The sequence below is a fragment of the Salvia hispanica genome, chromosome 4 (genome assembly GCF_029641045.1).
Source record: "Salvia hispanica isolate PSC_SH4W2 chromosome 4, Shi_PSC_v1, whole genome shotgun sequence".
Classification (NCBI taxonomy): Eukaryota; Viridiplantae; Streptophyta; class Magnoliopsida; order Lamiales; family Lamiaceae; genus Salvia; species Salvia hispanica.
In genome coordinates, this window is record NC_142695.1 from 25,272,484 (window position 1) to 25,344,572 (window position 72,089).

A 72,089-nucleotide genomic window follows, 5' to 3' on the forward strand; every position below is an offset into this window, starting at 1 on the left:
ACTAAAGATCTTCACGTGGAGAAGGCGCTAGATATCTTCGATTCTTTGGAGAATCATCAAGGTATAATGGCTAAACCGTAGAAAAGCATGTTTTAGGTTTCAATTAATTTAAAGCATGTTTTATTTGAGTTATGAGCATGATACATGTGATAATTACGCGAATAGAATTTGTCTAAATAATCTGCTAAATAGATCAGAATTATTATGTAATTGATTTATGTGAGCGCTTCCGCTGCCAACCCCTTCAATTGGTGTCAGAGCCAGTCTTTGGCTCTGATTATTTGGATTTAAATTTCGCGAAATTCATGTATGCATCCGTTTTTGTTTTCGAAGCATGTTCTTGTTTTTAGTTGTTATATTTTTATGCATGATGAACTCAAGAACAATCGAAACAAAGAACTCAAATATTTGGAACGCACGAGACGTGCGATTCGTCGGCGTTTGCGCCGAGACGAATCGCGCGACATGCGATCCAATTAGGGTTGTCGAGTGAGTGGGAGCAAGGGAGGTGATCGGCCGGCGACACGCAGATGAGGGTGGACTCGTGCGTGACGCCGGCGAGACCGCCGGTCCCGGAATGCCTCGAGAATCGCGGCTGAAGAGTAGGAGCATTGCAGCGATCAAGCGGCGACGTGAAAACGAGCATGGGCTCGTCCACGCCGCCGGCCAGACTGCAGCGGCAATTCTCCAGTCCTCACGGCGTTCGATGGTGGTAACCATTGACGGAATTCGCTGCTCGTCCGAGAGCAGTGGTGGTTCTACTGGCAACAAACCCTAACCCTAACCGAACCCTAACCCTAGTCGAACCTCGGCCGATCGTCGCTGAACCGAGAGCTGCGACACCGTATGCGGCGGCTGCTGGTTCCGGCGAGGACGAACGGCAGCGGATGAAGTTCTCCGGAGAAACGTGGCAACCGTCGCGCGTCGGCTGACATCGACGGAGGGAGCGCGACGACGCAGCTTGCACCGTCGCGACGCATGGCATTTTCACGCCAGAGAAGTAGGGCGGAAGCTTTTTCCGGCGAGGGCTGGACGGCCAACCGCCGTTCCGGCAAGACCTTCGTCGGAAATCTCGTCGTCGTTGATCACGAGATAACGATGAAATATTATTTTAATGATTATTTGTTCCTTAATTATAAGATATCATTAAGATATTATTATTTAATGGAAATAAAATATTTTGGGAAGATTTCCCTAGATTTTAGGAATATTTAGATTATTGACTATATCTATGGAAATAAATATATTTATTTTATTCCTACATGATATGGACAAGAATAATTTAATAGTTTCCAAATTATATTATATATCTAGAATCCTAATAAGGATAGATATGTAGGATTTTATTAAATAATAAAATATAATATTATTCTCTTCCCAATCTTAAATAAGGAATTAATTTAAGTTTATTTATTCATGTCAGTCAAAGATATAAATAATTAATTATTTTAGATAAATCTTATAGAAGACATGAATATGGATTAAACTTTAGTAATTAATATATTATCCTTTAATAAGATGTTTAAAAGATTATAAAAGATTTAATTATTCAGTCAATTGAATACCAACAGAATTTAATTAAGCCTTTAATCTGCACTAAGGCTAAGGATAATTAATGAAAAACCATAACTTAAATATCTAAGCGATAATTACGAACTAAGTTTGTATATGGTCTCCATCGATTGGTCCACAACTTATGAAGCTAATTTCTAAATCTTATCGCCACCCATGCTGTGGGGACAATAATCCTAAGAAATAGCAAGTTCATATAGGTGGACTTCTCATATGTAAATTGTGTGGACTAGAAAGTAGTTTCCAATATTATTGCCACCCATGCTATGGGGACAATAATCCTAAGAAATTACAAGTTTCAGAAGTTCAAATAGAATTTACGAGATAGTTTGGTCTTGTTATCAACGCATGAGCATTGTTATGGGAGTGTGTTGTAGAAACGAGATTCTGTAATGCTAAATCTGATGTTTGTGCTTAGGCAACATTTGGCTGCCATGTCGTGCTGAAACGAGATTCTGTAATGCTAAGTTTATGACAAATAGTAAATATTATGTTTTGCAGTGCAAACTAAATCGTCAACATGTCACTCAATCCTCTTTCTGCAATTCTTAAAGAAAACAAACTCGAGGGCCAAAATTACATAGAATGGAAACAAAATTTGGACATCGTTCTCACGGCTGATGAGTACAAGTTTGTGCTCACTACTCCACGGCCCCCCAGTGCCGGCGGCTAACGCCGCGCAGGTAGTGAGAGATCCGCATAGACGGTGGCATAAGGCGAATGAGATGGCTAAGTGTTATATGTTGGCCTCCATGTCAACAGTGCTTAGACATCAGCATGCCACCATGGCTACTGCCACCAATATTATGCAAAATCTCACAAATCTCTTTGGTACTCAGAATCGAACGGCTAAGTCTCAAGCCTTTCGGAGTATCATGTGCAAGACTATGAAGGAAGGCTCGTCTGTGCAGGACCATGTCCTCGAGATGATGAGCCACCTCAATCAAATTGAGGTTTTGGGAGGTGTCATTGATGCCGAGTCCTAAGTTACTATCATCCTTCAGAGTCTGCCCCCTAGCTTTCAGTAGTTCAAGCTCAATTTTGAGATGAACAAGAGAAATTACACCTTGGCTGAGTTGTTGACTGAACTTCAGTCGACAGAGGATCTCATGAACCAAGCTAAGGCTGCGATGGTTAGTTCGTCACATCGTTCCTCTGGCCCTAGGCCTGGCGCAGGAAAGAAGAAAGGTGACGAACCAGGTCACACCTAAGGAAGCGAAGGGAAAGAGAAAGAGGAGGTCGGGAAAGAAGCAAACAGGAAAGTGTTTCAGTTGTGGAGAGAAGGGGCATTGGAAGACAGACTGCCCTAAAAAGGGCAAGGCTACAGGTATGCACCAAGCTCTAGTTGTCAAGTCATGTTTGGCTTCGACTTCATCTCATACTTGGGTTATAGACACTGGTGCGACTGATCATATTTGTTTTGATCCTGATCTAATGCAGGTGACAAGACGGCTATATGATGGAGAGATCGAAGTCCAGCTAGGCGACGCTACTAAAGTGGCGGCCGTTGCAGTGAGAGACGTTTATTTGCATTTTAGTAGTGATAGATTTTTGTTTATGAAGAATGTTTTGTTGATACCTTCTTTAAGAAGAAATTTAATTTTAGTTTCTAAATTGGTTTTTGATGGATATTCGATTTCTTTTAATGACAGTTGTGTTATTAAGAAAGATGGTTCTTATATCTGTCGTGGTATCATGGAAAACAATCTGTACACAATCATATCTACACAATTTAATAATCGCAAATTAGAACTCAATAATGCATCGAAAATTTCAAAGAAAAGAAAGGAACCTTCAAGTTCAATGAACGAAACGTACTTATGGCACCTTAGACTTGGTCATGCCAACCAAAGGAGGATTCAAACTCTCGTGGATCAAGACCTTCTTAAAGGACTAGATACTGAATCATTTTCCACGTGTGAATCCTGCTTGGAAGGCAAGATGACTAAGAGACCTTTTAGGGTGAAAGGTAATAGGGCCAAGGAAGTACTAGAACTCATTCATACTGATGTGTGTGGACCAATGTCAACCGAGGCAAGAGGCGGCTTTCGTTATTTCATCACTTTTATTGATGATTACTCGAAAGTTGGATATGTTTATTTGGTGCGCTTTAAGTCTGAAGCTTTTGACAAGATCAAGGAGTTTAAGGCTTATGCTGAGACGCATCATGGAAAACATATCAAAAGTCTGCGATCTGATCGCGGAGGCGAATACCTCAGTGCCGAGTTTTTGGACTACTTATCGGTAGAGGGAATTGAATCCCAACTGACTGTGCCGGGCACACCCCAGCATAATGGCGTAGCTGAAAGAAGGAACATGACCTTGTTAAACATGGTCCGATCGATGATGAGTTATGCACGACTGCCTATTTCGTTTGGGGGACATGCCTTGCTTTCCGCGAGCCATATTTTAGACAATTTACCGTCAAAATCTGTTCCTGCCACTCCATATGAGTTGTGGAATGGGCGCAAGCCCAATCTAGAGCATCTCAAGATATGGGGGTGTCCAGCTCATGTTTTGGAAAAGAATCCAACTATGCTGGATTCAAGGACAGAGGTATGCTTGTTTATAGGATACCCCAAAGGATCGAAAGCTTATAAATTCTATAGTCTTCGAGACAAGAAAGTCATTGTGAGTACTCACGCGACATTCTTAGAGGTAGACTTTGTTATGAATCATAAACCCAACAGTGAGGTGGCTCTTGAAGAGCTCACTTCAGTCACAAGTTCCATTAACCAAGAACAAGTACCTATAGTACAACCAATTCCCGAACCTTCGACTTCTATAGATAGTGTTGTAGTGACGCGCCGCAGTGGGAGGGTCTCTCATGAGCCCGAAAGGTACATTAGTTTGGGAGAATCTATGGATCACTCCTCGGACAGCAATGTACTAGATCCCTGGAATTTTGCAGAGGCGCGGGCGGATGTCGATAATTGCCAATGGGTAAGTGCAATGGATTCGGAACTACAATCTATGATAGACAAAGACGTCTACGATTTATCTGTACTACCCGAAGGCTGTACTACCATTGGGAGTAAGTGGATATACAAACGTAAATGTGGACCCGATGGAGGAGTGACATCCATTTATCTCAAGAGATGTGTCCTAAGACAGCATCTGAGAGAGCAGAGATGAGAAGGATACTGTACGCTTCGACAGTTGGTAGTCTCATGTATTCTATGCTTTGTACAAGGCCTGATATTTGCTTTGCTGTTGGCATGGTAGCAAGATATCAGTCAAATCCGGGCCAAGGACATTGGACTGCAGTAAAGAACATACTCAAGTACCTTAAACGGACTAAGGACTATGTTCTAGTTTACAAAGCAGGCGAGCTATGTCCTTTGGGATATACTGATTCAGACTTTCAAGCTGATCAAGACTCGAGGAAATCTACTTCTGGTTATGTGTTTACCTTAGGAAGTGGAGCCGTAATTTGGAAGAGTGTAAAGCAGAAATGCATTGCAGACTCTACCATGGAAGCCGAATATGTGGCCGCTTCAGAGGCTGCAAAGGAGGCTGTATGGCTCAAGAACTTTCTTATGGACTTAGGTGTGGTTACGAATCTGCCCAAGAGCATCACCATTTATTGTGACAATTCTGGTGCTGTGGCAAATTCGAAGGAACCAAGAGCTCACAAAGCGAGCAAACACATAGAGAGGAAGTATCATATCATTTGAGATATAGTACAGAGAGGAGACATACAAGTGGTCAAGATTGCGTCAGAGAACAACCTGGCAGATCCCTTTACAAAGGCATTGGCGATCAAACCGTTCGAGCGCCATGTAGAAGGAATGGGAGTTCGACTCGCTCGAGACCTCAACTCGCTTTCAGTATAAGTGGGAGAATTAGACGTAGTGCACAATTTTTTTTGTATACTCGAAAGCTGTTTTAAGTAAGTGGGAGATTGTTAGAGTTTGTATACTAGAAATCACCTTTCGAGTGATTGAATACTGTTAAAACTCTTATTTTATTTTCCAAAGAAATAAACAGATTATTTTTGTCATAATGTTGTTATGTTTTACATTTAATGGATGTTTATTACATGTTTAAATGTATAAGTAACTTAACAAAGTCTAAGTCTTTGTTTTAGTAGATCGGATGGGGGCGTCGTTCACTTTAAGGTAACACGGTCAGTTCTGAACAGAGAAAAAGAAGAATTTCACAACCTAGATAGGCTTAGACTACCTATCATGAAAGGTTGCAATGTTAGTCTGATTATTTCTAAGCCTTACTGAAATAAGATGACGTTGGTGTGGTATAGCACTGAATGGATCTAACAGCGAGACAGTCTTTATGCTATCTACTGAAAGACGAGGTCTTGTAAATTATTATTTCTTAATCAATGTACATTAGCATTCAGCATACGGTATTGATTACGCACTACTTTGACTTACCAAATGGTGTGGGTTTCTTGCAACCCAATAAGCCTGGTATATTGGGTAATGGTGATTAATATCTAGCGGTGCTAGGATTGCTATTATGTTGAATCGTGCGCAAGGTGAGTCTCGTTTGATAACATCCTCAAGAGAAGCTTGAAATAAGGTTTTATTATTCGGAACCTAGCTAGTTAGAGTTTAATTACTCTATGAATAATTAAAAAGATTTTCTTGCTGAATCCTCTCTTGGAATAAATAAGATATTAATTAATTAAGTCCATAGCAGACAATAATTAATTAATGTATGTTTCTATCTTAAGCCCGGGAAATAAATATCAAGTAATGGAAACCCGAAGTACTTATAATTTCGGATTTGGATGGGGAGTGCAATATTACTTCTGTAGTGGTTGCTCGTAATATTCCAATTATAAGCTAATATTAAATTGGGTTTAATTTAATTAGTAAGGAGCCCATATCCAAAGTCTTCCATAGATCCCTATCTGGGCCCAATATGTGACTTATTATAAATATGAGAATAAAGGAGACAGAAAACACAACTTTTGTTATTACTCAAAATTTTCGTCCCTCTCTCTTTCTAGCAAGAAGACGATTTTTCCTCTTCTTCGAGGGATTGGTTTTCTGTCTTCTTTATTTAAGTCCTAGTATAATGGTGAGATCTGCCCACCCTGATATCAGTTTACAGTCCGGGAACCAGACAGAAGATCCGTGGTTTTGTACAAAAGATCTTCACGTGGAGAAGGCGCTAGCTATCTTCGATTCTTTGGAGAATCATCAAGGTATAATGGCTAAACCGTAGAAAAGCATGTTTTAGGTTTCAATTAATTTAAAGCATGTTTTATTTGAGTTATGAGCATGATACATTTTGATAATTACGCGAATAGAATTTGTCTAAATAATCTGCTAAATAGATCAGAATTATTATGTAATTGATTTATGTTAGCGCTTCCGCTGCCAACCCCTTCAGTTGGAATATTCCATAAATGGTAATAGGCCTCACACTCCACTAACCTTTTTCCACTGACATTTTATTATAAAACTGATACTCCCTCCGTTCCTGAAAATTGTCACCTATTTTCATTATCGTCCGTCCCTAAAAATTTGTCAGCTTTCACTTTTACCATTTTTGTTAGTGGATCCTACATTCCACTAACTCATTCAAACTCACATTTTAATATAAAACTAATATATAAAAGTAGGACCCACATGTCACCAACTTTTTCAACCCACTTTCTATTACATTTCTTAAAACCCGTGTCGGGTCAAATGGTGACGAATTATTAGGGACGGAGGGGTATATAAAAGTAGGACCCACATTCAACTAAAATTTTTCACCAATTTTCGTACTCGAATGAGACACCTAAAATGGGACGGAGAGAGTACAACTTATCAGGAATCTTAAGTTTTAAGTATTTAATGTAGTGGAGTACAATTTATTATTACTATTATTATTATTATTATTATTATTATTATTATTATTATTATTATGCTTATTTAAAATAATAAATTGATTAAATTTTTTAAATAATTTAAAATTATAAATCATACTTAAGTTTAATATAATAAATAACAAATTCCAATATTATTATTATGGTATTTATAATTTTTATTATCATAGTAATAACTACTCCTTTCGTCCACGAATAGGAGTCCCGTTTTTTCATTTTAGTTCGTCCACGAATAGGAGTCTCGGTTCATAATTACCATAAATGGCAAAGAGACTACACATTCCACTAACCTATTCCACTCACATATCATTTAAAACTAATGTATACAAGTGGGACGCTTATTCCACTAACTTTCTTCCACTCACTTTTCTTAACATTTCCTAAAATCCGTGTCGGATAGAAATGAGACTCCTATTCGTGGACGGAGGGAGTAATAGTTACATCCACCTTTTTCTCTTTTTAATTAAATATTGAATCCTCTTTCTCTCTCATGTTAATACTTACACTCACCTTTTTCTAGCTCTAATTAAACACACTCAATAATTCCTAAAATTATGTGTCGACTAACAAACGTATCATCTTAGCCGGAACGAAGAGAGTAATAGTTACATATCTGGCAAAGACCAACCTAAGGGCTTGTTCGCTTAGGCATATTTAATTTCGAATGAACTAAAACTAGATCAGTTATGTGGGGAGTATGGCCCACCAACATGGAGATGAATACAGTGTTCAGTGAGTCCGATTGGCATCATATTTGGGCCTTAGAGCATTCACAATGGAAGGGCCCTCCCAGAGGGCCTATCTCCCTGCAATAGAAAGGCCCTTTCAAAGGGCCCGTCCCACTTCCATTTCATTTCCACATCATCACTATTTTGTGTTATTTTTTTTTCGCATTTCTATATTTAATACTACACCCGTCCCAAGTTACTTGAGTTGTATTCCATTTTAGGTTGTCCCAAGTTAATTGAGTCATTTCTTTTTTTGGTTTAAAACAAAACATATAATTTCACTTACTTTATTCTTTCTTTTACTTTACTCTCTCTTCTTTCTCTTATATTCTCTCTTCTACTTTATTTTATTCACTAAACACAACTTTCTTAAATCTCGTGCCGAAAAGAAACGCCTCAAATAACGCGACACGGAGGGAATATATTTTCAAATTAAATAAATTTTTTTAAATACAAAAATATTAATACGCAAATCTCTGTTTTATTACAATACTTGTGGAGTATTGATCGGCCCTTCTTCCAGCTGTGGGGCCTATCATCGGCCAAGGCCGATCAATTGGCCAAAAGGGATAGAGAAGCAATGGTTGTGTTTTGGCCGTTCTTTGGCCCTTCTTCCGCAATGGTTGGCTGATAAGGGTCGGTCTCAAGGCCTAGAGATCGGCCCAACCAAGTGAGTGCTCTTATTCCCAGTGCTACCCTTTAAACAAGGTCTACATCAGTGGCATGATCATTCTTCAAGGTCAAGAGAAGGTCTTTCTTTCACAATCAAACAACGATGTCAACAAGCAATACACAAAGCTCACCTCACCCCCAAACAAGCCGACCGTTTCATCCTCGCCTTCCGGAACTGGCTCTCCCGACACAGCAATAGCTAGCCCTAGTGGTTTGGCGGCACTGGCGCCAACCTGCCACTTCTATCAACCGTACTCTCCAAACGTCGGGTACTAATCCATCAATCAATTCAATATCCAAAATTGGATTAGTAATAAACTAAATCTCAATTCCTCTCTGATGCTAGACAGATACAAGCAGCACACTCAAATGGTCATCGTGTAAGAACGCACACAACATGTTCGAGAAATTTCAAAAGCTTTTTATCGAAGCAGCCATCGTATCGGTAACCACAACCGGAATTCCTTCCAACTTCCAGCGGCGAATCATCATTGGAGGATGGATTTATTTTCTAATTCAGATGGAACTTGATCGTAGGACAACTTGAGTCGATCCATGGTTCCATCTGAATTATAAAAAAAAATTCATTCTGATTCCATCGGAGGACAACTTGAATCGACCCATGGTTTACCATCCTCGATGGAATGTTGTGTTGTACGTCACCACTGAATGTCGAAAGAGAGCTCTCCGCGGAATTAGGGGGGGCCTTTTTTGTGAAAAAAATATACACCAATTTGGGAAAATTCAATTTAAGTTGGGGGTAAATAAGCCATTTGATGTATAATTCATCCGTAACATGATCTCGGATATGTATATCACAAATTTGAAAAAAAAATATTCTGGACGAAAATGAAAGCTAAAATGCGAGCCTTGCAATTTTACTTGGCTTTACAAGATTGCTAACACATTATCTGAATACATGAAATTCATCAGATATAAGCCCATAACTAAGGGTGCTTAAACAGTTCTCCGGTTCTCGGTTAAGGGTTTAGGGTTTAGGGTTTAGCCGATTAATAAAGAATCCAAAACCGGATTTTCTGGTTCCGGTACCGGTTCCAGTTCAGAACCGGAACCGACCGGTTCCTAACCGGGAACTGGATTATAATTCAATTATTTTTTTTATAATTTAATATACCAATAAATCTAATTTAATTGAATTAATTTTGAATTAAAATAAAATAATTTGAAACATTGAGTGATTTTTAGATTTAAACAGTGTTAGATTTGCGAGCTCTATTTTCTAGAGTATTTAAAATGTTTAAACCGCGATACATTGAATCTACAATTATTTCCCTAATCCATTTTTTATGAACTAACTACAACGAGCATGACATAATAAGTTTGTTTTTTTGGTTTTCAAAAGAACTTATACAAATACAATATCGTTTCATATGTTAAAAATTTAACTTTATAACAAATTTATGCAACAATTCATTTAACATACGATTTTAACCTATTTGTGAATAATTTATTAACTGTTCCGTTATAAACCAAACAGTTACAACAAGATCAATTAGTATTGAAAATTCCAATGAATATTTGTTTAACCAAAAAGGGAAAATGGAATTCAATTTTAAAACTCAATTTTTTAAAAATGTGCTAAAGTTTAGAACTCCTATTTTTGTATTAAAAAATTGTTAATATAAACTAGTCCGACCTACTACACTTGTCATCACTCTTATCCATATATGAATATTATTAAATTTTGGTTTGTATTTTTGTGTATTTATTTGAATTTTTAGGTATTATTTGTTATATTTCTAGATGTTGGATTATTATTTTTTTAGTATTGAACTATTTAAAATTATAAATAAATTCGGATTAAAATTACACATCGGTTCTGGTTCGGAACCGAAATCGACCAGTTCTTAATTTATGAGAATTTTAAAACTGGTAAACCGATCAATTGGTCCGATTAGAACCGGAACCGGCCGAATAAGCATACCTGCCCATAATCGCCTATTTCATGGAAGGTGAACACCTCCTAAGTATTGGACATTAATTCATCTCCATCTATGCCGTTAATTTTTAGGAAGTCCCAAATGTAAACACTTATTTTCATAAAAATAATGTTTACAATTTTAATACAGCCCTATTTATTAGCTCTTTATTAAGTGATCATCAAAATAAAAATGGAGATATCAGATTTTTTTCGTACGTAGGAGTATAATTATATTTCCCAATATCCTTGTAAAAATTGCCATAAGCGCGGCCAGAGTATTTCCATTTAACCAACACGTTAAAATCCAGTCTCATACAAGTTAATTCTCGACTCAGATTCCTAAATTTTGAAGATTGAAAGAATTCCAAAATTTGACTAATCCGTGGAATTTAAGGGTGACTTAATTACATGTTGCAAGACAAAGTGCCAAGGTTTCATCATTATAAGTTGGCTAAAGCTTATAACTTCGAATGCAATTTTGCCATATAAATTTTGAACGTTTACTCCCTTCTGCCATCTTGTATTACTACCTCCATCTCACAATATTGGGTTGGGAAAAAACAGTGAAATATGAAACCCATATTTTTCATATTGATTTTATAATAAATGTTAGCGAACTGATTTAGTGAAATGAGATCCATTTACCATTTATGATAAAAGTGAAACAAGACTCTTACCGCGGGATGAACCAAAATGATAAAATGTGACTCTTATTGTGGGACGGAGGTTATACAAGAATTGTGAACCATTAAATCATACTTTCAACTGTGTTCCAAGTCTAAATTTTCTTCTAGTACTCCATCGTCCGCCATTAACAGTCTCAACTTACCATTTTAGTGCATCTGTCATTAGGAATCCCAATTCATTTTACTATAAATGGGTATGTAGACCCTACATTCAATTAACGCATTTCCCTCACATTTTATTATAAAACTATTATAAAAAAAATGGATCCATATTCCCCTTTCTTTGTTTCTAAATGGAACTCCTAATGACGGACAGAGAGAAAACATCTGCCCCCTTCTAGAAGTGGGCTTAGACTTGGGCCGGGTCAAAACCCGATAAAAATAAGATAGTAAATGGGAGCACTTTATTTACGAAGCAATGAATGACAGCGGCTTCTTAAAATCATTGAAGGAAACAACCCAAAACGATTGTTTTAGACTATGTGTAGCCAAAAAAAAAAGTTGCAAAAATATAGCAATTCTTGAATCTAAGGAAAATAAGAAGTTATGCAAAAATAAGTCGAAATATGGTTTGCCTAGAGTTGAAGTTCATCTTCTAAACAACGAAGACAAAGGGGAGCATAATTTTAGACGCCTATAGTGTGTTATGTATAAGATGATCTACCAAGTAATCAAGATACTCATACTTACCTGAGGGATACAAAAAATCCTACTTTCCGCTCGATTCAGCGCCATGCAAAAAAGTTCTTGTAGGCGATGGTAGGCTATAACGAGCCCGCCCACCTGCTCTGATCCCATTTCATGTAGTATATATGTACAGATGTGACGAGGATATTACTGGAAGATTCAGCGTCGGAGTCCAACCCTAATGCTGCTCGTGCTTCACACGTGCCTTCAATATTCCGGGAAGCGGGGATGAGTTTGGAGGCCTACTCGAGATGCTTGACCCGGAAGGATGAGGTCCTTGAGTTCGGTAGCTAGTCACCATGCTGCAGCTCTCGCCTCCATCTGAAGGGATATTTTGGGCAGTGCCATCGTTTCTCGACTTTTCAGCGAATTTCATTGCCTTGAGGACATAGTTATCGTCGTGTAGCTCAAAGGGAGTGCTGCAGTTGAGACATAATTATAGAATGGAAAAATGGAATATCGAGATTCTTGAAAGTATACTAGTCAATTAATAATTAAAATGTGACTTCACACCACCCAATAATAATAATGTAATTGAGTTTCCTTACCTATTGAAATCAAAATGCACCAGTTGCATGTCTTCAGATATTTCCACCTCCACAGTAGCGTGAGGACGAGTCTACAGTTTTACCAAATCAACGAGAAGCATTAGATTCACTTAGAAAAACACACCTTTTGGAGGTACAAACATCAGCATCATCTAGCAGTTTTAGGGAAAAAAACTACAAGCATAGTCATGGGTTTGAAAGCAAAAGATAATGCAGCTCAGTCGAGTATAGTTCAAGAGCAATAGTTTCTTTCAGAAAACACCATTACGGTTTAATTTGAGTTCAAGTGATTCCTCCCTAAAAGTCATAAATATGAGTTACACTTGGACCGAATAAAGAATGTAACTTTTCTATGACTTTTAAATGGTTGGAAGGGCTTTTGGCTGAAACTGACATAGGTACACTTCCAAAATATACTCAGTAGTAATGTTTGAATGCATGTACAAAACCTATAAAGACAACTATTACTCTAACACCAGTTTCGGTTGTCTTTATTGTAAATCGCAAGCAAGAAAATCTCTGCAAAACATCACTCAACTCTACCTGGACCAATATAAAAGGCAATGCAACTCCACCAGTCGGAGTGTTTCCTGAACCATATAGTTGCTTATTGCGCTGTATGAGGTTTTGAAGGCCAACGTACTGTAACAGAACATAGGGCATTAAAGAATTAGTTATGGGACTACTCAAGAATATATTATACACACACCCATGAATCATAACCACTTACTTGTTCCTCCAATTCTTCCAGATATGCTGCTTTCTTTTCAATTCGGCTTCGAACTCCAAGGCGTTCAGTCTGCAATTAATCATTCACCAACTGAGATTGGATTCACAGGAGTAGAAAATTAATCTGGCTTTGACATGATAAACGGGACGTGGAATGAGAGAAGGATGGTAAAAGGAACAGAGAACACTAACCTTCAGTTCTTCAATGTCGTCCAAACTAGTCCGGGGAAGACCCTTCCACTGTATATCCTTTTTATCTTTAGAGATTATATCCATTGCCATCAGCACATTCAAAGCATCATAAACCCTCCGACGAATGTTTTTCTCATCGTATTGTTGCTGTGACTGTATTTCGCAATCAGAATCAAGTATAGGTTTCACAACCAATAAACACATATAAATCATGATTAAGTACCTGATCTGGAGATGCAAGACTATTGTTGGGATCAGAAAATTCAGCAACGAGCTCATCAGCCACCTAGAATTGCATATTTTAAGTCAGATTAGATATTAAACATCAGCATACTTAAATTAACATTGGACTAAATACAATAAACCGATATCAAAAAGTGGATCCAGAATTGTTAAGAAAGAAAACAAATAGTACTCCCTCCGTCCCAACTAAGTTCAGTCAAGACTTTTGAGCACAGAGATTAAGAAATTGTGGTAAAAAGTAGGAGAGAGGAATAAAGTAGGAAAGATAAAGAGACAGTAAAGTAGGTGATGGAATAAAGTTATGATGATTGGATGTTTTGTTTTTTGTCAAAAAAAAGGAAATGACTCAACTAAGTTGGGACATCCCAAAAAGGAATACGACTCAACTTAGTAGGGACAGAGGGGAGTGGCTATAAATTAAGAAAAATCGTGCTTCTGTAGCATAAGGAATAGGGAACGAAACAAGTGGTATTTACTAACCAAAGATTGAAAAGAAAAGATCAAACCTCGTTATAAGTAGTTCTTCCTTTGCTTTCCACTTTCTCGCAAACTATCCACAAGAAGAAAAGTTAATACCATGTAATTTTTACTGATAGCATATTCCAAGACCCTTAAAATTCACTCTTCAAAAGCACAAAGTGATGAAGAAGTCGCAGAACTTTCTACAAAGATAATGAACAAGAAAAACCAAAATTCTCATTGTGTTGCGTTAATCCTACAAATTTGGCCCATGCCCCTCTCGACTTATCTTACAGCTAAACTTTCGGAATAGAAAAAGGATGATGCTGCATCTGATCCAATTGTGGGAACAGTAATAAGTCAAACAAGGTTTCCTCAGCAATTTGGAGAAAACTTTAAATACAGCTATACTACTATGTATGTGTGTGTATATATATATAGGGGAGCAGTGGAGCACTAGTGTCCTTCCACCCTTAGAGTAATAACATACCACTAATATGGTCCCTTGGATCTTGAATTACATGGCCTAGATTTCCCCTATACGAATTGCATTACACCTCTTGAGTATTGCATTCCAGGGCTAAATTTTTCCACCTTGAAAAAATCGGTGGAATCATATATGGAAATCCCTATAATTAAGGCGGCTTTAATTATATCAAATCTATACCAAAAATTGATAACAGTTCATATGTCATGCATACTTTATAATGCTGTAATGTAATGTGTTGGTGTATATATTGCATGCTTTGTATCACTCATATGTGTATGTTAGATCTTCTCTTCACAGAAAATATCATGTACTAATGCAATATCAATTCCCGTGTAATGCATACTTTATATATATCACATGTTTGTTTCATTTATATGACATAGATGAAATTCGATGTGTTTTTCTATTCAAATATCAGATTCTACATAACGCCGCCTCTATTATGTTATAATGTTAGTAAGTTCATGATTAAAGGAATAACAAATTATATATAATGCAGACTGTACAATGTTGCAATGCAATATGTTATTGTATACAAAGCCTAACGAGTTTTTGTAACGCAAATTATAGATTGTTTTGATGCAAATACTCTTGCAAACAAAATAAGAAAATGCTATAATAATACTCCCCCCCCCCCGGTCCCATAAAAATATGGGCATATGCTGTGGCACGGGAACTAAGACAAAATTGGTAAAGTAGGAGAGAGGAGTAGAAGGATAGTTAAAGTAATGTTAGTGGACAGTGGGACCTGCATTATTATTAGTATTTTGATAGTGGTATGAGTTGTAAATAACCTGATGCATAGAGGTAATAAATTGTGATAACTTTCCATAAATGTTAATGCCCATATTTCTATGGGATGGACATAAATGGAAAGTGCACGTATTTTTATGGGATGGAAGGAGTATTAATTAAGAACTTAATGTCATATCTATCGAAAATTAGGCAAAATCGACATTTACCTTGTTGAGAAATAATTACTCGTAAGTCGTAACAGTACTCCCTCCGTCCCACCATAATCGTGTCACTTTTCTTTTTTTGGGTGGTCCCACCATAAGTGAGTCATTTCCCTTTATAGCAAAAATAATACATTTTCTCTATCTTACTTTATTCTCTTACCTACTTTGTTCTCATTTTACTCCTCTACTTTTTTCTCTCACACTTTACACTATCCATTTAACTCTTTAAATACCAATTTCTTAAATCTCGTGTCCGAAAGATGCGCCTCGCTTATGGCGGGACGGAGGGAGTCTGATTCAGAAATAACCAAAACATGCGTACAAGGCTAAAACTTTCGAAAACGAGGAAAAATAAAACATAATGCAAAACGAGCTTATGTTGAATGGAGATTACATATTGTTATGATCCAAATATTTTCTGTGAACGAAATAAGGTATTGTTATAATAATATTAATAAAGGAAATAATATCAAAAGGGAATAAAATCATCGCATACCGGATATTATAGAAAACGTAACTTACCATATGTAAAAAGATTACTTCCATAATTTCCATACTTTCCATAAACAAATAGAAATTTAGATTACATAAATACCCTTCCTTATTAAATTTATATAATAACAATTGAAATTTTTTATTGCCACATGGCAATTTCTAGTGCACTGGCTAAAAAAATCAAATGGCTTAACATTGTTGTATGTTATTAATTTAAAATTAGTTATTTTTTAAGCAACCCGTGTATACATATATGTGTTTGCGTGTGTGCGCGCGCTCGGGAGAATACGCCAACTTAATATTCTAAGCATACTAGTTAACTTTCAGTAATTATACTTATTAAGTATGCAAAAGAAGGAGATGTAAATAAATAGCAACCTTTCATGCTGAACTGACGAAGCCCACGGCCACTCTTATCACCTCCAACTGCACGCTGTCCTCTCTTTTTCTTCCTGTTCCTGTTAAATTTACAGTAAATTACAATTGCAGAGAGATAAGCAGAAACTATAGCAGGCTTTCAAACTCATTTTATGGATTTTAATAAGATATCTCCAATTAAAAGGGCATGGATCGCAAACCATGCTTGTCATAGTCTTATAACTAACAATGTCTATCATCCCACCAAAATGACCAACAGCTAACACGATTGAAACCTTATGTTACATAATTGACGCATTAGAATCATCCTTGAGTAACAGCATCGAATTCACAAAATGGCCCTTAGATCCAGTAGTCCCTCAAACTCGTGTTATGGATGTTTAATATGACATCTCAAATAAAGAATGCCATGGATTACACACTGTGCTCGGTGTTATCTTATAAATAACAATGTCTATCAGTTCATTGTCTTACAAAATCACATACTAACGAAGTACTCCTATATCGCATCAAAATCACATAATGAGCCTTAGCTCCATCTTGAATAACACTCCCAAACAAGACAAGATCATACTATTCACTTGAACTCTAGCCGAAAAAAACAGCAACCAAATCAAACTCCCCATAACTAACAAAATTCAATGTGAAAATCTACAAACCACAAACAAAACGCAAAGAGGGGTCAAAGTCTCACCCAGCAGTCCCCTGAGACCCTGCATCATCTCCTTGGATATCAAGATTGTTCATCCGCATTATCGCACTATCACTGACCGTAGTAGCCATAGCAGCCTCACTCCGGCTCGAAGGCGACCCCACGCTACCGCTAGTTGACTTGGATTGACCGCCAGAGACGGTGGTGCCCCATGACCTGGTGGCTCCACCTAAACCACCACTTCCTTTAGATACCGTTGATGAGTTCTTATTCCCATCTTCTTGAGTACTACTGTTGCTGTTGCTATGATTCCCCATTTTCACACAGCAATTCACATCAAACTCAAGCCAGACCCAAAATAGTCCTAAGGAATTCACCCAATTCCGAGCCTGTGAAAAAAAGGTATCGAATTTAAGACATCAGATGAAAATTGGGCGAAAATAAACTATAGGTTTTAGGAGAAATTCTGCACAGATTATGGTTTCAAAACAATTGAGATAAAATTGGGCAAAATTAGTAAAGTCAGCCGATAAATTCTATAAATTAGGGATTTTTCCGAGTAACCCACGAGAGGACTCCACCAGAAAATGAACTTCGAAAAACAATCACCAAGTGAGGAAAAATCTTTACCACGAAGCGGATTTCAGTGTGTTGAAAATAAAAAAGGGTTTGGAAGGCTAAATCTGCTGTTTTAAGTGGTGCGATGCTGTTGTGATTTTCAGTTCCTGAAAACCTAGATACCCAGATTATTATAAAATAAAAGCTTGTGGAAATTTGTTCATTCTGTTAGTGGTAAAAGAGAGAGAGATCTGTCGAAAAGGGCAAAAGATGAGTGCGACTCTCTAAGCAAAGAATCGCACAGGGAAAAGTGGTTCCTTTTCTTTACTGCTATTACTCCATTTATTTAACTGGTTATCGACAATTTGGGAAAACATATTTTAAATAGTAAAATTATAAATACATAATTTTTTACTTTTGGACAAAAATAGTTTTTTGGTACCTCGTGACAAAATTAATCTACGTACCAAATATGTTATTTTTAGCCGAAAAAAGGTATTTTATCTTCCGTTCTTTTTTTCTTTTTTCTTAATTTTTTTTTTAATAAAAATAATAACCTCGCGACAAAATTAATCTAGGTACCAGACATGTTATTTTTGGCCGAAAAAAAGGTATTTTATTTTCCATTCTTCTTTATTTTTCTTTTTTATGTTGGGAGGTAGACCCATGACGTCGATTTTTACGTTGGAGGCCACAAATCTTGGATATGTTTCTATGTTAGTTTCGACTGAAGATGCTATTGTTAGAGTTTGTATACTATAAATCACATTTCGAGTGATTGAATACGGTTAAAACTCTTATTTTACTTTCCAAGGAATAAAACAGATTATTTTTGTCATAATGTTGTTATATTTTACATTTAATGAATGTTTATTACATGTTTAAATGTATAAGTAACTTAACAAAGTCTAAGTCTTTGTTTAGTAGACCGGTTGTGGGCGACGTTCACTTTAGGGTAACACGGTCAGTTCTGAACAAAGAAAAAGAAGAATTTCACAACCTAGATATGCTTAGACTACCTATCGTGAAAGGTTGCAATGTCAGTCCGATTATTTCTAAGCCTTACTGAAATAAGATGATGTTGGTGTGGTATAGCATTGAATTGAATCTAACAGCGAAACATGTCTTTATGCTATTTACTGAAAGACGAGGTCTTGTAAATTATTGTTTCTTAATCAAAGTACGTTAGCATTGAGCATACGGTATTGATTATGCACTACTTTGACTTAGCAAATGGTGCGGATTTTTCGCAACCCAATAAGCCTGGTACATAGGGTATTGGTGATTAATATCTAGCGGTGCTAGGATTGCTATTATATTGAATTGTGCGCGAGGTGAGTCTCGTTTGATAACTTCCTCAAGAGGAGCTTGAAATAAGGATTCATTATTCAGAACCTAACTAGTTGGAGTTTGATTACTCTATGAATAATGAATAAGAATTTCTTGCTGAGTCCACTCTTGGAATTAATAAAATATTAATTAATTGAGTCAATAGCAGACATTAATTAATTAATGGATGTTTCTATCTTAAGCGCGAGAAATAAATATTAAGAAATGGAAACCCGGATTACTTATAATTTCGGATTTGGATGGGGAGTGCAATATTACTTCTGTAGTGGTTGCTCGTAATATTCTAATTAGAAGTTTATATTAAATTGGGGTGCAATTTAATTAGATAAAAGCTAATTGGAAGAGCTCATATCAAAAACCTTCCATAGATCCCTGTCTGGGCCCAATATGTGACTTAATATAAAAAGGAGAATAACAGTGACAGAAAACACACTTGTTTTCCATCAAAATTTTCGTCCCCTCTCTCTACCTTGTAGAGGACGATTTTTCCTCTTTCCTCTCCTCCGTGAGAAAGGTTTTCTGTCTTCTTTATTTTAAGTCCTAGTATACTGGTGAGATCAGCCCACCCTGATATCGGTTTTACAGTCCGGGAACCAGACAGAAGATTCGTGGTTTAGTACTAAAGATCTTCATGTGGAGAAGGCGCTAGCTATCTTCGATTCTTTGGAGAATCATCAAGGTAAAATAGCTAAATCGTAGAAAAGCATGTTTTAGGTTTTAATTAATTTAAAGCATGATTTATTTGAGTTATGAGCGTGATACATGTGATAATTGCGCGAATAGATTTTGTCTAAATAATCGACTAAATAGATCTTGATTATCTGATTTATTTGAATTAAATTCAAAGCACGCTTCCGCTGCCAGTCCCTTCAGCTATAACATAGATGATAGAAATTTGCAATAAATATAGATGATTATGAGAATTATTAGAGGAAGTGTAATAAATACTCCTTCATATTTTTTTAATATAATAAGAATGACTTTTCATTAAGTTTATTCATTCTATTCATCCCTCACTAAGTGAGACATTACTTTTGGACACATATTTTTAGAAAACGAAAGAAAAAGTAAGAGAATGTGTCAAAAAAGAAAAACATCCCAAAAATAAATGTGAATTACTTAACAAGGGAAAGGGAAAGAGTCACAGTATATTATAGTGAAATTGGTCTCTAAAACCATGAACTTTGCCTAAAATTTGGTATTTCCCATGAACTTTGAAATTGGTATATAATATCACAAACTTTGCATTTTGTTTGGTATTTCCCACGGCATGTTTATTACTATATTTGACTAACTTACGAGGCTTTTATCATACTTGACACAATTAAATTAACGTGGTTTTCAACGTGACTTTTTATGCTACATGTTATGAACTTTGGTTTCAAATATTATAAAACATATCACGGTTGCCTATGTTAAATAAGATTTTGATGAAAATATCTTATTTGAGTGAGTTCGGGAAATACCAAACAAAATGCAAAGTTCGTGATATTATATACCAATTTCAAAGTTCATGGGAAATACCAAATTTTAGGCAAAGTTCATGATTTTAGAGACCAATTTCCCTATATTATATGATATATTTACATATTTAATCTTACTTTATATTATATGATATATTTTAACATTAAATCTTTGTCAAAGTATAACTATTTACTTAACAAAAAAAAAACAAAATTTTCATTTTTTACTAAATTAGTCAATACGTAGAATATTCTATTTCATCGTAATACAGATCTATAATATACTATAGAAGTACATAATAATATTACTAAAAAAGATTATTCTGCAAAACAAAAAGAAATCTAAACTGAAAAACAAAGACAAAACTATTAGATAAGTCAATACGAAGAATATTTTATATTATAAATCTATAAAACAGAATTTTGTAAATAAAAATTTTACTCCATGTGAAAAGAATATTTTGCAATTTTTTGGTAATTTTCATGGGTATTCACTGGCTAACCTAGTGATTATTTCCTGCGCTAATTTGTGGGCATCTCAATGGGTGGGACTGACGACCCATGGATTTAAGACTGCTTCATATCCAAGAGCAGGGATCAATCCCCTGACCATTTGATTAAGGATGGACGAGTCTCACGTCATTTAACCACACCCATGGGTTTAATATTGTGCAATTTTTTGATGGCATATAAAAAAGTTAAAAAGAAAATTTTAAAGGTGGAAGAATACGCAATTTTATATGCATCAAATTAATTAGAGAAGAAGAAGAGGAGGAGAAAAAGAAACAAGATTTTTTCTAATATAATTTTAGGTATTCTATTAGTATACCCAAAAATGGCCTTCATGGCAAAAATATGAAAATATGTTTTTTTTTTTTTTTTGGTATTTTGGAGCAAAAATTAGAATTCCAAGTAAAAAAAATGTGATTTTTAGGTATCAAATATGCTACAAAAAATATCAGAGACTACTTATTTTTTTTAAACTGAAATATCAGGTACCATTTTTTAAGTTTACTCTTTAAAATAATGGTTCAAACTAAAATAGTTACATTCTAATTTTTACTCTTATAGAATGTTTTAAGTGTAAGGTCCTATTAGAATGATAATTTCGTATTCCTTTCGTCCACGAAAAATAGACCGCATTTGTCATTTTTTGTTGTTCACAAAAAATAGACCAAGTTTGTAAAAAGACCCCATATTTGCTATCTAACACAATTAAACACTATTAATAATATGGATCAACATTCCACTAACGCTACTTCTCTCTTACTTTACCAATTCCACATTAAAACTCGTGTCATTCATGGAAGGATGGAGTATTTAGTACTCCATCCGTCCTATGAATGATGTCCCATTTTTTTTAGTTTGTCCCATTGAAGATGTCACATTTCCATTTTTAGAAAAAGCTCTCTCTCACAATAATATAAATATTATATTTTCTCTTTCCACCTAACATACAAAATAAAACCTCCTAAAATCCCGTGCCGTCCAACAAGTGTGACATTGATGTGAATCAAATTGTAGTCCTTTATTGCATTATGTTAACGAACTTTTTAAGATGAAAAATGGACTCATTTTGATATATTGTAGGACAAAAGACCAAACTATAAGAGAGAGAGGAGAAAGAAAACATGGTCCGAATCTGAACAGTAATCAGCCATTGAAGATCAATTTCAAATGCTTCTACAAGTCCACCATTGCATTCACCTTCGAAAGAGCTTCGCGTGGATACCTAGCACGCCTAATCGGAGTCCGGATGAAGAAGATATGACTGGTTTACGAAGACTGCGCAATACAGTGAAAAACGCGCGGGCGGGCGTAAATTGCCCGACCGGGCGTTTTGCGCGTATGTCGCGAGACAGAAAAAACGCCCGGGCGGGCGATTTTTGAGCAACAAAATGCCCGACCGGGAAAATTGACTGGGCCTGTTTTTTCAGCCCAAACTATATAAATAGCTAGGGCACGACTTCCTATGGGACTTTTGGCGGCTGGAAAGATTTTAGAGAGAGATTTGGAGCTTGGAAGCCACACTTGAAGAAGGAGAGCAAGATTGAAGCTTCATCCACCCAAGCCTTGTCCCCCATGATATTTTTAGCTTATTTCCTTGTTATTGTGACCACCATAGGTGGCTAGAGCTTGGGATTACTTCTAATTTGTAGTAGGGTTGTTGAACATGAACTTCTTTAATTGAATTTTTATGATTTCCTTTGCTTTTTAGTTCTTGTTATTGGTGATTATTCTTATCCTTGTTGAGTTGAGCATGTAAATTTAATTTAGAAATTGCCTTAATTCTAATGTCTCTTTAACTTAGAATAAGGAGCAAACAAAGATAAGGAACCTTCGAATTAGAACCGATTAGGTGATAAACCGGGGGTGGATCCTTTGTGTTGAATCGTGTTAGAAGCTAATCTCGAGCTTACTATGCGACTGTAGGAGTGAGGGGTGTTAGAGTTTGTATACTAGAAATCACGTTTCGAGTGATTGAATACTGTAAAACTCTTATTTTATTTTTCAAGTAATAAAACAGATTATTTTTGTCATAATGTTGTTATGTTTTTACATTTAATGGATGTTAATTGCATGTTTAAATGTATAAGTTAACTTAACAAAGTCTAAGTCTTTGTTTTAGTAGATCGGTTGTGGGCGGCGTCCACTTTAAGGTAACACGTTCAGTCCTAAACAAAGAAAAAGAAGAATTTCAAAACCTAGAAGGAATTAGACTACCCATCATGAAAGGTTGTAATGTCAGTCCGCATATGTTAGGTTTGGTATACTGAAAAGCATGTTTCGAGCAAGTTTCGCGCGAATAGAATCTTGCTTGTATACGTAAAACTCTACAATCCACTTTTAACCCGATTCAGTATTATTCGAGCAGTCTCGCACGAATAGAATCACTATTATTATTACATTGTGTTTGCTTGTGCATTTATAAGATGTTTTACAAACATTTAAATGCATAAGAAGTAAACAAAGTCTAAGTCTTTTGCTTAGTAGACCGATTGTGGGCGTCGTCCACTTTAAGGTAACACGGTCAGATCTATGCAATGCTTTGCAAAAGAAAAAGAAGAATTTCACAACCTAGATAGGCTTTGGCTACCTATCGTGAAAGGTTGCAATGTCAGTCCGCATATTTCTAAGCCTTACTGAAATAAGATGGCATTAGTGTGGTATAGCACTGAACGGATCTAACAGCAAGACGTGTCTTTATGCTATCCACTGAAAGACTAGGTCTTGATAAAATATTATTTCTTAATCTACATATGTTAGTATTGAGCATACGGTATTGATTATGCACTACTTTGACTTATCAAATGGTGCGGGTTTTTCGCAACCCAATAATCCTGATATATTGAGTAGTGGTAATAATATCTAGCGGTGCTAGGATTGCTATTATGTTGAATCGTGCGCGAGGTGAGTCTCGTTTGATAATGTCCTCAAGAGGAGCTCGAACAAGGTTTTATTATTCGGAAAACTGGCCAGTTGGAGTTTTATTACTCTATGAATAATAAATAAATGTTTCTTGCTAAGTCCACTCTTGGAATTAATAAGATGTTAATTAATTAAGTCCATAGCAGACATTAATTAATTAATGGACATTTATATCTTAAGCGCGAGAAATAAATAATAAATAACGAAAACCCGGATTACTTGTAATTTCGGATTTGGATGAGGAGAGTTCAATATTACTTCTGTAGTGGCTGCTCGTAATATTCCAATATAAGCTTGTATTAAATTGTGGGTTCAATTTAATTAGTAAAAAGCTAATTGGGCGAGCCCATATCCAAAACCTTCCATAGATCCCTGTCTGGGCCCAAAAGGAACTTAATATAAATAGGAGAATAAAGGAGACAGAATAAACACAATTTTTATTCTCAAAATTTTCGAAAATTTTGAACTCTCCAGCTGTGGAGGATTTCGAATTCTTCACATTTTCCCAAAAGGATTTCTTCTGTCTTCTTTATTTAAGTCCTAGTATTTTGATAAGATCAGCCCACCCTGATATCGAGATACAGTTCGGGAACCAGAGAGAAGATCCTTGGTCTAGTATTGAAGATCATCATGTGGAGAAGGCGCGAGCAATCGTCGATTCTTTGGAGAATCAAATCGGTAACTCTAAACCGTGGAAATCATGTTTAGGATTTATTTTCTATGAGCATGAATTATTTGCGTTCTAGCATGCAATTATCTGTTTAACATGTGAATTGATTAATCGCATAATCGGTCAAATAGATCCGTATCTGATTTATTTGTTTTGTACAAGTCTTCTGCTGTGCAAGGGGCACCAAACCCCATCAGCATATTTATAAGCCTTACTAAAATAAGATGACATTGGTGTGGTATAGCACTAAACGGATCTAACAGCAAGGCTTGTCCTTGGGCTATCTGCTGAAAGGCGAGGTCTTGATAAATATTTTGTTTCTTAATCAATGTAGGTTAGCATTGAGCATACGGTATTGATTATGCATTACTTTGACTTATCAAATAATGCGGGTTTTTCGTAACCCAATAATCCTGATATATTGGGTAGTGGTGATTAATATCCAGCGGTGCTAGGATTGCTATTATATTGAATCGTGCGCGAGGTGAGTTACGTTTGATAATGTCCTCAAGAGGAGCGCGAAATAAGGTTTTATTATTCAGAACCTAGCTAGTTGGAGTTTGATCACTCTATGAATAATAAATAAGCGTTTCATACTGTTAGAGTTTGTATACTAGAAATCACGTTTCGAGTGATTGAATACTGTAAAACTCTTATTTTATTTTCCAATAAATAAAACAGATTATTTTTTGTCATAATATTGTTATGTTTTACATTTGATGGATGTTAATGCATGTTTAAATGTATAAGTTAACTTAACAAAGTCTAAGTCTTTGTTTTAGTAGACCGGTTGTGGGCGTCGTCCACTTTAAGGTAACACGGTCAGTTCTAAACAAAGAAAGAGATGAATTTCACAACCTAGTTGGAATTTGACTATCCATCGAGAAAGGTTGCAATGTCAGTCCGAATATTTCTAAGCCTTACTGAAATAAGATGACATTGGTGTGGTATAGCACTGAACGGATCTAACAGCAAGACTTGCCCTTAGGCTATCTACTGAAAGGCGAGGTCTTGATAAATATTTATTTCTTAATCAATGTAGGTTAGCATTGAGCATACGGTATTGATTATGCACTGCTTTGACTTATCAAATGGTGTGGGCTTTTCGTAACCCAATTATCCTGATATATTGGTTAGTGGTGATCAATATCTAGCGGTGCTAGGATTGCTATTATATTGAATCGTGCGCGAGCTGAGTCTCGTTTGATAATGTCCTCAAGAGGAGCGCGAAACAAGGTTTTATTATTCGGAACCTAGCTAGTTGGAGTGTGATTACTCTATGAATAATAAATAAGCGTTTCATGCTAAGTCCACTCTTGGAATTAATAAGAAGTTAATTAATTAAGTCAATAGCAGACATTAATTAATTAATGGACATTTTAATCTTAAGCACGAGAAATAAAAGTTAAACGGAAACCCGGATTACTTGTAATTTCGGATTTGGATGGGGAGAGTTCAATATTACTTCTGTAGTGGCTGCTCGTAATATTCCAATTATAACTTATATTAAATTGTGGGTTCAATTTAATTAGTAAAAAGTAAATTGGATGAGCCCATATCCAAAACCTTCCATAGATCCCTGTCTGGGCCCAAAAGAAACTTAATATAAATAGGAGAATAAAGGAGACAGAAACAACACAATTTTTATTATTGTAATTTTCGAAAATTCCCCTCCCCAGCTGAGGAGATTTTCGAATCCCTCTCCTATTCCCAAAAGGATTTCTTCTGTCTTCTTTATTTAAGTCCTAGTATTCTAGTAAGATCAGCCCACACTGATATTGAGATACAGTTCGGGAACCAGAGAGAAGATTTGTGGTCTAGTACTCAAAGCATCACGTGGAGAAGAAGCTAGCCATCTTCAATTCTCTGGAGAATTAATTAGGTATTTTTCTGCTCCGTAGAAAAGCATGTTTTAGGTTTTAATATTCTTAAAGCATGATTAATTCAAGTTATGAGCATGATACATGTGATATTTACGCGAATAGGTTTTGTCTAAATAATCTGCTAACTAGATCTGATTATTATGTGATTGATTTATGTGAGCGCTTCCGCTGCCAGTTCCAACACATACTAAGTCCACTCTTGGAATTAATAAGAAATTAATTAATTAAGTCCATAGCAGACATTAATTAATTAATGGACATTTTTATCTTAAGCGCGTGAAATAAAAGTTAAAACGGAAACCCAGATTATTTATAATTACGAATTTGGATGGGGAGAGTTCAATATTACTTCTGTAGTGGCTGCTCGTAATATTTCAATTAAAGCTTATATTAAATCGTGGATTCAATTTAATTAGTAAAAAGTAAATTGGATGAGCCTATATCCAAAACCTTCCATAGATCTCTGTCTGGGCCCAAAAGGAACTTAATATAAATAGGAGAATAAATGAGACAAATCATAATTTTATACACTAAAATTTTCATCCCCCTCTATTCTAGAGGAGCTCGAAATTCTTTCCAAATAGGAAAAAGATTTCTTCTGTCTTCTTTATTTAAGTCCTAGTATTCCGGTGAGATCAGTCCACACTGATATCGGAGTACAGTTCGGGAACCAGAGAGAAGATCTGTGGTCTAGTATTCAAAGCGTCACGTGGAGAAGCTGCTAGCCATCATCAATTCTTTGGAGAATTAATTAGGTATTATTTCTGCTCCGTAGAAAAACATGTTTTAGGTTTCAATATTCTTAAAACATGATTAATTCAAGTTATGAGCATGATACATGTGAGAATTATGAGAATAGATTTTGTCTAAATAATATGCTAAATAGATCTGATTATTTTGTGATTTTTATATGCGATTAAAAATTATTAAATTATATCTATCCGACGCACACTTTCGCTGCCAGTTCCTTCAATTGGTATCAGAGCCAGTCTTTGGCTTTGATTATTTGGATTTAAATTTCACGAAATTCATGTATGCATGTGTTATTTGATTTCGAAGCATGTTCTTGTTTTATTGTTTACCTTTTTTAAACATGGTCCGTTCGATGATGAGTTATGCACGGTTACCAATTTCGTTTTGGGGACATGCCTTGCTATCTGCAAGTCATATATTAGACAATTTACCTTCTAAATCAGTTCCTACTACCCCATATGAGTTGTGGATTGGGCGTAAGCCGAATCTAGAACATCTCAAAGTGTGGGGGTGTCTGGTTCATGTATTGGAAAAGGATCCAACTAAGCTGGAATCTAGGACGGAGGTATGTGTGTTTATAGGCTACCCTAGAGGATCGAAAGCCTATGAATTCTATAGTCTTCGAGATAAGAAAGTCATTGTGAGCACCCATGCCACATTATTAGAGGAAGACTTTGTAATGAATCATAAGTCCAGCAGTGAGATAGCTCTTGAAGAGCTAACTTCAGTCACAAGTTCCATTAACCAAGAACAGACACCTAGTGTAACAACAATTCCAGAAATTTCAACTATACACCAAATGTTGTAGTTCCCCGTCGCAGTGGGAGGGTCTCTCGTGAGCCCGAAAGATACATTGGTTTGAGAGAGTGCATGGATCACTCCTCGGACAGCAATGTACTTGATCCCTGGAATCTTGCAGAGGCGCAGACAGATGTTGATCATTGCGAATGGTTGAAAGCAATGGATTCGGAACTACAATCAATGTTAGACAAAGACTTCTATGATTTGTCTATCCTACCCGAAGGCTATACTGCCATTGGGAGCGAGTGGATATACAAACGTAAACGCGGACCCGGTGGACGAGTTAAAGTCTTTAAGGCAAGACTAGTGGCTAAGGGGTATACCCAAAGGGAAGTCATTGATTACGATGAGACCTTCTCCCCAGTGGCCATGCTCAAATCGATCCGTATTCTTTTGTCTATAGCAGCTTACATGGATTGGGAAGTATGGCAGATGGACGTTAAGACTGCATTTTTAAACGGGAGTCTTGAGGAGACCATCTACATGGAACAACCCGAAGGCTATGTGGTAGAGGGCAAGGAACACATGGTTTGGAAGCTTAAGAAGGCCATTTATGGCCTCAAGCAAGCATCTAGATCATGGAACCAGTGTTTTGATCAAACTGTTCAAAAGTTTGGATTCGAAAAGTGCCCTAATGAAAGCTGCGTGTATAAGAAGGTTGAAAAATGAAATGTTGTGTTCTTAGTTTTGTATGTAGATGACATTCTTCTAATTGGAAACAATAAAAAGATGTTGTCATCAGTACGAACATGGTTGTCTAGCCAGTTCGAGATGAAAGATATGGGTGATGCGGGACACATTCTCGGTATCAAGGTTCTTCGGAACCGTGCAAAGAGAACGTTGTGCTTATCCCAAGAATCTTACATCGATACGGTACTTAGACGCTTTAGCATGCAAGATGCCAAGAAGGGTTTCTTACCTTTCAGACACGGGATCCATTTATCTCAAGAGATGTGTCCTAAGACAACATCTGAGATAACAGAGATGAGAAGAATACTATATGCCTCGACTGTTGGTAGTCTCATGTATGCTATGCTTTGCTGTTGGCATGGTAGCAAGATATCAATCAAATCCCGGCCAAGGACATTGGACTGGCGTAAAGAACATACTCAAGTATCTTAATCAGACTAAGGACTATGTTCTAGTTTATAATGCAGCTGAGCTCTGTGCTTTAGGATATACAGATTCAGACTTTCAAGCTGATGTAGATTCGAAAAAATCAACTTTCGGATATGTGTTTACCTTAGGAGGTGGAGCTGTAATCTGGAAGAGTGTAAAGCAGAAATGCATTGCAGACTCTACCATGGAAGCTGGATATGTGGCCGCTTCGGAAGCCGTGATAAGGCTAATTTCATGCATCGGTTATGTGGTGAAAAAAACACTTTATTTTACTGGGTCTAACGCAGTTTTTAAGCCAGGTGTGTGAAGGAGACGCTAGATCCAGGAAGAGCTGAAGGCAATGGACTAGCGAAGGAAACGAAGGAAAGTGAGCAGAGTTGAAGAGAAAAAAATGGCTGGACGAAGGGAGTTAATAGCTGAGGGAAACAAAGATTATTCATACCTCGCTGGACCCACTTCTACGCCTATAAATAAAGGAGCATGCAGCACACGCCAGATATATGATTTTTCTCTCAGCTCACACACTCACACACACACTTGGGAAAAATGGGAATTCTGGGGTAGTTATGGGTTTCTAGGGGTTCTTCTTCAGCGAAAGCTAGTGGTAACACCGTCCTCACGGAGGGCGAAGAAACCATCAGTTCACGTGCCCTTTTGGTACGTATGCATACCGAAGAATGCCGTTTGGATTGTGTAACGCACCAGGAACGTTCCAGCGGTGTATGATGAGTATATTTTTCGGATTTGCCGGAAGTATGCATTGAGATATTCATGGATGATTTTACCGTATACAAGAATTCGTTCGACACCTGTTTGGCCAGCCTTGACCTAGTGTTAAAAAGATGCCAGGAGAAACACCTAGTTTTAAACTTCGAAAAATGTCACTTCATGGTGACTGAAGGTATTGTCCTGGGTCATGTGGTTTCTGAAAGAGGAATACAGGTGGACAAGGCAAAGGTGGATGTGATATCAAAGTTACCTTACCCCACGAACCAAAAAGAAGTTAGAAGCTTCCTGGGTCACGCGGGATTTTATAGGAGGTTTATCAAGGATTTCGCGAAAATCGCGCAACCGCTCACTCATTTGTTGCACAACGATGTGGAATTCGTCTTTGACGAAGGATGCAAGAAGGCATTTCAGTTGCTCAAGGACAGACTCGTGTCAGCACCAATAATCAGGGCGCCAGACTGGAATCACCCCTTTGAGATAATGTGCGACGCGAGTGATTTCGCTGTGGGAGCTGTCCTAGGGCAGAAGATAGACGGAAGAAGTTATGTGATCTTCTATGCATCCAAGACACTAAATCATGCTCAGAAGAACTATGATACCATGGAGAAGGAAATGTTGGCTGTCGTTTACTCATTCGAAAAATTCCGACCTTATCTTCTTGGGTCGAGGGTTATAGTCTTCACAGATCACGCAGCAATAAATTACTTACTGGCTAAGAAAGAGCCTAAGCCGAGGTTAATCCGTTGGGTGTTGCTTTTGCAGGAGTTTGATTGGGAAATGAGAGACAAAAGAGGAACGGAGAATAGAGTAGCGGATCACTTGAGCAGAATTCATCAAGGGAAAACGGAAGAGGCCATACCCGATGCTTTTCCTGAAGAGCATTTGTATTATCTAGGGGATATTCCTAGACGGATCAGATGGGAGGCAGTTTTGGCATTAACCGGTCTAGGAGAATCCGACAAGGGGAAGCGAACACTTAACGCAGAACTATGGTTTGCTGACTTAGCAAACTACTTGGTCACGGGAGAGGTGCCAAGTTCAGACGAAGTTTCCCGGGCCTAGAAGATGAAAATTAAAAGTGAATCAAAATATTACTTTTGGGATGATCCTTACTTATGGAAGATGTGTTCGGATCAAGTAATTAGACGCTGCATTCCCGAATGGGAACAAAGAGATGTGCTGAATCATTGCCACACTTTGGCATGTGGAGGTCACTTTGGACCAAGGAAGACAGCAAGGAAAGTATTGGATAGTGGGTTCTACTGGCCGACACTTAATAAAGATGCTTTTGAGTTTTGTCAGTGTTGCGAGAGATGCCAACAGACAGGAGGAATTTCAAGGAGAGACGAGATGGCCCAGGTCCCGGTGATTGTCTGCGAAATCTTCGATGTGTGGGGGATGGACTTCATGGGATCGTTTCCATCATCCCGTGGGAACACATATATATTGGTTGCAGTAGACTATGTGTCTAAATGGATAGAAGCGAAGGCCACCACAACATGTGAATCGAAGGAGGTGGCAAAATTTCTGAAGGCCAATATCAAGTTGTGCATGGATTTCGAACTTTCTGCTCTATTAAGTTTTAATTGTTCTTCGTTTAATTGCTTTAAATTCAGTCTGCTTCATTTCGATCCACGTTCCATCTCTGTTTCTACTGAAATTTTTATGCAAATTGTTGGAGAAGATGATGTCGCTGTTAGTTAGTACTTTAGTTAGTTGTTTTCCAGCTTTTCATCCGTACTTTACCTTTTCAGCAAATGGTCTCCACCGTCAGTTTATTTCCCAGGTCTAGGTAATTTAGAGAATAGTTTTCTTAGATCTAGTAATTGTCCCGCTTGTTCCAGTTAAATGCATGATTTCTGTTTCTGCCTAGATCTAGCTGTTAGCGTAGCAGATTTCACTCCAAGTTTAGTTTAATTTCCTCAACCCAAATTGCGTGGCAGCAGCCAACCCAAAAATAGTCCCAAATCCTTGAACATGTTTAATTGCGCATTCATCTCTGTGGGATCGATCCCTACTTCCCTATGCTAATTTTAGTATACGTGGTTGAGGGTTTTTGAAGAGGTTTTCTGTGTGTCCGACGACCGAGATCTTCCAACGATCCGTGAGTTCCTAGACCCTGTAATCTAGTGGATTCGTTGGACCTAGGAAGCTTGTTATTCCTTTCTGTGCACACAGTCTAAACAAACATTATCGAGCTTCACTTATCAACAAATGTCCCTCATCAGCTATATCAAATGAAGTCCCAAATCAAAGATGGTATGAGAGACTTGGTGATTATTCTGGGTTGAAGAGTTTGGGTTGTGCTGCTTATGCTGCAGTGAAGCATAACAAGTTAGAATCTAGAGCCAAAACGTGTGTGATGCTAGGATATCGGGAAGATGTGAAGGAATACAGGCTTTGGTGTTTGGAACAAGAGGGTCAGGGGATTGTTGTGAGCAGGGATGTGACTTTTAATGAAATCGAAATTCCATTCAAGAAGAATCAGATCACTGAAGCTGACAGACATGAAGATTTACAGAATTTTGAGATTGGTGAGAGCTCAAATGGAGCTGAATCTGAGGATGAACTGGAAGCCACATAAATCAGAGAAGAAGGTGGAGTACAGTTAGGTCAATCAAGCCATCTCAGATTGAAAATGATCAGCAGCAAGAGAATCTGAATCAGAGACCTAGAAGAAATACTAGACCACCAAGTTGGTTTTCTGACTATGATATGAGTTTCTTTACATTATGTGTGGCTAAGGTAATTTCATATGCAGAACCAACTAAATATGAATAAGCTATAAGGTACAAAGAGAGGCAGAAGTGGATTCAGGCAATGAGGGAGGAAATAGAGTCTCTACTCAAGAATGGTACCTGATTTTAGTGAGATATCCAGAAACACGGAAAGTGATCAACTGTAAATGGATTTGCAAGATGAAAGTTGAAGTAGGGGAGGTTGAGTCAATCAGATTTAAAGGTAGATTGGTCGCAAGATGCTTCACACAAGTTGAGGGGATAGACAACACTGAGGTTTTTTGAGGGCTTTTCTCCAGTAGTGAATAACACCTCTATAAGAATTTTTCTTGCACTCAATGCTCATTTTGACTGAGAATTACATCAGCTTGATGTAAAAACCGCATTTCTACATTGAAGTCAATCTTGAAGTATCTAAAGGGGTCTATAAATATTGGTTTGCATTTTGGAGGTGGAGCTTGGTCTGAAAACGATGGTGTGTTGGAAGGTTTCTGTGACTGTGATTATGCAGCTAATATGGACAACATGAAGTCTCAAAGTGGATATGTTTTCACATTGTTTGGCATAACTATAAGTTGGAAGTCGAACTTGCAATTTGTGGTTGCATTTGTTGGAATGGTATACTGAAATGCATGTTTCGAGCATGTTGCACGAATAAGATTTCTTGTATACAATAAATTCTACAATCCACTTATAGCCCAAGGCGAGAAGAAGTAATTCTATTGTATTGGTGTTTGCTTATGCATTTATAAGATGTTTCTCAAACATTTAGATGTATAAGAAGCAAGCAAGTCTAATTCTTATACATAGTAGACTGGTCGTGAACGACGTTCACAGAAGGTGACGCAGTCGGTCCTTTGTAGAAGATAGATAGAATTTCACAACATAGATAGACTTTGGCTTCCTATTGTAAAAGATTGCAGTGTCAGTCCGCATGTTTCCTTACCTTAGGAAATATACAACACTGGTGTGGTATAGCACTGAAGGATCTAACAGTTGAGATAAGTCTTTATTGCTATTTACAGAAAGACGAGGTCTCGATGATTGTTATTTCTTAATCATTGTTGACATAACATTGAGAATACAATATTGATAATGCACTACTTTGATTTATCAAATGGTGCAAATTTTTCATAATCCAAGAATCCTGATATCTTGGGAAGTGGCGATCAATGTTTAGAGGTGCTAGTATTGTTATTGCAATGAATTGTGTGCTGGGTGAGTCCAGTTTGATAATATCCTCAAGAGGTGTTCGAAAAAGGTTTTATTATTCAGAAACCCAGCCGGTTGGAATTTATATAAATAATGATTCTGAACTAGAAAACTCTTGGAAAAAGATATTAATTAATTAAAGTCAAATAACAGACTTAAATTAATTCATGGATATTTAAATCTTAAACACGGGAAATAATAAATTAAAGAGGTAAATCCCAGAGTACTCGTAATTTGGGATTGGACGGGCAGTCAATAATTTTATACTATAGTGGATGATAATAATATTCTGTTTGGACTTGTATTAAATTGAGGCTCAATTTAATTAGTAAAAGTCAAACAGGTTTGGCCCAAGACCAACCTCCATGGATCCTTAATCTGGCTCATAATAACTCTATATAAAAGGAGATTAGAGAGGAGATTAATAGTGATTTGATTGATTAATTTCGTTCCCCTCCTCTGTGAGTGGACGGTTTTCTTCAGTTCTTCACAGATCTGAAATTCTATCTCCTTTCTAATCAAGCCCTTTTCGAGTTTGACAAGCTTTGCCTACTCAAAGGTCAGATTCTGAGTTTGGGATATAGATTAGAAGATTCGTGGTTGAGTACGAAGATCAACTCGTGGAAAAGGCGCAAACAATCGACGATTCTTTGGAGAATCAGATCGGTAATTCTAAACCGTAGAATTCATGATTTAGGGTTTAATTTCCATAAGCATGTATTTATGTGCGTTCTTGAATGCAATTGATTGTTTAACATGTGGTTAATTTTCCCATGATCAGTCAAATAGATCTGTATGTATGATTTATTTGTTTATGCATGACTTCCGCTGTGCAAGGGGCACCATACCCCACCAGCATTATCTACAATGGAGGCTGAGTATATTTCCTTGACTGAAGCAGCAAAAGAGGGAAAATGGCTGCAGTGTATTCTTTCTGATTTTGGTGTTGAGCAGACTGGAGTGCAGATAAAATGTGACAGTAACTCGGCCATATGCTTAGCAAAGCATCAGATGTTCCATGAGCGATCTAAGCACATTGATGTGAGAAGGCATTTCATCTGTGATGAAATCCAGAATGAAAGAATTGATGTTGAGAAGGTTCCAACCGAGGAGAATGTGTCAGATATGTTGACAAAGCCTTTGTCGGTCTCCAAGTTCAAGCATTGTTTGAATTTGGTAAAGGTTGTGGTTTGCTGAAGTGGGTAACAAAATTTTGAGAAGGGAGTATAGATATTGGTGGATGTACTACAAGGACAAGGTGGAGATTTGTGAGTTTGTGTCCTTGCAACACAATGGATTTGGCCGAGAGATAGAGCCGTTGGAGCTCAAGGGAGAGATCAAGAAAAGGAGCTCAGTTTGTTGAGCTGGAACTAGCCGCTGGAATCAGCAGTTATAACTGAATCTTTTTTGAAGTGTTTTAGTTTTCTTCTTCTCCATCACATATATAGCTCGGTAATTTCAGTTGTAAAAGCAGAGTGAACACTTCACAAAATTACACACACGATTAGGAGATTTCTACTTGAGCTTGTGATTAGTCTTGAGTGGTCGTATTGTGAGTGTATGATTCTTGTTCTTGAGAGTTCATCATCAATAAAATTCCGGTCATCTTCTCCGTGGACGTAGGCATATTGCCGAACCACGTAATTGCTTCTTTGTGCTTTATGATTTTAGTTGTGTGCATGTTTCAATTGAAAGCTAGATCCTAACAGTGTGTGTGTGGTTGCCGTGAGTGGCAGCAGCGGCGGCACCATCGGTAGCTCGGTGTTCACCAAGCCGTCTTAAAATCTAAGGCCTCAATTAACTCATGCTCGATATTAAACATAGCTATTACAAGTTCATGTTTTCTTCTTGTTTTCTTCAACAATTTGGCAAAGAAAAGGCTGGGTCCCTAAGTGCTTTGTTAAGAAGTTTGTTAATAAAGAACGATCAAGACATTAGTGCTCCTAAGTTTATGGCATAAGTATAATGTGGTATTGATGGGCATGATATTCTACAAATGCTCATGCTTGAACGTGACATGATAGTGGAAGAAGTTTTTGGGAGGTTTACCTTGAGTAGAAGTAGGAAGTATGATCTAGAGCTTGCTTTCCTCTCTCTTTCCCTTTCCGCTAGATTTGTTTTGTTGAGAACTTAATGGTGGTGGAAACAAAAGGGTGGTGAATGGAGGTGCAACACTATTTATAGGCAAAAGGATCACGTGGTTTTACATTGATACTTCTATGTTTCAAGGAGCAAACAAGAGTTAGCGACTTTTTACTAAAAGGGGCAAGTTGACAAATCAATCATTCTCATTACCATAAAAGGCAAGAATCTTATATCTTGTCACTCAAAATGACAGCTAGCAAGTACGACCGGGTTTGGGAAACATGTGCAATCGTTTGGTAAACATGCTTGATGTGATGTGTTTCGTTAAAAGTCTTATCTTGATTTGAAAGATGTGATGGTGATGCGACTAATATTTATCTATTTTTTTTAGGTTCCAGAAGTGTGTGATGTAGCAATCGATAGGAGCACGAAATGAAGGTGGGGTTCCAGGATGTGCACAACCACCGAGACTCGGGGCGCGTCTTGCAAAATTCTATTGAACTTGTGTTAAACGCACTCATAGATTTTTCTTTTATTTAACAAAACTATTAAACGTCTTCTTTATGATTATCGAGATCGCACACATTTAAAAACCCCAACAAACAAGAAATAACAACTAATGCAAGGTGATATTGGCTCGGCTATGGTTCAAAAATGGATGGTGTTATAATGTCACTATTAAAACACGAACGAATTAAATCTTAGATCAAACGCAAATAAGAACTACCCAAATAGTTCTTGAACAACAAACAAATAAGTTCAAATATTTATAATCATGATATATCGTGGATTCTCTTTAGGATAAACCCTCTGAATGAAGAAGGAATGATGGCATTAACTCATTTTAGTCATAGTTATTATAAAATCTATATATATACTCCCTCTGTCCCAGAAAAAAAAGACTATTTGGGACGGTATGAGAATTAATGCATAATTAATAAAGTAACATAGATGAGGAGAAATGTAGTTAAAATAGGGTTAGTGGATAGTGAGACTCGTATTATTGTTAGTGTTTAATGGTGGGTCCTAGTGGTATAAGTTGTAAATAAATTGATGTATGTGGATAATAAGTTTGGGGGAACTTTCCATAAATGGAAATGAGATAATTTTGTGGGACAGACGAAAAAGGAAAGTGTCGTTATTTTTATGGGACGAATGGAGTATACAGATAAGTTTTGGAGATAATAACATAAATGTCGTTGGTTGGGAATATAAAAAGTTTTTTAATACTCATTTGTTTCCTAAAAATAGAAACTTTGAAACGACACAAGTTTTAATGCAGAATTGGTAAAGTAAGAGAGAGATAGAAAGAAAAGTGAATTAGTGGAAAATGAGTCCCGGCTTTTTAAAGAGAAAGAAATAGAAAATTTCTATTTTTAGGGGACGGGCCAAAAAGGAAAGAGATTCCATTTCTAAGAGAACGGCGGTCGATAGAACCGCCTATTGCAGGCCCAACCGTTGATAAAACTGCCGATCAAAAACAATTATTTAGTTTAGTTTTGTTTTTTTACCCTCTATAAATACACTCTTTTTCCTTCATTTCACCCCTCCATTCTCTTTCTCTCATCTGCATATTTCTCTCTCTAAAAATGAATCCCGTCAGTTGGCCTAACCCGACAAATTCCGATGGAACACCCATGTTCTACGTCTTTTTTGTTTTGCGGTGTAATTTTTTTTTTTTAAAGTATATTTTGGTTTTGCCTTTAATTTATTTTATTTTGATATTTAAATTTATTTGATAACATAAAAATTTTAAAAAGATAAAAATAAGTGGTGATGTGGAAAATTAGGACCTAAATATAATTGGAACTAAATATGAATTAAAGAAATAGAGTATAGGGAAAATGATCAATACAAAAATTGATCCCAATACAAAATTCAGACCAAATCCTGACCATGCGATTTGACAATCTAATGGTCAATATTTAAAGAAAAACACGGAGGGTCATTATAAAGCAGTTTTAGGTCATATTATAAACTTTAGGGTTGAGGTCATGTTAAGATCCTTTTATGTCATCCTTATAATAATGACGTAAAAATAAGCTTACGATGACCTAAAAACCTTTATATGCTTGGTTCTGTATTTTTGTATTAAAATTGGTTTTGCATAGATCAAAACCCGTGAGTATAGACACCAAACAATGAAACAGAATCTAACGCTCACCGGAAATTAAAACGAGTTGTGAGTCAACAAAATAAATAAATCAATGAAATCCTGAAATTCAAATTTGGTTATAGTAATAAGTAAACGATATCATAGTTAAGCATTCACTAGTCATGTATTACAGGTAGAATAGGGTCAGAGCTAAGAAAAACCATCAAATGTCCTTGTTCACTCCTAAACCATCCAATTTACTTGCTCGAGCCAATAAACCAGCTAGTTTTTGATCTGGGATTATATTATCAGACTTCATCCTCTCCCTCAACCCATACGCCGGCACTTTCGCGTTGATGTACGCATAGAGGAGGGACCGATAAGGCCTTGCTGACGACGTGAAACCGGTCCGTTTCATCTTTAGAAACATCCTCTCTGCATTTTGCACATCTCCTTTTTCTGCATAAGCATCCAAGATACTCAAGAAAGCACCAAGAAGATGCATTCCCCTTCTACCGCCAAGGCCCTTCTGAAGAATGGATTCGGCTCTTCCCACTTCTCCACCTCGAGCATAAAGGTTCACAAGCGCGCGCCAGGCTGGTGGCGTGATTGTGACACCGCTCTCCGTCATACGCTTCACGACCTCCTCCCCTTTATCCAGCATCTTGTTGTCTGCATACATATTTAGCATCAGGGAATAATGCTTTGAAGAGGGCCTCCTCACAATTCTCAGCAATTTGTTGAAGACCGCCTCAGCATCTTCGATTCTGTTGAGCCGCCCCCATGCTTGGATGCCAGCTATGCACTCCGCCATATCGGGATTGGACTCACATTCTCTCCAGATTCTCTCAACTTCGTCTTCCCTTCCAAGGGAACCATAAATGGGAAGCAGAAACCGACAAGCCCAACGATTCTCAGTCAAATCGCCCCCTTCCATATCCTTCAATACAGCCTTAGCCTTAGCTTTCAGGCCGTTGTCGAGATAAGACTTGGCCACAGACGCCAGAATATGCATACTAGGTTCTAAACCGTCGGACTTCATTTCTTCAAAAAGCCGCTCAATCCCACTGATATGACCAGACTGCCACTTCGCGTCAATCAAAATCTTGTAAGTGAAACTAGACCGTTTGATATTTTCTCTCTTCATCAACGACAAGACATCAGCGATTTTGTTCCGGTTCGTCCTCTTGTACAGAAGTAGCAACTGGTCACAAGAAAAGCATGAAATGGGGAACAACTCCTTCATTTTACTGAAAAGCTCCTCAGCTTTGTTCACATCGACTGCAGTGCCACAAGCTGCCAATAGAGTTCGGTAGACAACTTCAGTTCTTAGAGATTCGGGAATAATCTGCTGAATGTACTTTTCTGCCTCAACTATCCCACGTACCTTGGCTATTAAATCAACACGAGAAGCATAATTGCTTTCAGTTAACTCAGTAAGCTTGCTTGACTCCAGCCACTCGGAGAGCTACAGTATAAAGAGTGAAAATGAGACAGCTCCTTCAAACCACAAGGACATAGAAAATGCAAGCTAGGTCAAGTAAGTAATATGTAGAAAATTCACTGTGACACGCATAAAAAGAAAATATGATTCCAGGTTCGGGAATTTATGCTAAGCTAATCAAATTGCCACATTTCCCTCTAAAATTAAAACCATCCACTCTTTCGTTGCAGAAAGAAAGCAAAGCTAATCGGATGGCCTAATATCCCAACCAAAAACTCGAATCGAAATTCTCTAATCTTTGGCTGTATTAGCCTGTTCACATTCAGTAAGGATATCCAAGTAAAAGCTTCCTAGAGCAGGAAGCACAACTAGTATGAAATCAAGCACTAAGACTTAACAAATATATGACGGTAGGTAAGATCTTAGACATAAAACAAACTATTATAACAAACTTCATTGTACAAGACAAGTAGAAGTTAACAGCAGGTGTTGAGAAATATGGGGAAACAGATATTCTCAAAGAGAGACTAGAATCTTTGAACAGCCCTATAAAAACCAGCAGTCGACTACCAAGAGCACATTGTTGTCAATGATCTGCGATTGAACTTAAATCGAGATATTTCATTAATTTCTTGAACCTAAAATTAATCAAGGATGTTATGAAAGCTGAGACAAACACTAAACAAAGTCTATATCATGAAGTAGCACGAAAACGAGAACACAAACCTGCAAGGCCTGGCTGAACATTCTCCTCTTCCGAAAATACAATATGTTTGTTGATACTTCTGCAAGGGTCACCTCATTCCCAGCTTCAACCCACTTCTCCAAAGCCTTGCTCACCGGTAACCTCGTATCAGCAAGTATAGCCCTAGTCATGCCCGAAGGGGCTCTAATTTTATGCGTTTTCTCCTTGCCGACATCAGCCTCGGTATCATCAGCAAGACTCTCACCCAGAGTGAACTCATCATCCATCTCATCTCCAGATGCAGACTCCTCGACTGCAGACTCCTCGACTGCACCTTGTCGAGCTCGAAGCACAGGAAAAACATCATCATGCTCAGCACCAGCCTGGGAACAAAATTTGTGAGCTTTCGAGCACGATTTTGAAGGAACAAATGTGTTGCAGAATCTTTTTGAGCACATTGATGCATCCAATAATTTTCCTCGAGATTCAGTAGTTTCACCATTGCAACTCTCAAAACAACAACCTGATATCTCTGAATTCACATATCTAACTCGGGAGGTCCTGGAATTTAAAGCGCGGCTTCTGGAAAGAGAAAAAAATCACATCACAACTAAGACAACAAAAATCCGAAATTTGAAATGCTTCAATTTTCAGTTGGGGCAGAAAAAACAGCAGCAATTGAACAAGAACGCAACAATGGAAAAAAGTTTCTCCGAGAAATGCATAAAATTTCTACTGCTTCATTCAGAAAAATGAGAAATTTCACCAAACCAACCAGATTACAATCCAAATAAACTAGAATTTCAGGTGCTAACTCACTCCCTCTGAGAAAGAAAAACAGTATGGGGTAAGAATTGAGAAATTGGTGACAGATGAATGGAAGTTCGTCGAATCGCCCACATACTGTTTGTCGAAATTCCTGATTTTCAGAGCAAACATAAAATCCCAGTCCGAACTGATATACATATAAGTAGGAATATCAAACGGTTTTACCAAATGACATCTACGATTAGAGATGCCCAAGGTTTTTAGTTCCGGTGGTTAACCGCGGAACCGTAACCGCCGGTTCTGGATCCGAACCGAAACCGTGACATTTTTTACGAACCGGAACCGCCATATTTGGAACCGCGGGCTAGTTCTGGTTCAAAATTTTACGAACCGAAACCATCATCGAACCGCCGGTTAACCGGCGGTTCCACGGTTCCGATGAGGTATTCGAGGCGTCAGCCGTTGGCAGCCAAGGAGCAACTTTTTCGGACGGTTTTTTGACCGGAACCGGCGGTTAATCGCGCGAAAACCAGCGGTTAACTGGCGGATCCGTCGGTTTTACCTCAAAACCGCCGATTTTGTCCGAAATTCAAATTTTTTTATTTTTTTTAAATTCTGATTTTGAATTCAAATTGATCCACTTCCCTCCTTCCCCATTTTTATTTATAAATACCCCCTTCTATCCTCACTTACATTCACCCCATTTCATGTTTTTTTTATTAATATTCCAACGACACTTGTTAATTATATCACATTGTTGTGTATGTATTGAAAATTGTAATGTATTATTGTCCATTATAACTCAAATTCAATAAAATTGATATGATTTTCACCTTATTAGTCTTATTTCAATTTAAATTATTTATTGTATAAATCTAAAATTCCGAATTACATAGCAAAAAAAAATTGAAAAACCTCCAAAACCGCCAAACCGAACCGGAACCGCGAGGAACCGTCCAAAACCGGTGGTTCGTAAAAGGAACCGGAACCGCCGGTTTACGAACCGTGGGCATGTCTATCTTGAGATTGAAGAGTAGTGAAGTAGAATGAGGTTGTTTGCCAATTTGTCTTCAAATATAGGTTCAAATTGCTGCAAATTGTTTCAACATTCCCGCCACAAATTTTAGTGATTTCAAAATTTTTGGATTGGGGATGGAGGGGTAAATTTGTCTATCCATAATTCTATTAGGTAAAACTCTTATTTTGGGTTACTATTTGGGACATATTTGAAGCCAAATCTTAGATACTAAACAACGGGGAAAAGAATTATATATAGTATATGCCTAATTATGCCTCAATTCTTAGAAGATTTTAATTTTCTAAATGTTAGAAATGGAAATCTTCCATAGTGAACACGACCTAAATTCAAATTTTATATAATTTTTAAGTATATGTCTACAAAATATTTGTAGGTGCACCATATTTGGTGTTGTTCCAAGAAAAACTAAAATTGGCTTTGGTTTTGGTGTATGGTTGGAAAAGTTTTCTACATCAAAACTTATTTCTAGTGTATAGTTAGAGAAGTTTTCTACATCAAAACTTATTTTGGTGTACGGTTGGAAATGGTCTTAGAGCCCGACATGTGATCCCTTTCCATCTCGCATGGTGTCACCCCCACTTATCCGATGTGTGATTGTTGTTTAAAATTTTGATTTTCAAATGTTTTTTGAAAAAATAGAAATTCAGTTTCCAAATTTATTTTCTTTTATACTCCATCTCTCTGTCATTAAGGTTATCCCCAACCTCGTCCTAGATTCAGGCCCCAAACCCCTTCCACGTCATCATTACCCTCATTTTATGCGCCAGCCTACAATTTTCACAACCCTACAGGTTACAACTATTAAATTTCACTATTCATAACTACAAACTATTTTACTCATAAAAATAAAAAAACGTTGACCAACTATAACACAAAAAATTCATTGTTCATTTAGAAATTATGAGCTATAAACCCTAGATATTAATTTTTTTACAAACTTAAGAAATTAAAAGTTACTAAGTCCTAAAAATTGAAAAATTACTAAGATCTAAAATTTCAAAAATTACAATTCCTAAAACCTGATAGGAATAATGTAGAACGAATGAGCCTCAACCGGGCGCGACCGCAGGCAGCGTCACCGAGCCCGGCCCAGGCCGCATCTCCTCCACCTCCAATGCGACCCAGGTGCGGTCCGACCCGCAGCGTTGGGGATGCCCAAAGAGTCTCATTTATTTTTAGCATGAATTTTATAAAATGTTAAAAAAAAGTGGTGGAAAAAAGTTAATGAAATATGAGTCTCACTTATATATAGCTTTAAGTAAAATATGAGTGGCGTGTGGGATCATTCTACTATTTTTAGTAAAAATGTTCCGTGGCACCTATTTGTGGACGGATTAAAATGAAAAAAAATGGAATTTTTATTCGCGGACGGAGAGAGTATTTAATCGTAGTAGTTATTTTAATCGAGGGTGCTCGAGATATCTAAATTATGCCGTATCTATAACTCAATTGAAATACAAAGAACAAGCGGTGCTAAACATACAATGTTCACGCATGAGTTAGAGAGCAACAGAAAGCTTTGAGCTGCGTGAAGGTTTGGTAGACTGCTCGTCATTTTGAAAAATTGGGGTGGTGGTGGTGCTGAACGATTTGTGGTGTTGGAGCTGGAGATCTCGAGCGTGGAACGACGGCAGAATATTTACGAATTGCTTCGGTGTAAAAAAGGATAAGCAAGGAAATTCGTCCGCCGATTTAGTTTCGCTTTAATTGATTAGATTATAATATTTAATATTTTAAAAATAATTATTTTTAACAGCACCCTCCAAAAGGGACTAAATCTGGCCCATTTCCAAATGTGGAGGACAGAATAATTCAAAAAATAATGTTTTTAAATATAATCGTAAAATTGTCTTATGTTTAGGACTACTTTTTACCCTTACTCTTAACTAATTTATGGAAAACTACTCAATATTTTCCTATGTTGACTATGTTAAGCTACGAGATTTATAGTCTACATTTCTCGTGTGCCTAATCACAATCTCATATTCCCAACTCCCAAGTGTTACAACACAAGCATAGGCAGCCCTCAAGTTAGACAAGCAACCAATAAAATCAATACTCCATTGATGCATTTTTTATTAGCATTAAAAATACCTGCAAGTATACATGGTAGATTTAGTATAGGAATACGGGGAATAAGTTTACAAACTGTCTACCACATACTCAGTCTCATATACTATTTGGACACACAGTTGAGATTTGATTAAACTAAGAAAAACAGAAAATAAAAGCAAGTAAATAAAGCAATTAAATAAAAACAGTGAAACAGTTTCGCAGTTTGCAGTTAACTTGGTTTGAGAAAGCAGATGAGACAAGGGAATCCTAGGATAGTGATTTCATCAACTCATTAGTAATTCTAATTATTTAGTTCTATGCTCATCCGACTCAAGATCTACTAGGAGTTATTCCTATCGTGTATCAACACTCATATCACAAATATTGTATTGATACATAAAATATAAACCACTCAAAGTCATCATCGATAAGAGATTAACAATAATCAAAGTAACAACCAAACAGTTAAATATAAACCAAGGAATAATTAAAGTAAAACGAGTTCTGAACATTAAACAAAATAAAAAGAACTACATATATTCAATTGATTTCATCCCCTAGGATTCTATAAAATTAGCTATCCATAGACTGATAATCTAAATAAATATAAGTAAAATAAGACATGTTCAATCTAACAAAAACTAGATAAAACCTGGAAGAATTAATCTTGCTCTTGCTTGATCTCCCTTGAATTCTATGCTCCTTGTAGAAGATGGAGGAATTTATGTGCAAGGTAGTGTGACATCCCTTATCCAAAATATGTGATTAGAGTATAGTTTCTTTTTAAATTGTATTATTGCTATTTTCATAATAAACATATTAATTGGTCTTATAGAGGTAATAGTTAATTAATGATGAGAAGCCAATGTACGTGGTACGTAAGCTCAATGTATGTTATGTAGTAGTATCTCTTTTTTTTTTTGCTTAAAAGAAAATAAAGCTAAATTAAAGGTATGCATATAAATATGTATAGTACATTTACATGGATGAAGAATGTTATTACCAAATATTGGGCAGTTGAAAAGTAAATTATAATAGTAGTAGTATATATTTACATTGTGAATTAAAGTTAATATATTTAGTATATTTATTCATATAGTAGATGTATATGCAAGTGTACATTTTTAAGGTTTACAACACACAAGAATTGAAGAGTCATGTACTAGCTTTCAATATTAACATTTTTCCATTTCTTTTATAAATGGTTTCAATTATATATGTACACTTGGTAAAAAATCGCCGTAAGAGGAATAGGATATACATAGTTGGTTGTATTGGGGTATGAGAATTTATTATTTCCGAATAGAGGTAAGGAGTATGGTGCTATAAGAAAGAAAAGAAAATGAGGCGGTGAGAGTGCTTAGATGTCTGATTCATATAAAAATATAGGAATTGTGTTGGAATGGATGGAATGAATAATTTGAAAAGAAAATTCACGTTACCATAGTAAGGAGTATGAATTGTAGAGAAGAGAAGCAATTCACGTTACCATAGTAAGGAGTATGAATTGTAGAGAAGAGAAGCAGAATTAGAAGTCTGACGGAATTATTTCTTTTGATCAGGTGCGTATAAATCGTACTTTTCTTTTATGTGGGTTATGCGATTATTTTGCTATATGTATGATTGGAGTGATTTATTGGTTATATAGTAGATTACATGGTGCGAACTAAGTTGGTGAGGTGTTATTTGATATTGATGGTAGAATATGATAGAGATACTCTATTTATAGAGTTGCATATGGTATTGAAAGTGCATGAATCATATAATTAAAGAGGATCTGTGACGGTCTTGAACTAATCTGAAATTATAGAGGGACCTACGGGTCAAATACAGAGGGACCTTCAGATCAAATATAGAGGGACCTATGAGTCCAATTACAGAGAGACCTTCAGGTCAAATACAGAGGGACCTATGAGTCCAATTATAAAGGGACCTTCGGGTCATAGAGGAATCCCGGACAGATACCAGGCTTGATTTGTCGCAGAATAATAAATGGAATAGAGAGGCATACGCATATGAATGGAAAGAGTGAATATCGGATTATATGATGTATAGATGATATGATTATGTGTTGTCTGATATTAATGGTGGATTATGATATGGGTATGTGGTTGGTGTAACAAGTATGTTTTATATATATGATATTGAAATTATATTAGTCATATGTTTAAAGAGTATCTGTGATGGTCTTGTCCTGGATCTGAAAATACTGAGAGACCTATGGGTCAAAAAAAGAGGGACCTTCAGGTCAAATATAGAGGGACCTATGAGTCCAATTACAGAGGGACCTTCGGGTCATAGAGGAATCCCGAGCAGATACAAGGCTTGATCCATCACAGAATAATAAAAAGGAACATGGAGCATATGCTTATGAATATGAAATTGATTATTTATATGTTGTGTATTGATTTTGATGATATGTGTTGATTTAAAAGAATGTGATTGATTTTTGTGTAATGTGAAATTAAAGGCAGATATTTATATACGCTGAATGGTGGCTCATATACACCACTAATATTTTACGGATAAAATATCAATGATGTTTTGGTTGACATTATTTATACAAACTCCACACATTATCAGGTCGGCGGCCAACACAGTTAGGCAATATTTTCCTTGCATATAGATAAATGTTTAATATATGGAGTGGTGAGAGAGTACAACTACAATTCAGAATGTTTTAAAATATGTACCAATAATATTGGTTGAGTGTTGAACTCATCTGATATGTGCATTCTACGTATTTCGACACATGGGTTAATTAATTTTAAAATTTTAGATTTATTTATCAAAAGAATATAAGTTAAGAGGGTTGGGGTGAGAACGGTAGGGGATGGAATTAAGGCTCTAAGATTGGTGAATAATATGAATTAGGTTATGGGGTATTTATAGGCATTAAAAAGGTTTGGAGAAGGTAAATTTCGTGCCCTAATGAAAAGATTTGTAAGGTAAGGGATGGAATTAAGGCTCTAAGATTGGTGAATAATATGAATTAGGTTATGGGGTATTTATAGACATGAAAAAGGTTTGGAGAAGGTAAATTTCGTGCCCTAAAGAAAAGATTTGTCTTCACAAGGCAATATCTTCTTTTCTTCCTTGAATTTCCGCCTAAATTTCCGCATAAATTCCCGTCAGCATTTGACAGCTTTGTGCGACTTTCGTAGAATGGCCATAATTTTCTCCACAGAACTCCGATTGAGATGATCTAGGTACTATTGGAAAGATCTTTCAAAGATGAAGAGAATGCCATGTAGAACGCCCTTATAGGACTACAAGATCACCAGAAAATTTAGTTTAAACACAGCTGTCGTGCGCCGCGTTTTCCCAGCGGGCGCTGGAGAGAGTCAGAGAGTTCTGGAGTGCTTTTTCCGCTCCAACTTCCGAACTTTGATGTTTTAATGCCATATTGTAGCTCTATCTTGCACATTTCTTACAAAACATGTCAAAATACCAAAATAGACAAAATATGCAAATAATAGACATGTAATGCAACTTTAACACTCAAAACGGATCACAAAATGACCTTTTAAATAGTGCATAATCCGAGAATATTTGTTTATCCTCAAACAAAACAAGAAAGAAACATAAATAGAGGCACAGAATGCACAATGACTAGACGTCGTAATTGCCTCAAAGGATGGAAGAATAGATTAAGCATGAATTAACACAATCAAATCAAGCAAGGCTTATTAGTGCACTTTCATTACTAACTCGTGGAACACCTTGAAATCATTCACTCACATGTGGCAAACTTCCAAAGATGAGAAGTGTTCTTTCTCTCACTCTCAAAGTGTATAAAGGTAAAGTATTTAAACACTCAAATCATGCATCATGCAAAGTTTACCATAGGCTTGCTCAAAGTCTAATCCATCCTCTACTAGGATGTGATTAAGCATCAAAAGTCGGAAAGGTCTTTATTTTTTTGTTGTAATGTAGGCTCTTTGGTAGGTGAGGAATATTTGGCTTAAAAGTGACTTAAACAAAATGATATCCCAAGTAGAGTTAAAGTGACTCCACTTTTCTAAACCCCAAGACACTTTTAACATTTTATTTTTCTCCTTCAACTCACTTTCCAAATCCTTTGATTTTTCTTTTTTTTCTTTTTCACAACATTTCTTTCTTTTCCTTTTTCTTTTCTTTTCTTTCTAGATCAACACATACTTTTGAATTTTTCACTATTTCACAACTTGTACTTTCTCTACATTTAAGCATACTACTTTTTACAACTTTCTTCCTTATCTCCCCAATTCCTTTACAGAAAAGATATCAAAAACTATACTAACCCAAGGAATTGTCCCCATTTAATTTGGCTTCCAAAGAATAGGCTCAAAGGCTCAAAATTGGCTCCAAAGGGAAATTTTTTTAAAAATTGAGAGGATCAAAAAATTGGGAATAAAAGTAGCTAAGAAAAAATGGGCCTAACATCCTTCTAAATCAACTTAAAACGCTATGTAAACTTAGGCAGAAGACTAGGAGCAAGTTTTAGAAACATATACATGAATGTAGATAAATCACACAAGAAAGAAATTAGGCTCAAATCTCACAAGGTATAAGCATGAATCAAGGCGAACAAGCAATTCACTAATTATGCACCTTTTAACCAAACCATCAAATCAAGACGTCAAGCCATACTCAAACAAATAGAATTAAATATCATTGGCAACTCGGTCTAAAGTGTCCCTAAGCATGCGTGTTTCTAAGTTCTTCATGCTAAGTCCATGACATATATTCAAGAAAATTCACCTTCGGGTTTTAAAAAACAAAAACTTAAACTAAAAACCTTAAAAAAAAAACCTAAACTCACGGTCCACCACTTCATCCTCCCAAACTTATTTCCAACACAGTGTAAAATAAGTTTGTAGAGTCGGTAGGGACGTGAGTAAACTATGAAAACAGTAAAGATACCTTGAAATTTTGTGTTGAAGCTGGACGGGGCAATAATTCAAATAATTTTAAAAAATGCGGCTGGAGTCCGGTGAAAAGCCAGCGGACAGCTGGAAGGTCCAGGGGTCGCTAGGAAGAGTCAGAACCATTCCAATGAGTCGCCAGCGGACCGCTGCGTGTGCGCCAGCGGGCGCTGGGTTTGGTCCAGAAGCAACGAAATTTCAATAAGAACAAAAACAAAGCAAAAAAGTGTAAAAAAAAAATTAGAAAAAAAATAAAACATGACAAAGTGTTGGGTTGCCTCCCAACAAGCGCTTGTTTTATGTCTTTAGCTTGACATCTCTTTCTTGCTCAAGGTGGTCTTGTGGAAGTGCATGTGTGTTCTTGAATTTTTCCAATCACCACTCCCATTATTCCTTCAATATTTTTCATCCACCATTCAGCCATGTCTAAATGTTGTCCCACCAGAGTTGTTATCATCTTTTCTTTGCTCGTTTTCTTAGCCCTTCTCTTTTTCTTCTTTTTCTTTGGTGGTACCTGCATTGAAGCACAGTTATTAGGAACATTCAAGTCATGCACAACGTGGTTAACATCTGAAACTACTAGTGAAGGGTCAAAGTTTATTGGATTTGTAATCCTTGACTGTCGTAGTCTCTGATCCTCTTTCCAGATCCTTTCTTCTTCTTGCATCTTTTCATGTTCTATCATAACCTTTTGAATACGAAAAATGTACTCTTCCTCTTTCTCACTTATTGGAATCTCTTCTTGCATTCTATCAATTACTTTTTTGCACATGTCTAAGAAGGGTTTCCTAACGATAAGTGGAACACTCTTATTTGCCTGCATGTTAACCACCAAAAAATTTATAGGAAAATTAAAATTATCGACTTTTACCAAGACATCTTCAACTATACCAACAACATGTGCATGATAGGAGGTAAAGGCCATCAAACAGATTTCTCACACTAACTCTTGGACAAAATACAAAATACTGTAGAGAGTAAAATAGAATCTGGAATTAGAAATGCTCGGCTTTATTGAAAGAAAACTGAATTGCAAAACAGGAAAGGGAAATCCTCCGCAGAGGCCTAATCCTCACGAAGGAGGCCTACGAGAAAAACTCGTCCAATAAACTGATCTCTCCCAGATGGTTTTCACCATTTAAGAGCCTCAATATATAGACTTACAAAATGAGAGAAATCTGCAACTAACTTAATTCAAAATTCAAATCTACTAACAACTAACTAATTAAAGAAATAAATTAAGAAATAAAATCTAATCAAATCCTAACTAATGCTGACTAAGTATATCCTGCGACATGCATATCTGTATCAATTGCCTCACTCTCGAAACAACCTTGCCCTCAAGGTTGAGCTCAAAATTGAAACCAATTACTTTGTTCGGTGGAGGCTCAAACTCATGCTTTCGGTAAGTAGGCAGAGCATCGAACCATTGCAAATGGCCCATTATATAAAGGAATCGCAACATGACTAGATAGGAGAATGGAACGGCAACTGATGCATGTGGGGAGCCCGGAAAGAAAACCATCATTTGCGTAGATTGGTGGCTATCAGCGGAAACTAAACCACGCAGCAAAGGCAAACAAGGAGGCTGAATCTGAATATCGGGGCTGGAGGACAGCAGTGGTGCTGAAACCATGGCTGGTGTAGGCGGACTAGAGGCAATCATGTGTTTGGCATGGTCAGCAGCAGCCGCAGGATCGAAACGTCGCTGTACTGGCAGGGGCAGGGGCGCGCTATTGTTGGTGCCAAGATTAGGGTGGTTTGTAGACGGGTTAATAGTTGGTATCTCTTGCTGGGATGTTGTAGACGGGCTAGACGACATCAATGGTGCTGTCACGGTGGGTAGGATAGCTGCAGAATTATTGCTGGGGCTAAGTGGAATTTTTGGCTGGTTTTTGGCAATGTGGACATCAACAATAGGGCCCTCATTGCTGTGTTTGGATGAATTGCAAGGGACGCAGCTTTCTTGTGGAATGGTACCACCAAAATGATTCATCATTTCCTGCGTAAAACGATCCCATGATAGAGTGGGAATCCGTCGCATAAGGAGTTGGATCCATGGTAAGGCTGGGCCTGCCAAAACCACCATGGCAACGCTCAATCGATTTTCAGGTGGGATTTTTGACACCAAGTAGTACTGTTCAGCCCGCGCGAGCCACGCAATCACGTCGGATCCATCGAACGTCGGAAGTGTCACCGGTGGTGTGCTCCCTGGAGCCGTGGTATCGCCAAAGCGATTCAAGAGCTCTCGAACAAATCTATCCCACGATAAAGAGGGGCAACGACGAACGAGCAATTGTTTCCAGGGTTTGGCCGGTCCGTTTATGGCAATCATGGCGAGATCGACACGTCTATCCAAAGGTGTTTTGTTGAGGAAGAAATATTGGATTGCCCGTGCTAGCCAAGTGAGAGCCCCAGATCCGTCAAACGTCGGAAAGGTCATCAGTGGTACATCACGAGGCGCTCGAAACTCCAACATGAAAGTCTCCATCTTTGCTATGGCCTTCTCCAATCCAACCACAAGAAATGTGGCTTCTGACCAATAATAAACCATCGTTCACCGGACCAATTGATAGGAGGTAAAGGCCGTCAATTAGATTTCTCACACTAACTCTTGGACAAAATACAAAATACTGTAGAGAGTAAAATAGAATCTGGAATTAGAAATGCTCGGCTTTATTGAAAGAAAACTGAATTGCAAAACAGGAAAGGGAAATCCTCCGCAGAGGCCTAATCCTCACGAAGGAGGCCTATGAGAAAAACTCGTCCAATATACTGATCTCTCCCAGATGGTTTTCACCATTTAAGAGCCTCAATATATAGACTTACAAAATGAGAGAAATCTGCAACTAACTTAATTCAAAATTCAAATCTACTAACAACTAACTAATTAAAGAAATAAATTAAGAAATAAAATCTAATCAAATCCTGACTAATGCTGACAAAGTATGCATATCCTGCGATATGCATATCTGTATCAGTGCACTTGTTTCATCCCCATTTTCAGCTTGATTGTTGATGGTTTTAGATTCTCTATGTTAAACTACACAAAAACAGACAAAGGCATTAAATTAAAGGTCTCATGTAAATCACACAAAGCCTTACCTGTTGGTGCTTCCCCAAGTGTACACCATATGATGAACTGCTCTTTATGCTTTTGCTTGACAGACCGATGGTTTAAATGTTAGAGTTTGTATACTAGAAATCACCTTCAAGTGATTGAATACTGTAAAACTCTTATTTTATCTTTCAAGGAATAAAACAGATTATTTTTTTCATAATGTCGTTATGGTTTACATTTAATGGATGTTTATTGTATATTTAAATGTATAAATAATCTAACAAAGTCTAAGTCTTTGTTTTAGTAGACCGGTTGTGGGCGACGTCCACTTTAAGGTAACACGGTCAGTACTAAACAAAGAAAAAGAAGAATTTCACAACCTAGATGGAATTAGACTATCCATCATGAAAGGTTACAATGTCTGTCCGCATATTTCTAAACCTTACTGAAATAAGATGACATTGGTGTGGTAAAGCACTGAATGGAACTAACAGCAAGACGAGTCTTTATGCTATATACTGAAAGGAGAGGTCTTGATAAATATTTGTTTCTTAATCAATGTAGGCTAGCATTGAGCATACGGTTTTGATTATACACTACTTTGACTTATCAAATGGTGCGAGTTTTTCGTAACCCAATAATTTTGATATATTGGGTGGTGGTGATTAATATCTAGAGGTGCTACGATTGCTATTATGTTGAATCGTGCGCGAGGTGAGTCTCATTTGATAATGTCCTCAAGAGGAGCGCGAAACAAGGTTTTGTTATTCGGAACCTAGCTAGTTGGAGTTTGATTACTCTATGAATAATAAAAAAATATTTCATGCTAAGTACACTCTAGGAATTTATAAGAAGTTAATTAATTAAGTTCATAGCAGACATTAATTAATTAATGGATATTTTTACCTTAAGCGCGGGAAATGAAAGTTAAAACGGAAACCCAGATTACTTGTAATTTCGAATTTGGATGGGGAGAGTTCAATATTACTTCTATAGTGGCTGCTCGTAGTATTCCAATTAAAGCTTATATTAAATTGTGGGTTCAATTTAATTAGTAAAAGTAAATTAGGTGAGTCCATATCCAAATTCTTCCATAGATCCCTGTCTGGGGCCAAAAGGAACTTAATATAAATAGGAGAATAAAGGAGACATAAAATACACATTATTTTCTCCAAAAATTTTCTTCCCTCTCTCTACAGTAGAGGACGAATTTTTTTTCTCCTCCGTGGAGTAGGATTCTTTTTCTCTCTTTTTTATTTAAGTCCTAGTATCCCGGTGAGATGAGCCCACACTGATATCGAAATACAGTTCGGGAACCAGAGAGAAGATCCGTGGTCTAGTACTCAAAGCATCACATGGAGAAGTCACTAGCCATCGTCGATTCTTTGGAGAATCAACAAGGTATTATTTCTGCTCCGTAGAAAAACATGTTTTCGGTTTCAATTATACTTAAATCATGATTAATTGAAGTTACGAACATGATACATGTGATAATTACGCGAATAGAATTTGTCTAAATAATCTGCTAAATAGACCTGATTATTATGTGATTTGTTTCTCCGCACGCACCCACTGCCAGTTCCTTCATTAAAATGATGTCCCCACTTTTAGCTGAGAACTGAATTTCTTCAAGATCATTCAAGTTTCTTTTCTTATAAACCTTCTCCTTCACCATGTTGGTGTAACTGGGAACATGTTGTAGAGCTGCTGCTACATGGAATTACTCTGTGCCCTTGATAAGTCGTATTCTAAGCCTTGGTTACTGGTCAGTATGTCAGGAAATGCATGTATTATCTGCAAAACAGTTGCTCAAGTGTGCAGGATTAAAGGATCCAAGTCAGTAGGAGACAATTCAGGTGACGCAAGTGAAAAGGGCGCCAGAAGGGTGCAATACTGACCAGGATGCATGCCAGAGAAAAGGCTCGAGATGGAGAAGAAGGATAGCTGGGATGATCATTAACAAGGGCAGAAAAGTCAAAACGTGAAGGAAGTCTACCCTAAAAGCAAGGGCAAGCCTCCCTATAAAAGAAGCCACTTGGAGAGAGAGAAAGAAGTTGGTTCCTTAGAGTTCGGTTAGGAGTTCTAAGTTCTCGGTTCTCAAACACACTTAGTAGAATTCTCTCTAGAAGATCAGTCCTTCAGCATTGTCCAATCTCTCGTTCCTCGCCACAATTATAGTCACTTGACGTCCAAGAGTCTGCCGGAGAAGTCATCAATCCACCGTTCCAGCCAGTTTGCCGTAGTAGTATAGCAGTATCATCGCCCGGAGTGGCAAAACAATCGTTATTTTGCTTTCTAGTTTAATCTTTACCTGTTTTCGTCGTTGGTTTTGTTGCAAACATTTATCGTTGTTGCCTTTTGAAGTACTTTGTGAATATCCAAACGTTTAAGTTATGAAGTTTCTATTTCGTATGTCGCTTTGGTTCGAGTTTGCTTCATTCTGCCTATGAAAGTTAGATCTAGTCGTTGCTTTTAATTTCTAAGTGTTTTCCTATCTGGAGTTGTGGATCTGAGGTTGTAGTTATGTTTCAGTCTAATTTTCGTGCATGATTCTTTCGTTCTGCATTATAATCACCATCTTGCATGTTAGTCAGTAGAAGTAAAAACTGCAGTTTCACCGTTCATTTTAAGTTCGAGCATTTTAATCTATGGATCTTGAGTTTGAAGTTATGAATCTGAGTTTAGTTATGGACCACTTTTACTTTTAAGTTACTTTTGCTTTTGTCCCCTACTTTTCAGTTGTACCTTCCAGATCTGTCAGAGAGCCACCAACCACCAGATATACCCTTGTTGTCTAAATTTCCTCTTTTAGTAACTGTCTACTTTTAGTTCATATGATCTTGATTTTAGTTTATATGATTGTTGTTAATACTTGGTGAAGAAGAAAACGTCAAAATCAGCTTTAGTTTGGACCACTTTTACTTTTAAGTTACTTTTGCTTTTGTCCCCTACTTTTCAGTTGTACCTTCCAGACCTGTCAGAGAGCCACCAACCACCAGATATACCCTTGTTGTCTAAATTTCCTCTTTTAGTAACTGTCTACTTTTCATATGCCTCTGAGACACTTTGTTCCCTATTTTCACGAACACAACCACATGCTTGTTATTTTCACGCCAACTAGTCAGTAGAGTACCATCTTTATTTCTTGCCTAGGTAAATTCTCAACCCAAGCGTGGTAGCTAAACAAAAAACACCCAGGAAAGTCACCGCAGTTATCCAAACGTGTCCATTCTTGTGGGATTCGACCCTTACCTCCACTATACTAATCAGTAGAAGTGGGTTGAGGAAACTTGTTTGAAGCCAGGTCCCGGTTGTCGTACCAACGACTCAGCTGGGTCGGGAATCTCTTCCTGATCAGTTGGACACACTCCAAATTTCATACGTTGACCGAGAGAAACCGCGACTCTTCAAAATGGCGCCGTTGCCGGGGATGGATGGCGTTCATACCTGTTATTGTGTGTGATATTTTTGGTGTACATACTGTTTATAAATTTCCTTTTCTTTTTGTTTTCTGTTTATGAGAAGTGGCTCGGCTCCTGTCCAGTGGAGACCAAGGATACTTCCCCGAGGAACAATACTCGTTAACACTCGTTCTGGCCTGTCGACAGCACTGTCCGACCTAGGCACGAGCAGCGACGAGGAGAATGAAGATCTAGAGTACCAACTCCCGGAGTTTCCACCCCAACCAGTAAGAACATTAGTGAGAATGGCTGACCAAGGTGAGGACGATCCTGAGCTCGCAACACTTACTGCACATGCTGACGGAGATCCCCCACAAGCCATAGTGGTTACCCCAGGCCAGACCGCCTGTGATGTGAATGTTGGGACTACCGCAGCGGAAGACACGGAAACCAAACAGGTCCTAGAACGGATCTATTTAGGTGATTATGCATTCGACTCCAATTTCATGCAATTTACATAGATCTATAGATATAACATCAAATAAACACATAATCATGCAATTTGATGTAGATTCGATTGTTACCTCATTTTGATCCATCATAGGATCGAAGTTGCTAGCTGCACCACCCGAAGATCCTTGGTTTATCGACCGTGAATCTTCCAACCTATTCCCTAGTCCTTGATTCTCCATCCGTGTGGGCGGATCTTAGATAATCAATAATAGTCTTGAAGAGATCTAGGGAAACCCAATCACAAACTCAATATTGTCTTGATCTAATCCTATGAATTAGGATAGAACAAGAATAAAACAAAACCCTAATTCTCCCACGTGCCAAGGCACGAAAACCGAGGCAAGGAGAGAGAGAGAGAGCCGGCGACGGCTTCTAGGGTTTAGGGAGGAGTGTTGTGAATGAATGGTGTGCTAGGGTTTCCACATCTCATCACTATTTATAATGGACTTGTTGGGCTAGGTTGGGGATCCATGGAATGACTTAAGTGTTGGACTCACCCATTAGATAAATTACTAATTAAATCAAATGACCCATGATTTAATATATTATCAATGGAATATTATTTTATTCCACTAAAGAATAATATTGCACTCCCACTTAAATCACCAAATTACAAATAACTTGGGTCCATTTTATTTTATAATATTTCCCGCGTTTAAGATTATCTTGATCCGTCAATTTAATTCTTTTGTCTGCTATGTGACTAGAATTAAATTAATTCTCCAATGAGTTTTTCTAGTTTGAAACTTTATTTAATATTCGTGGAATAAATTCCAACTGCGCAGTTTTCTGAATAATAAATTCCTCTTTCAAACACCTCATTGGGGATCACCCTTTTAGGGATTTAATCATACAACACTGGGCACGCGAATTCTATGAAATAATATTCCAATACCTTCATGTTATTCAATTACTACCACCCAAGATATCATGAACTTGAGTTACGTACAAACTCTCACATATTGATAAGTCAAAGTGGCGTTTGATTGAATAAACAATATTGATATTAATATCATAGACTAGAAAATACTAAACTTTCTTGAAATATATTCTTTCAGTAGATAGCAATAAAGAATACATTTCGGATTAGATCCTTTCAGTGCTTTACCACACCGGTGTTACTAATCTCATCTTAGGTAAGAGAGAATTATCACAAACACCGCAACCGTTCCAATAGGTAGCCAAAGCCTATCTAGGTTGTGAATACGTTTTTCTTCTTACTAGATCTGGCCAAGTCCCCTACTGGAAAACTCATGAGGAGATTCATCGAATTTCCCTACTTGACCTTCTTAGTAAAAAGCCTTAGACTTGTTTATCATATTCCATTAATAAACCATTATATTATATTATTTATTCTCATTATTAGGTAAACAAGTGGACGTGGCGTTTCTTGTATACATGCACAAGCTGACTGTACAAAGGCATGTACGCTCGAAGCATCTTTTAGTATACAAACCCCAACAATCTCCCACTTATACTCAAAGAATGCTTTCGAGTATACCAACCGCTTTATTGGCCTTGTGCTACACATTCACACACATTTTCTCCCACTTATACTCAAAGTAGGCTTTGGCCACTATGTACTCAAAACTATAATTCTTTAAAAAGAATCTACCAACATAGTTTTCTAGAGTACATAAAACGAAATATTTCTAGGCCCTTTGATCCAGTGTTTATGTGCCTTTCTCAAGTGCAGTTACACATATTCCTCTATCAAAAACCACTATTTTGATCCTTCTGAATTTCTACTAATTAAAGTAGAATACTTATAGCAAATATAAAGTTTTTAATCATGTCGAATATGATTCCCAAAACTTTAATTATATAATACCAACCTAACTTGATATTATCCTTGCTATATAACTTGTGATGTAAATTTATGCATGAACATAATTACCTCATCACAATGACTAATTGGAAATTAGTCCTTATGACAAAATAAAACCGAATGATTGCATTCTTTGTTTTATAGTCATAAATTCCAAGAGTTAATTTATTTAACAATTTGTTGTGATCTTTAGAAATACTTTCTTTGGAAATCCAAAAGTAATTCTAATTTAATAGCTAACTTGGAAATGTCTTTTAATGTTATTAGAGTCTTAGAAAGTGTGCAATTCATCACTTCTTTCATTCTAGGGTGTGAACCCTTTTAACTCTATCAAACATTACTTTAATTCCATTTATGAATATTCTATGAGACAAAATTTAGCTCCCACTTTTAAAAGTAGAAAAATACTAGTCTCAATATTCTTTAAGGCTATTAAAACAATTTAAATAGTGCTTGGAGTTAAATTCATCCTAGTGTAATAAAATGAGCTATGAAGCTCTTATTAAACACTTAGAATTTATACATTCATTTAAGAAAAGCTCCCACTATTTTAATTATCACTTTCACAACAAAATAAATAAAACAATAACTAATTAAATAGTCAACTCTTGGCTTGGAACATTAAAATAATTTTAATGTGCACACTATATTTACTACACAAGAATTTCTAGTATTTATAATAAATACTTATCTTGTTTCTAGTTGAATTTAATTTACTTGTCTTGTAATCAATTATTGTGATTATTTTTCTTACACCTTTATTTGAACAAACGCGATCATAAGATCATTTTACTTTGTATTGAATCCATGTCGAACATTAATGTTCTATTGACTCTTCAACAAAATAATGGTTCAAAAGACTTAAGGATTAAAGAAACTTAATAATCAATATTTCTAGAAGAAACCTTCATAATAATTGAATCAACAAATTTAATCACAAGTAAACATTTTGATATTAACCATGTTACATTTGATGTCATAAATAATTGGATAATCAAAACTTCATTTATCTAATAATGCAAGCATTATAAAATGACATATCAATAATCCAAAAACACAATTGATAAACTAGGAATAAAATTTCATATCAATAATCCATATGATATCAAAACCAAACAATATCAAAAACTCTTAAATTCAACAATGTAAACATAAAAGCAAAAATAAACTCTTCTGACTTGAACATGATCATCTCACAAGTCCACCCCTTTTTCTCATCTCAGTTTGAGCATTCACAAGCTTGTTATAAAGTTCCAGAATTGAAAATGTTTTGTCGCTAAACAAAATTTCATCTCTGACTTCATTAAAGCTATCTGGAAGCCCATCAAGGATCATTATCTTCTAGGTTTCTGGGTCAACTTTCCCCCCCGATAATAGAAGTTCATGGAAATAGCCATGCATGACTAGGACGTATTTGCCCACATCATGGCCCTCTTCCAATACCTCACTCCTTAAATGCTCCACAGCGCGACTAGCTCTTACCTTAGAGGACTTTTCTTCAAACCACTTAGGCTTGTTGACCAACGGCCTTTTGGGTTTGTAAAACCTCTCAAGGGCATTGCCAACACCGGCTAAAAGGAAGCCCTTGAGATGACATTCCGCGGTATGCCACTGATCACGAAACTCACTGTCCTCTCCTTGTAGATGGTATGTGGGCGGACGATTCTTGCTGAGAATCAACCTCAAGACATTGATCAAACGATCAACATCAAGCTTACTTTTCCATTCCTTAAACAATTCAGAGTCACGCTTCCTCGAACTAAGTATGGCATAGTAAATATCCCAAGTATCAATCATCTTTCGTTCAAGCTGAGAACAAATACCAATAATATAAACATGTAAAATTTCAAAGAATTGCAAATAACCACAAAACAATTCATCAATTTTACATCCACAAAAATCAAGCACAAACGTTCTTCTACTAGGAAGCCGAGTCTTATTCATGCAAGAAATTCATTATTTTTACTGGCCACAATGTCGACAGATAGTCCATAGACAATAAGAATGGCATGGCTGGCTAACACTGCTAAAGCGTATAACCATAAAATTAAGCACTAAGGATTCTTTACTTGTGCGTGAACTCCTCTAAAGAAAGGTCGAACCGGACAAGCACCTCCTCCTATAGCTCCCTCTAAGCATTATTAAAATACAATCCTTATAATTTCGCAGCAATATTGCTCCGGTAAAGACCAGTCGCGATATTACTGAAAAACTAATTTTACGATTTTAATAACCTTTATCTAGAGAAGTCCAAACTTACGAACTGGTAATGTTCCTCCCGTAAAGACAGGCCGGTCACTACTTCGCACTAAGACCAATTTTATGGAGGCCATATACAAACGTGTTGTAATTATCGCTTCATATTTTCTTGTTGGTGGTTTTAATAGTTTAATTATTACTTAAGCAGATAAGGTAGAACATCCACACTCAAAGAATAATTAAACATGTACTAGCTATGCATGCAAGGCAATAAGTACATAGGCGATGCATGAGTTAAACTATATTTTAACAAATAAAATCATAACTCAAATTAAATATCCATCTTTCATCAATAAAACATGTAAACACATTTACAAAAGGTTCACATAAACATAATGACGAAACTTGATCATTTAATTAAGCATCTAAAATAAATAGATAGAATTAAAATTCTATCTCCACATAAACAAGATTATCTAGACATTAAGTCCAATCTTAAACAATCATACATTATTAGTTAAAATAACGTATCTTGATTATTAGAATTACCTTTTAATACTTTTAGGATTTACTTAGATAGAATTAATCCATCATTATCCTAAAATTAATGTCTAGGTGTATATCACAAAAGATTAGCTAAGTCTTAATTTTAAATGCCCACTTAGATATATAAATCCGCATTTATCCAATTAAGACTAAATCCATTTAAAACACACCAATTAAATTTGAGAACTAAATTTCTCATAGCTTTCATAAAATCACATGACAAGAAGAATCAAAATTAAAGACAAAATTCAACTTAATAAATAATTAAGGATTTTAATAGCAAAATTAATGCTCTATGAATTTTCATACCTTTAAATCACATTTGATGATGTTATCTAGATGAAACAAATTCACCTTCATCAAAATTAAAGATAAAATTCAAATTAAACTAGGAATTGAATTCCAATTAAAATCCAATTAATCATTTAACACTTTAATAATTTAGGATTTAAGTAGCATGTTAATGCCAAATGAATTTTTCACTTCTTTAATTAAACCGATGTTATCTAGATGAAATAAAATTCACCTACATCATATTAAAGACAAAATTTAAACTAGGAATAGGATTCCAATTAAAATCCATCCAATTATTATACATGTAATTTTTGAAAATTTTGAAGGTTTAAAACAATTGAAAAATCATGTCTTTTCCTTAGGTATATATATCTAGGAAATAATTCCATAACACACCAATTAAAATAAAGACTATTTCAATTAAACCTTTAAAATAAAACATGAAAGCATATAGTGAGAATATTCTTTAAAATTCCATTCTATTATAGAAAAGCCAAAATTTAGATCAATCAAAAAAATTGAATTTCCTTATGTTAATTACCATGATATTATCTAGATGGAAACAATCCACCAAAATCAACTAATTAACAAATTAAATCAATTATTTGACTAATTATTCAATTGGCAAATTTTTAAAGAAGGCAATTATTCTCTTTTAAATTAGAATCTTGATTTAATTGCAAAATCATTCTAATCCCCACAAGATATTTAATTATTCTAGGTTTATGATTTTAAACCACAATTATAAATAACTTGTGCCTTAAGTAAACATTTTGATATTAACCATGTTACATTTGATGTCATAAATAATTGGATAATCAAAACTTCATTTATCTAATAATGCAAGCATTATAAAATGACATCGATAATCCAAAAACACAATTGATATTCTAGGAATAAAATTCCACATCAATAATCCATATGATATCAAAACCAAACAATATCAAAAATTCTTAAAATTCAACAATGTAAACATAAAAGCAAAAATAAACTCTTCTGACTTGAACATGATCATCTCAAAAGTCCACCCCTTTTTCTCATCTCAGTTTGAGCATTCACAAGCTTGTTATAAAGTTCCAGAATTGAAAACGTTTTGTCGCTAAACAAAATTTCATCTCTGACTTCATTAAATCTATCTGGAAGCCCATCAAGGATCATTATCTTCTGGGTTTCTGGGTCAACTTTCCCCCCCGATAATAGAAGTTCATGGAAATAGCCATGCATGACTAGGACGTATTTGCCCACATCATGGCCCTCTTCCAATACCTCACTCCTTAAATGCTCCACAGCGCGACTAGCTCTTACCTTAGAGGACTTTTCTTCAAACCACTTAGGCTTGTTGACCAACGGCCTTTTGGGTTTGTCAAACCTCTCAAGGGCATTGCCAACACCGGCTAAAAGGAAGCCCTTGAGATGACATTCCGCGGTATGCCACTGATCACGAAACTCACTGTCCTCTCCTTGTAGATGGTATGTGGGCGGACGATTCTTGCTGAGAATCAACCTCAAGTCATTGATCAAACGATCAACATCAAGCTTACTTTTCCATTCCTTAAACAATTCAGAGTCACGCTTCCTCGAACTAAGTATGGCATAGTAAATATCCCAAGTATCAATCATCTTTCGTTCAAGCTGAGAACAAATACCAATAATATAAACATGTAAAATTTCAAAGAATTGCAAATAACCACAAAACAATTCATCAATTTTACATCCACAAAAATCAAGCACAAACGTTCTTCTACTAGGAAGCCGAGTCTTATTCATGCAAGAAATTCATTATTTTTACTGGCCACAATGTCGACAGATAGTCCATAGACCATAAGAATGGCATGACTGACTAACACTGCTAAAGCGTATAACCATAAAATTAAGCACTAAGGATTCTTTACTTGTGCGTGAACTCCTCTAAAGAAAGGTCGAACCGGACAAGCACCTCCTCCTATAGCTCCCTCTAAGCATTATTAAAATACAATCATTATAATTTCGCAGCAATATTGCTCCGGTAAAGACCAGTCGCGATATTACTGAAAAACTAATTTTACGATTTTAATAACCTTTATCTAGAGAAGTCCAAACTTACGAACTGGTAATGTTCCTCCCGTAAAGACAGGCCGGTCACTACTTCGCACTAAGACCAATTTTATGGAGGCCATATACAAACGTGTTGTAATTATCGCTTCATATTTTCTTGTTGGTGGTTTTAATAGTTTAATTATTACTTAAGCAGATAAGGTAGAACATCCACACTCAAAGAATAATTAAACATGTACTAGCTATGCATGCAAGGCAATAAGTACATAGGCGATGCATGAGTTAAACTATATTTTAACAAATAAAATCATAACTCAAATTAAATATCCATCTTTCATCAATAAAACATGTAAACACATTTACAAAAGGTTCACATAAACATAATGACGAAACTTGATCATTTAATTAAGCATCTAAAATAAATAGATAGAATTAAAATTCTATCTCCACATAAACAAGATTATCTAGACATTAAGTCCAATCTTAAACAATCATACATTATTAGTTAAAATAACGTATCTTGATTATTAGAATTACCTTTTAATACTTTTAGGATTTACTTAGATAGAATTAATCCATCATTATCCTAAAATTAATGTCTAGGTGTATATCACAAAAGATTAGCTAAGTCTTAATTTTAAATGCCCACTTAGATATATAAATCCGCATTTATCCAATTAAGACTAAATCCATTTAAAACACACCAATTAAATTTGAGAACTAAATTTCTCATAGCTTTCATAAAATCACATGACAAGAAGAATCTTATTACATCTTTAAAATGATGTTTTCTAGATGGAATAAAATTCACCTTCATCAAAATTAAAGACAAAATTCAACTTAATAAATAATTAAGGATTTTAATAGCAAAATTAATGCTCTATGAATTTTCATACCTTTAAATCACATTTGATGATGTTATCTAGATGAAACAAATTCACCTTCATCAAAATTAAAGATAAAATTCAAATTAAACTAGGAATTGAATTCCAATTAAAATCCAATTAATCATTTAACACTTTAATAATTTAGGATTTAAGTAGCATGTTAATGCCAAATGAATTTTTCACTTCTTTAATTAAACCGATGTTATCTAGATGAAATAAAATTCACCTACATCATATTAAAGACAAAATTTAAACTAGGAATAGGATTCCAATTAAAATCCATCCAATTATTATACATGTAATTTTTGAAAATTTTGAAGGTTTAAAACAATTGAAAAATCATGTCTTTTCCTTAGGTATATATATCTAGGAAATAATTCCATAACACACCAATTAAAATAAAGACTATTTCAATTAAACCTTTAAAATAAAACATGAAAGCATATAGTGAGAATATTCTTTAAAATTCCATTCTATTATAGAAAAGCCAAAATTTAGATCAATCAAAAAAATTGAATTTCCTTATGTTAATTACCATGATATTATCTAGATGGAAACAATCCACCAAAATCAACTAATTAACAAATTAAATCAATTATTTGACTAATTATTCAATTGGCAAATTTTTAAAGAAGGCAATTATTCTCTTTTAAATTAGAATCTTGATTTAATTGCAAAATCATTCTAATCCCCACAAGATATTTAATTATTCTAGGTTTATGATTTTAAACCACAATTATAAATAACTTGTGCCTTAAGTAAACATTTTGATATTAACCATGTTACATTTGATGTCATAAATAATTGGATAATCAAAACTTCATTTATCTAATAATGCAAGCATTATAAAATGACATCGATAATCCAAAAACACAATTGATATTCTAGGAATAAAATTCCACATCAATAATCCATATGATATCAAAACCAAACAATATCAAAAATTCTTAAAATTCAACAATGTAAACATAAAAGCAAAAATAAACTCTTCTGACTTGAACATGATCATCTCAAAAGTCCACCCCTTTTTCTCATCTCAGTTTGAGCATTCACAAGCTTGTTATAAAGTTCCAGAATTGAAAACGTTTTGTCGCTAAACAAAATTTCATCTCTGACTTCATTAAATCTATCTGGAAGCCCATCAAGGATCATTATCTTCTGGGTTTCTGGGTCAACTTTCCCCCCCGATAATAGAAGTTCATGGAAATAGCCATGCATGACTAGGACGTATTTGCCCACATCATGGCCCTCTTCCAATACCTCACTCCTTAAATGCTCCACAGCGCGACTAGCTCTTACCTTAGAGGACTTTTCTTCAAACCACTTAGGCTTGTTGACCAACGGCCTTTTGGGTTTGTCAAACCTCTCAAGGGCATTGCCAACACCGGCTAAAAGGAAGCCCTTGAGATGACATTCCGCGGTATGCCACTGATCACGAAACTCACTGTCCTCTCCTTGTAGATGGTATGTGGGCGGACGATTCTTGCTGAGAATCAACCTCAAGTCATTGATCAAACGATCAACATCAAGCTTACTTTTCCATTCCTTAAACAATTCAGAGTCACGCTTCCTCGAACTAAGTATGGCATAGTAAATATCCCAAGTATCAATCATCTTTCGTTCAAGCTGAGAACAAATACCAATAATATAAACATGTAAAATTTCAAAGAATTGCAAATAACCACAAAACAATTCATCAATTTTACATCCACAAAAATCAAGCACAAACGTTCTTCTACTAGGAAGCCGAGTCTTATTCATGCAAGAAATTCATTATTTTTACTGGCCACAATGTCGACAGATAGTCCATAGACCATAAGAATGGCATGGCTGACTAACACTGCTAAAGCGTATAACCATAAAATTAAGCACTAAGGATTCTTTACTTGTGCGTGAACTCCTCTAAAGAAAGGTCGAACCGGACAAGCACCTCCTCCTATAGCTCCCTCTAAGCATTATTAAAATACAATCCTTATAATTTCGCAGCAATATTGCTCCGGTAAAGACCAGTCGCGATATTACTGAAAAACTAATTTTACGATTTTAATAACCTTTATCTAGAGAAGTCCAAACTTACGAACTGGTAATGTTCCTCCCGTAAAGACAGGCCGGTCACTACTTCGCACTAAGACCAATTTTATGGAGGCCATATACAAACGTGTTGTAATTATCGCTTCATATTTTCTTGTTGGTGGTTTTAATAGTTTAATTATTACTTAAGCAGATAAGGTAGAACATCCACACTCAAAGAATAATTAAACATGTACTAGCTATGCATGCAAGGCAATAAGTACATAGGCGATGCATGAGTTAAACTAGATTTTAACAAATAAAATCATAACTCAAATTAAATATCCATCTTTCATCAATAAAACATGTAAACACATTTACAAAAGGTTCACATAAACATAATGACGAAACTTGATCATTTAATTAAGCATCTAAAATAAATAGATAGAATTAAAATTCTATCTCCACATAAACAAGATTATCTAGACATTAAGTCCAATCTTAAACAATCATACATTATTAGTTAAAATAACGTATCTTGATTATTAGAATTACCTTTTAATACTTTTAGGATTTACTTAGATAGAATTAATCCATCATTATCCTAAAATTAATGTCTAGGTGTATATCATAAAAGATTAGCTAAGTCTTAATTTTAAATGCCCACTTAGATATATAAATCCGCATTTATCCAATTAAGACTAAATCCATTTAAAACACACCAATTAAATTTGAGAACTAAATTTCTCATAGCTTTCATAAAATCACATGACAAGAAGAATCTTATTACATCTTTAAAATGATGTTTTCTAGATGGAATAAAATTCACCTTCATCAAAATTAAAGACAAAATTCAACTTAATAAATAATTAAGGATTTTAATAGCAAAATTAATGCTCTATGAATTTTCATACCTTTAAATCACATTTGATGATGTTATCTAGATGAAACAAATTCACCTTCATCAAAATTAAAGATAAAATTCAAATTAAACTAGGAATTGAATTCCAATTAAAATCCAATTAATCATTTAACACTTTAATAATTTAGGATTTAAGTAGCATGTTAATGCCAAATGAATTTTTCACTTCTTTAATTAAACCGATGTTATCTAGATGAAATAAAATTCACCTACATCATATTAAAGACAAAATTTAAACTAGGAATAGGATTCCAATTAAAATCCATCCAATTATTATACATGTAATTTTTGAAAATTTTGAAGGTTTAAAACAATTGAAAAATCATGTCTTTTCCTTAGGTATATATATCTAGGAAATAATTCCATAACACACCAATTAAAATAAAGACTATTTCAATTAAACCTTTAAAATAAAACATGAAAGCATATAGTGAGAATATTCTTTAAAATTCCATTCTATTATAGAAAAGCCAAAATTTAGATCAATCAAAAAAATTGAATTTCCTTATGTTAATTACCATGATATTATCTAGATGGAAACAATCCACCAAAATCAACTAATTAACAAATTAAATCAATTATTTGACTAATTATTCAATTGGCAAATTTTTAAAGAAGGCAATTATTCTCTTTTAAATTAGAATCTTGATTTAATTGCAAAATCATTCTAATCCCCACAAGATATTTAATTATTCTAGGTTTATGATTTTAAACCACAATTATAAATAACTTGTGCCTTAAGTAAACATTTTGATATTAACCATGTTACATTTGATGTCATAAATAATTGGATAATCAAAACTTCATTTATCTAATAATGCAAGCATTATAAAATGACATCGATAATCCAAAAACACAATTGATATTCTAGGAATAAAATTCCACATCAATAATCCATATGATATCAAAACCAAACAATATCAAAAATTCTTAAAATTCAACAATGTAAACATAAAAGCAAAAATAAACTCTTCTGACTTGAACATGATCATCTCAAAAGTCCACCCCTTTTTCTCATCTCAGTTTGAGCATTCACAAGCTTGTTATAAAGTTCCAGAATTGAAAACGTTTTGTCGCTAAACAAAATTTCATCTCTGACTTCATTAAATCTATCTGGAAGCCCATCAAGGATCATTATCTTCTGGGTTTCTGGGTCAACTTTCCCCCCCGATAATAGAAGTTCATGGAAATAGCCATGCATGACTAGGACGTATTTGCCCACATCATGGCCCTCTTCCAATACCTCACTCCTTAAATGCTCCACAGCGCGACTAGCTCTTACCTTAGAGGACTTTTCTTCAAACCACTTAGGCTTGTTGACCAACGGCCTTTTGGGTTTGTCAAACCTCTCAAGGGCATTGCCAACACCGGCTAAAAGGAAGCCCTTGAGATGACATTCCGCGGTATGCCACTGATCACGAAACTCACTGTCCTCTCCTTGTAGATGGTATGTGGGCGGACGATTCTTGCTGAGAATCAACCTCAAGTCATTGATCAAACGATCAACATCAAGCTTACTTTTCCATTCCTTAAACAATTCAGAGTCACGCTTCCTCGAACTAAGTATGGCATAGTAAATATCCCAAGTATCAATCATCTTTCGTTCAAGCTGAGAACAAATACCAATAATATAAACATGTAAAATTTCAAAGAATTGCAAATAACCACAAAACAATTCATCAATTTTACATCCACAAAAATCAAGCACAAACGTTCTTCTACTAGGAAGCCGAGTCTTATTCATGCAAGAAATTCATTATTTTTACTGGCCACAATGTCGACAGATAGTCCATAGACCATAAGAATGGCATGGCTGACTAACACTGCTAAAGCGTATAACCATAAAATTAAGCACTAAGGATTCTTTACTTGTGCGTGAACTCCTCTAAAGAAAGGTCGAACCGGACAAGCACCTCCTCCTATAGCTCCCTCTAAGCATTATTAAAATACAATCCTTATAATTTCGCAGCAATATTGCTCCGGTAAAGACCAGTCGCGATATTACTGAAAAACTAATTTTACGATTTTAATAACCTTTATCTAGAGAAGTCCAAACTTACGAACTGGTAATGTTCCTCCCGTAAAGACAGGCCGGTCACTACTTCGCACTAAGACCAATTTTATGGAGGCCATATACAAACGTGTTGTAATTATCGCTTCATATTTTCTTGTTGGTGGTTTTAATAGTTTAATTATTACTTAAGCAGATAAGGTAGAACATCCACACTCAAAGAATAATTAAACATGTACTAGCTATGCATGCAAGGCAATAAGTACATAGGCGATGCATGAGTTAAACTAGATTTTAACAAATAAAATCATAACTCAAATTAAATATCCATCTTTCATCAATAAAACATGTAAACACATTTACAAAAGGTTCACATAAACATAATGACGAAACTTGATCATTTAATTAAGCATCTAAAATAAATAGATAGAATTAAAATTCTATCTCCACATAAACAAGATTATCTAGACATTAAGTCCAATCTTAAACAATCATACATTATTAGTTAAAATAACGTATCTTGATTATTAGAATTACCTTTTAATACTTTTAGGATTTACTTAGATAGAATTAATCCATCATTATCCTAAAATTAATGTCTAGGTGTATATCATAAAAGATTAGCTAAGTCTTAATTTTAAATGCCCACTTAGATATATAAATCCGCATTTATCCAATTAAGACTAAATCCATTTAAAACACACCAATTAAATTTGAGAACTAAATTTCTCATAGCTTTCATAAAATCACATGACAAGAAGAATCTTATTACATCTTTAAAATGATGTTTTCTAGATGGAATAAAATTCACCTTCATCAAAATTAAAGACAAAATTCAACTTAATAAATAATTAAGGATTTTAATAGCAAAATTAATGCTCTATGAATTTTCATACCTTTAAATCACATTTGATGATGTTATCTAGATGAAACAAATTCACCTTCATCAAAATTAAAGATAAAATTCAAATTAAACTAGGAATTGAATTCCAATTAAAATCCAATTAATCATTTAACACTTTAATAATTTAGGATTTAAGTAGCATGTTAATGCCAAATGAATTTTTCACTTCTTTAATTAAACCGATGTTATCTAGATGAAATAAAATTCACCTACATCATATTAAAGACAAAATTTAAACTAGGAATAGGATTCCAATTAAAATCCATCCAATTATTATACATGTAATTTTTGAAAATTTTGAAGGTTTAAAACAATTGAAAAATCATGTCTTTTCCTTAGGTATATATATCTAGGAAATAATTCCATAACACACCAATTAAAATAAAGACTATTTCAATTAAACCTTTAAAATAAAACATGAAAGCATATAGTGAGAATATTCTTTAAAATTCCATTCTATTATAGAAAAGCCAAAATTTAGATCAATCAAAAAAATTGAATTTCCTTATGTTAATTACCATGATATTATCTAGATGGAAACAATCCACCAAAATCAACTAATTAACAAATTAAATCAATTATTTGACTAATTATTCAATTGGCAAATTTTTAAAGAAGGCAATTATTCTCTTTTAAATTAGAATCTTGATTTAATTGCAAAATCATTCTAATCCCCACAAGATATTTAATTATTCTAGGTTTATGATTTTAAACCACAATTATAAATAACTTGTGCCTTAAGTAAACATTTTGATATTAACCATGTTACATTTGATGTCATAAATAATTGGATAATCAAAACTTCATTTATCTAATAATGCAAGCATTATAAAATGACATCGATAATCCAAAAACACAATTGATATTCTAGGAATAAAATTCCACATCAATAATCCATATGATATCAAAACCAAACAATATCAAAAATTCTTAAAATTCAACAATGTAAACATAAAAGCAAAAATAAACTCTTCTGACTTGAACATGATCATCTCAAAAGTCCACCCCTTTTTCTCATCTCAGTTTGAGCATTCACAAGCTTGTTATAAAGTTCCAGAATTGAAAACGTTTTGTCGCTAAACAAAATTTCATCTCTGACTTCATTAAATCTATCTGGAAGCCCATCAAGGATCATTATCTTCTGGGTTTCTGGGTCAACTTTCCCCCCCGATAATAGAAGTTCATGGAAATAGCCATGCATGACTAGGACGTATTTGCCCACATCATGGCCCTCTTCCAATACCTCACTCCTTAAATGCTCCACAGCGCGACTAGCTCTTACCTTAGAGGACTTTTCTTCAAACCACTTAGGCTTGTTGACCAACGGCCTTTTGGGTTTGTCAAACCTCTCAAGGGCATTGCCAACACCGGCTAAAAGGAAGCCCTTGAGATGACATTCCGCGGTATGCCACTGATCACGAAACTCACTGTCCTCTCCTTGTAGATGGTATGTGGGCGGACGATTCTTGCTGAGAATCAACCTCAAGTCATTGATCAAACGATCAACATCAAGCTTACTTTTCCATTCCTTAAACAATTCAGAGTCACGCTTCCTCGAACTAAGTATGGCATAGTAAATATCCCAAGTATCAATCATCTTTCGTTCAAGCTGAGAACAAATACCAATAATATAAACATGTAAAATTTCAAAGAATTGCAAATAACCACAAAACAATTCATCAATTTTACATCCACAAAAATCAAGCACAAACGTTCTTCTACTAGGAAGCCGAGTCTTATTCATGCAAGAAATTCATTATTTTTACTGGCCACAATGTCGACAGATAGTCCATAGACCATAAGAATGGCATGGCTGACTAACACTGCTAAAGCGTATAACCATAAAATTAAGCACTAAGGATTCTTTACTTGTGCGTGAACTCCTCTAAAGAAAGGTCGAACCGGACAAGCACCTCCTCCTATAGCTCCCTCTAAGCATTATTAAAATACAATCCTTATAATTTCGCAGCAATATTGCTCCGGTAAAGACCAGTCGCGATATTACTGAAAAACTAATTTTACGATTTTAATAACCTTTATCTAGAGAAGTCCAAACTTACGAACTGGTAATGTTCCTCCCGTAAAGACAGGCCGGTCACTACTTCGCACTAAGACCAATTTTATGGAGGCCATATACAAACGTGTTGTAATTATCGCTTCATATTTTCTTGTTGGTGGTTTTAATAGTTTAATTATTACTTAAGCAGATAAGGTAGAACATCCACACTCAAAGAATAATTAAACATGTACTAGCTATGCATGCAAGGCAATAAGTACATAGGCGATGCATGAGTTAAACTAGATTTTAACAAATAAAATCATAACTCAAATTAAATATCCATCTTTCATCAATAAAACATGTAAACACATTTACAAAAGGTTCACATAAACATAATGACGAAACTTGATCATTTAATTAAGC

General features: G+C 35.8%; 2 protein-coding genes across 4 annotated transcripts; both read right to left on the reverse strand.

The window, feature by feature from the left end:
* Positions 1-11,970: 11,970 nt before the first annotated feature.
* On the reverse strand, positions 11,971-18,143 carry LOC125195980 (transcription factor-like protein DPB). 2 transcript variants are annotated; one of them, XM_048094296.2, is made up of 10 exons: positions 17,905-18,143; positions 17,317-17,663; positions 16,623-16,696; positions 14,348-14,391; positions 13,822-13,884; positions 13,599-13,751; positions 13,408-13,476; positions 13,221-13,319; positions 12,678-12,748; positions 11,971-12,548 (listed from the first exon to the last, which is right to left on the reverse strand). In XM_048094296.2, the coding sequence occupies exons 2-10, from the start codon at positions 17,589-17,591 to the stop codon at positions 12,308-12,310; spliced, it is 1,089 nt and encodes a 362-aa protein (XP_047950253.1). In that variant the 5' UTR covers positions 17,592-17,663; positions 17,905-18,143; the 3' UTR covers positions 11,971-12,307. The 2 variants fall into 2 exon arrangements, with proteins under 2 accessions (XP_047950253.1, XP_047950252.1); XM_048094295.2 differs by having other exon boundaries at positions 16,623-16,702.
* Positions 18,144-38,260: 20,117 nt separating this feature from the next.
* LOC125192584 (pentatricopeptide repeat-containing protein At1g80270, mitochondrial-like) lies at positions 38,261-41,275 on the reverse strand. Of its 2 annotated transcripts, XM_048090202.2 has the most exons (4): positions 41,108-41,173; positions 40,812-40,870; positions 40,330-40,671; positions 38,261-39,627 (listed from the first exon to the last, which is right to left on the reverse strand). In XM_048090202.2, exons 3-4 carry the CDS (start codon positions 40,573-40,575, stop codon positions 38,383-38,385), a joined length of 1,491 nt encoding a protein of 496 aa, XP_047946159.1. In that variant the 5' UTR covers positions 40,576-40,671; positions 40,812-40,870; positions 41,108-41,173; the 3' UTR covers positions 38,261-38,382. The 2 variants fall into 2 exon arrangements, with proteins under 2 accessions (XP_047946159.1, XP_047946156.1); XM_048090199.2 differs by having other exon boundaries at positions 40,330-40,870; positions 41,108-41,275.
* Positions 41,276-72,089: the final 30,814 nt, after the last annotated feature.

Bases quoted from the DNA above. Each gene is read 5' to 3' on its own strand.
- LOC125195980 (XM_048094295.2), bottom strand. From the start codon at position 17,591: ATGGGGAATCATAGCAACAGCAACAGTAGTACTCAAGAAGATGGGAAT. The intron at 16,703-17,316 runs GTGAGACTTTGA...TAAATTTAACAG, and splicing joins GGGTCTCAGGGGACTGCTGG to GAACAGGAAGAAAAAGAGAG. The intron at 12,749-13,220 runs GTAGAGTTGAGT...GTAAAACTGTAG, and splicing joins TGCCTTTTATATTGGTCCAG to ACTCGTCCTCACGCTACTGT.
- LOC125192584 (XM_048090199.2), bottom strand. From the start codon at position 41,190: ATGTGGGCGATTCGACGAACTTCCATTCATCTGTCACCAATTTCTCAA. The intron at 40,871-41,107 runs GTGAGTTAGCAC...TTCTCTTTCCAG, and splicing joins GTTTTTCTTTCTCAGAGGGA to AAGCCGCGCTTTAAATTCCA. The intron at 39,628-40,329 runs GTTTGTGTTCTC...TTTATACTGTAG, and splicing joins TGTTCAGCCAGGCCTTGCAG to CTCTCCGAGTGGCTGGAGTC.